Source organism: Schistocerca gregaria, chromosome X (assembly GCF_023897955.1).
Source record: "Schistocerca gregaria isolate iqSchGreg1 chromosome X, iqSchGreg1.2, whole genome shotgun sequence".
Lineage (NCBI taxonomy): Eukaryota > Metazoa > Arthropoda > Insecta > Orthoptera > Acrididae > Schistocerca > Schistocerca gregaria.
The window spans coordinates 87,010,142-87,082,230 of record NC_064931.1 but is presented as its reverse complement, the minus strand read 5'-3'; the positions used below and the strand labels follow the sequence as shown (position 1 = coordinate 87,082,230).

General features: G+C 40.6%; 1 protein-coding gene across 1 annotated transcript; it reads left to right on the top strand.

Annotated features, from left to right (window-relative positions):
- Window positions 1-18,773: 18,773 nt before the first annotated feature.
- Window positions 18,774-55,022, top strand: LOC126299151 (uncharacterized). The gene is made up of 3 exons (XM_049990920.1): window positions 18,774-19,125; window positions 37,995-38,182; window positions 53,502-55,022. The coding sequence occupies exons 1-3, from the start codon at window positions 18,981-18,983 to the stop codon at window positions 53,712-53,714; spliced, it is 546 nt and encodes a 181-aa protein (XP_049846877.1). The 5' UTR covers window positions 18,774-18,980; the 3' UTR covers window positions 53,715-55,022.
- The last annotated feature ends 17,067 nt before the right edge of the window (window positions 55,023-72,089 follow it).

Below are 72,089 nucleotides of genomic sequence, written 5' to 3'. Positions count from 1 at the left end.
ACAGGGTGCGATATTGAGTCCCTTACTATATACCTGTTATGTCACCACTCTGGAGACTGTTTAGCCCCAATGTCAAAGTTTTTCAGCACACGGACGACGTTTGTATATACATCAATTCGCCTTGCGTTAGGCTGACACAATTATGGCTTCACGACGCTTGTGAAAAGCTGTTCACATTGGAGTTAGGAAATGGACTCACTTTGTCGCCCGAAAAATCTGCAGTGGTGATATTCACGAAAAAACGACGCAATTCTCATCTTAACTTCATCTTGGCTCGTATAACCTTCCCGTTCACTCACATGCTAAGCTATTTTACGTCTAGTTTGTCAGTAAACTTACATGGACAAGTCATCTTGCATACCTCACAGAAAAGGCGAAGCACACTGCGGTGATACTGCGGATACTTACTACAGTTTGCTGGTGAGCGTAACTGACAGTCCTGTTACCTCTGTGTATGTTCTTTTGTTACGCTGTGTCTTCAATTACGGCAGCATAGTCTGTGGCAACGCGACTTTACGTAAATTCGGTATCCTCCATTATAGGTGCTTCTTCTTGTTCTGGGAGCCATGAAATCACTGCCTTCCAACGCACTACTAGTAAAAACGTCTGCTGTGCCGCTCACCACGCGCCGGAAGCGTCTGTAGTGCCTCTCACCATACATCAGCACATGTTGTCCGATAATTTCCTCTTTAGTAGGTTTCCCACATCTGATTGTGGCTCCCTCAAGGCTGTGGTTCAATTCTTGGACCTCACGCTGGCACCTCGAAGACGGAGGACCAACCGTACTCCGTTACTAATTCGTAGCTATGAGATACGGCGACATCCTCTTCCATTCGTCCAACAAGATTCGAAACTCTCTTGCTTTCGCTCTCCATTTGATACTTTCTTCACCACAACCCCGGTGTCGCACTAGTCATCCGATTTCAGAAAGAGGACGAACATCAAATACGACCTGGAGCGTTTCTTTACCCGACACTGGCCAAAGTATGCTTGCTGCAGTACACATGGCTCTAAAACTGAGATGGGTGTGAGATACTCCTTTTTCCGTCCCATACCAGATGTTTGCACTGCCACTTGATCCGTCTGTCTACACGACAGAGCTACTGGCTATCAGAGAGGCTACTTATTATAGTACACAGACTTACCTATCGTATTGATTCTCACGGACTCACAAACTGTGTTTCAGAAACTGCAGCATATGGCGTTTGATAAACAGATTAATACTTACGTCTTTGATGTTTCAGACATTGGGCACTGACGCCCCCTTACTTTGATAAAAGGGTATTAAGTCATTCTCCATAACTAAACTGTTGACCGCCTCGCTAAGAGGATCATAACTGAAGGACAGTTCCGACTAATACCGATTCCTTATACGGTTTTCAATTCGAAGGTAAAGAAAGCTGCATATCGCGGCTGGAACTGTGAATGGCAAGTACCTCAGCACTATGAGGGCGGCCACCTGACAGCCATGCAACAGAACGTCTCTTCTCGGCCATGGTTCACTTTGGTGAAGCTTAATAGACGCCATGTGACCTCTCTCATCAGTATGAGGCTGGGACACGGGTATTGTGTTTCCCACGTACATCGGTAAAAAATTATAACTTCTGGGCACTGTGATCATTGCGGAAATCCACAAAGCTATTGATGGGCGGTTTTCACGGACTGGATTAATAGTCAGGGGCTAGTTTTGTTAGCCAATAAAGAGGTTGTAATAATATTTAAAAAGTGTATTTTTTGTGCAAACATAAATTTTTTAAATGGAACAATGCCTATTGACATAAACAAACTAAAAGTAGGGTAAATTTAAATGTCAATGGTGTTTGTTGTAAGATTCTTGCGCGAGTCGTCTACAAGATACCATATTCTGAAAATTTCCAAACCGACACTTATACAATACCTGTGGTAGCGCACAGTAGAGAACAATCCAAGTGCATACACTAGCTACATCGACTCTGGCCAGCAAAGAGACAACTGACCATCACACAGTGTGCTCAAGAGGACAGTTTTTAAGCGAAATCTTATTTCACTTCAAGCTGACAAAATTCCGTTTACCATTCTTCTAAAGGTCTTATCGGTTTCGTCAGCTGAAGTGTCACACGTTAGACTGGGTGCCACTGAGAACTTAACGCGAGAGATTGCAAAGTTAGAGAGACTTAATTCATATCAGCTGTTCACAGGAAACAAAGTCCGCAACCGATAGATAAATGGTGCCGGTAAGGTAGATCAGCGTGTTAGGTCAGGGAGCTGATTGGCCTCTGCAATAAAAAAACTGACTGAAAGGATCAACAACGAACTTCAACGGATGTCATGTGACGTCCGCAACGACCAAACACAACGACGAACAACGAAAAAAGTGCAAAAAAAAAAAACATCAGCGTGACGGATTGTCAATGCTCAAGGGCCCAGGTTCGATTGCCGGCTGGGTCGGAGAATTTTGCCCGCCGAGGGACTGAGTATTGTGCTGTTCTCATGATCATCCTATCATCCTCATCGACTGCAGGTCGCCGAAGTGGCATCAACTTGAAAGACCGGCACCGGGCGACATGGCAATTACAAATGGCTCTGAGCACTATGGGACTCAACTGCTGTGGTCATCAGTACCCTAGAACTTAGAACTACTTAAACTTAACTAACCTAAGGACATCATACACATCCATGCCCGAGGCAGGATTCGAACCTGCGACCGTAGCAGTCGCACGGTTCCGGACTGCGCGCCTAGAACCGCGAGACCACCGCGGCCGGCATGGCAATTACATGTCTACAAATTGAAATCCTCGCGCCACACTACCATAGCAGATTGCTAGATGAGTCAAAACAAAATGGCTCAGCTCGTTGACTAAGTTTCAGGCGAAGAAGTCATAAGGATTGGCCTGGTATATTGCAACATTTTTGCTGTAGCCGAAAACAAATTACCGCCCGAAAGATATAGAAGAATATAATAATTCGAATCCCAATGAAAGCAGGTGTTGACAGTTGTGAAAATTACCAAACTATAAATGTAATAATTCACGACTGCTAAATACAAACACGAATTCTTTGCAGACCAATGGAAAAACTGGTAGAAGTCAATCTCGGGGAAGATCAGTTTGGATTTCGTAGAAATATTTGAACACGTGGGGCAATATTAACCCTACGACTTATCTCAGAAGATCGATTAAGAAAAGGAAAACCTACCTTTCTAGAATTTGTAGACTTAGTGAAATCCTTTGACAATTTTGACCAGAATACTTTCTTTCAAATTCTGAAGGCGCAGGGGTGAAATACAGGGAGCGAAAGGCTATTTACAATTTGTACAGAAACCAGATGGCAGTTACACAGTCGAGAGACATTAAAGAGAAGCAGTAGTGAGGAAAGGAGTGAGGCAGGGTTGTAGCCTAGCCCCGATGTTGTTAAATCTCCATATTGAGCAAAGAGTAAAGGAAACAAAAGAAAAATTTCGAATAGGAATTAAAATCCATGAAGAAGAAACAAAGACTTTGAGGTATGCCGATGATATTGTAATTCTGTCAGAGGCACCAAGGACCTGGAAGATCTGTTGAACGGAATGGACAGTGACTTGAAAGGAGAATGTAAGATGAACATCAACAAAAGCAAAATGAGGATAATGGAATGTAGTCAAATTAAATCAGGTGACTCTGTGGAAATTAGATTAGGAAATCAGACACCTAAAAAAGTAGATGTGTTTTGCTATTCGGGGAGCAAAATAACTGATGATGGTCGAAGTAGACTAGCAATGGCAAGGAAAGTGTTTCTGAGTAAGAGAAACTTGTTAACATCGAGTGTAGATTTAAGTGTCAGGAAGTCTTTGCTGAAAGTATCTGTACGGAGTGCAGCCCTGTATGGAAGCGAAACATGGACGATAAACAGTTTAGACAAGGAGACAACAGAAGCTTTCGAAATGTGGTGCTACAGCAGAATGCTGAAGATTAGATGGGTGGATCACATAACTAATGAGGGGGCACTGAATAGGATTGGGGAGAAGACAAATTTGTGGCACAAATGGCCAGAAGAATGGATCGGTTGATAGTACATGTTCCGAGGAATCAAGGGATTGCCAATTTAGTATTGGAGGGCAGCGTGGAGGGTGAAAATCGTAGAGGGAAACCAAGAGATGAATACACTAAGCAGAAGGATGTAGGTTGCATTAGGTACTTTGAGATGAAGAAGCTTGCACGGGATAGAGTAGCATGGAGAACTGCATCAAACCAGTCTTTGGAATGAGGACCACAACAACAACACTTGCCTCTATCAGTGGGCTGCGCTTTGGCTCTTGTAGCGCTACGGAGATCTCGGTATGTACTAGGCTGCATATATGTATCCGGAAATGAACCAGAAACTGATTACGGTGGTTTGATTTTTCCAGGTGATAGTTAGGGTAAATGACAGCCTCTCGTACGTACAGTACGAATAGGAGGCTGTCCATTATTTACGATCATTTCTGTTTTAATACTTTCCTTCTAATTTAGTTAATTTTGCCTAATATACTAAAAAGCAAATTCATCTCAATTTATGAGATTTGCTTCTTAATATGTTCGTTTACGTAGGACGATCATCCATTCTGATGTACATTGTTGTGCGAAAATCACGCATTATTTCGCTTTTCGAAGATGAACTCGGAATTGCGATGTGCTGAAATATGCATTTTCTTCTTCCGTGATGTAAACCAATCATAGGAGCATAATTTCATTCAAATGTTTAAATGCGACCGTTTTGTATTAGGTTTTGCTATTTATCTGATATAATATCAACTGAAATAAAAATTATCGTAACAGTCACAATTTATTTTTATTTCGGAGGCTTAAAGCTCAGTCAGCAAGTGGATATGTGTCATTTAATAAGGAAGGGTGCAGTATATGTGCGACTTTTGCTTGGCCTAGAAGTTGGTAACGTGCCTCGCATCTTTGCTTAGATTCAAATTAGATTTTAAAACCAATAGGTCCTGACAGTTTCTTTTTAACATTTGAAAAGCTAAATCAAAGGTGCATAGAAGCGTAATTTTTTTTATTTGTGAGTGAATTTTTTTTGGAGAGAGACAAGAATATGAACTGGAACACTAACAAATTGTACTAAAAAGCTTGTGGAACTTAACCAACTTTGACGAGTCTTAAAAACTGTTAAGACAACTCAATATGTTTGCAAATGCATTGAGGTTCGGTACATTCCGATGTCCTTGAAAGAATGAAAACATAGCAGAATAGAAGACACATACAGCAACGGAGGAATCAGGAAGTCTGGGCTGTAAAGCAGGAGTTGGTAATCGACTAGCCGTAAATGAAGATGTCATTATCACAGGAAAACGGAAACTGTTACTTAAGTAATCGTTTGCAGTGTGAAAACCTTCGAAGAGTAAGGTTTGCATATCTAGCGAAAATATTTTTTCTCGAATATGAGGGATATTGTAATTAAGAATCATTAATGTGATACGTTATGCTACAAATATGTCATTACACTAGGAGAAAAAGCACGTTAATTTAACATCTGTTTTTAGTTTTCCGTACGAAGTAAGTGTAAAAAAGTGAAATATTCGTCCCATTTACAGAAAAATCATCGTGTTAGTAAAGAAACTGTTAAAAATTTCAACTGTTTCATGAATTCCTTGTAACAATGTTTCCCTCTGTTCACATTGTCGCACTGAGATCGGATTTGTTGTTTGATGCAACGTAAAACTACGCAGAACATTTTAGTGATCTAGAAACAATTAGGTCTTCTTTAATAGTAGAATGCTCAGACGGCATTGTCAAGGTCCAGAATTAATTTGTTTTCATTCGCTTAATAGGAGAAGACTCAGACAGCATTCTCATGCCCCAGAATTAATTTCTTGAAATTCCACCAAGGACAGACAAAGCACATTCATGAATGTTTCATCATAAAACCTTCTTTTACAAATCAGTTGGAAACACATCCCTGGCTTCATTTTCGATTGTCTCTGTTTTTCAACTGACAGAGATAAGATAAAAAGAAGAGTAACACTTCTTAACGCACTTCCCTTTTTTGTACATCTTAGTCTATGCAGTTACTCATCGTAGAACAAGGGTATGAAGAAATTGTGAATGTATTCACTGAAAATTCCGATGTGGAACTCTTCTTGATGTTACAATTATTGTGCTTTCGCTTCCTCTCGTTACTACTGTCAGATCAAATTCTTATCAGTTAGCAAGTTACGTATAATACACTGATGGACAAAATTCACAATACTAAACAGTTATTAATGTAGAGTAATGAAATTTCGAGTATACAATTGTCTAGGTAAGACATTTAAATGATGGGACCGATGACCTCGCTGTTTGGTCCCCTCCCCCAAATCAGCCAACCAAACAACACTGAAATTATCAGAGCTTAATAGAAGCACGCGATAAGCTGTTGCAAATGTGAAATACTGGTGCACTTACAACCGGTGTAATTTCATGCCCATTCCACTTGGTCGGCTAATACAGATACGCTTAATGGTGGTTGTCGTCCGATGACGTCCCACATGAGACGTATCTGGTGTCCGAGCAGGCCAATGCAACATGTAGACACTCTTAGAGCATGTTGGGTTGCAACAGCGGTATGGGGGCGAGAGTTGTCCAGTTGGAAAATACCCCTGGAATGCTATTTGTGAATGAGAGCACAACAGGTCGAACCACCAGAGTGAAATACAAATTTGAAGTCAGGATGCGTGGGATAACCATTAGAATGTTCCTGCTGTCACACGAAATCTCACTTCGGACCATAATTTCGGATGTAGGTCCTGTGTGTCTAGCACACAGACAGCTTGGTTGCATGCTATCAACTGGTCTCCTTCTGACCAATACACGGCCTCCACTGGAAACGAGGCAGAACAAGCTTTCATCAGAAAACACAACACAACACCACCCTGTCTTCCAAAGAACTCTGACTTGACAACGCTTAAGTCACAAGTGGCAGTGGTTTTGGGTTAGTGGAATGCAAGTAATTGGGTCTCTGGCTCAGAGCTGTCCTTGAAGTAACCAATTCGTAACAGTATGTTGTGTCATTGAGGTGCCAACTGCTGCTTAGTTTGCTAACCCAGATGCAGTACTATGCACCAGAGTCATGGGTCGGACAGCATGGACTTCTCACTCGATAGTGCCACGTGGCCATTTTGGGTCCAGTCTTCTTGCGACTGTACTTTCTCGTGACCACCGCTAACAGAAAATATGTGCAGTGGCTACATTCGTGCTAAGACTTTGTGCAATATCGCAGCTTCGCGTAACCCTATTAAACGACCTCGTTTCAACTCAGAGAGATGTTGTTAAAGGCATTCCTAGGCCGTGCGGTTCTAAGCGCTTCAATTTGGAACCTCGTGACCGCTATGGTCGCAGGTTCGAATCCTGCCTCGGGCACGGATGTGTGAGATGTCCTTAGGTTAGTTAGGCTTAAGTAGTTCTAAGTTCTACGGGACTGATGACCTCAGCACTTAAGTCCCATAGAGGCTCAGAGCCATTTGAACCATTTTTGAAAGACTTTCCTAACTGCCTTCAGCTCACCACGTCCAGTCTCAAAGGTAACTAACGCTCACGACCGTTGCAGCGTGTGTGTAAGCAAACCTTATTTATATCATCACTGAAGTGCTACTAGCGACTCTCTTACGCGATCGACGTGAAATTTGAATCGACATCATCTTTTAGATCGAGAAACACGCCTGTTAATTTTCGCTTATGTCGCACAGTGCCCTCTTGGTGTTGTAATTTTTTCCTTCAGTGTATATTAGAAAATATCAATACATTTGATGTTTCGCCTTTGACGCACTTAATCGAAAGCAGAATAGTTTTATAAGTGGATAAAATGTCACTGCTGTCGGGAACGTGATCGTCATGAAGAGGTTTACGTGAACTGCTACCAGTCAGTGTACGACACTTCTTTGTCGTCATGGTGCCTTGCACAATCTCTACTTGTCTCGTGGATACCCATGTGAGAGTTCTCTAGCTTGTCACCGTCCCGCAGTATAGGTGTCAAGGAGCTATTCCCGTGAAAGGCAACGGATTCGCGCCTTCCCATCGGTATGATGAAGAAGGTATCGGGATTCATAAGACAATGCAACCCTCTACCACTGCGTGAACGTCCAGTACCGATGGCCACGTGCCCATTTCGGCATTATACAGGGTGTTACAAAAAGGTACGAACAAACTTCCAGGAAACATTCCTCACACACAAATAAAGAAAAGATGTTATGTGGACATGTGTCCGGAAACGCTTAATTTCCATGTTAGGGCTCATTTTAATTTCGTCAGTATGTTCTATACTTCCTCGATTCGCCGCCAGTTGGCCCAATTGAAGGAAGGTTTTGTTGACTTCGGTGCTTGTGTTGACATGCGACTCATTTCTCTACAGTACTAGCATCAAGTACATCAGTACGTAGCATCGACAGGTTAGTGTTCATCACGAACGTGGTTCTGCAGTCAGTGCAATGTTTACAAATGCGGAGTTGGCAGATGCCCATTTGATGTATGGATTAGCACGTGGCAATAGCCGTGGCGCGGTACGTTTGTATCGAGACAGATTTCCAGTACGAAGGTGTCCCGACAGGAAGACGTTCGAAGCAATTGATCGGCGTCTTAGGGCGCACGGAACATTCCAGCCCATGACTCGCGACTGGGGAAGACCTAGAACGACGAGGACACCTGCAACGGACGAGGCAATTCTTCGTGCAGTTGACGATAACCCTAATGTCAGCGTCGGAGAAGTTGCTGCTGTACAAGGTAACGTTGACCACGTCACTGTATGGAGAGTGCTACGGGAGAACCAGTTGGTTCTGTACCATGTACAGCGTGTGCAGGCACTATCAGCAGCTGATTGCCCTCCACGGGTACACTTCTGCGAATGGTTCATCCAAAAATGTGTCAATCCTCATTTCAGTGGAAATGTTCTCTTTACGGATGAGGCTTCATTCCAACGTGATCAAATTATAAATTTTCACAATCAACATGTGTGGGCTGACGAGAATCCGCACGCAATTGTGCAATCACATCATCAACACAGATTTTCTGTGAACGTTTGGGCAGGATTTGTTGGCGATGTCTTGCTTGGGCCCCATGTTCTTCCACCTACGCTCAATGGAGCTCGTTATCATGATTTCATACGGGATACTCTACCTGTGCCGGCCGTTGTGGCCGAGCGCTTCTAGGCGCTACAGTCTGGATCCGCGAGACCGCAACGGTCGCAGGTTCAAGTCCTGCCTCGGGCATGGATGTGTGTGGTGTCCTTAGGCTAGTTAGGTTTAAGTAGTTCTAAGTTCTAGGGGACTGATGACCTCAGCAATTAAGTCCCATTGTGATCAGAGCCATTTGAACCATTTGAACTCTACCTGTGCTGCTAGAACATGTGCCTTTGCAAGTACGACACAACATGTTGTTCATGCACGATGGAGCTACAGCACATTTCAGTCGAAGTGTTCGTACGCTTCTCAACAACAGATTCGGTGGCCGATGGATTGGTAGAGGCGGACCAATTCCATGACCTCCACGCTCTCCTGACCTCAACCCTCTTGACTTTCATTTATGGGGGCATTTGAAATCTCTTGTCTACGCAACCCCGGTACCAAATGTAGAGAGACACTCTTCGTGTTCGTATTGTGGACGGCTGTGATACAATACGCCATTCTCCTGGGCTGCATCAGCGCATCATGGATTCCATGCGACGGAGAGTGGATGCATGTATCCTCGCTAACGGACGACATTTTGAACGTTTCCTGGTACGTTCTGTTGCTATGTGTTTCCATTCCATGATTCATGTGATTTGAAGAGAAGTAATAAAATGAGCTGTAACATGGAAAGTCAGCGTTTCCGGACACATGTCCGCATAACATATTTTCTTTCTTTGTGCGTGAGGAATGTTTCCTGAAAGTTTGGCCGTACCTTTTTGCAACACCCTGTAGATTGATGTTAGTTCCACCACAGTTCGCCGGCTGTCGTATTTTACCTACAACATCCGAAATGTGTAATTAGGCGTCTGGACTTAGTTTCGCCAAGTGCTGAAGACACTCACCACAGCACTCCTCGAACACCCGAAAATTCGTGCAGTTCGCGAAATGCTGTTTCCGAACCTCTGGGCCATCACAGTCTGCCCTCGGTCAAACTCAGGTAGATCGCACGCCTTCCCCATTCTCCACACGCACAGCATACTCACTGATACTACATGCACGTGCGTGTGGTTCACTACCAGTCATTCCTCGCCAGGAGAGGCTGCTTTCGCTTGCACGGGTTTATATCGATAGTAGGTCGGTGGTCATAATGTTCTGGCTGACCAGTGTACATTCTATGAAAATAAGTTCGTCGACTATCCGCTTTTCGTATGGTTTTTCATTTTCGATACGTGCTTCAGAGCGAACGCTGCATCGTCACGTTTTCGAAATCACCTCTGGCTTTCGTCATGACGTAGTGAAACATTCGTAGTAGGTCACTACGGAAACTCTGACGATGGAGCTTCCACTCCGAATTACGTATCGGAAAGAACCGAAATACAGACAGTAGAAGTATCTTTATTTATTAAATGTACAAGATGGTTAGAAACTGTCTGAAAAGGATGTAAGGGTGCTGCAGGGTAAGTGATGCTGAGAAAGAATTGTAACGAAAAAATTCGATACGTTCCGGCATTTCTGAGTTAACACTGAAGTTATCCAATCAGTCCGTTGTACGCCTTAATTCAAGAGGCCCAGCAGATAAAATTAGTGTCACTTGTTCTCATAGCGTTGATGATACCGCACAGTACTGTTCAGCCTTTGCTCGGGTTCGATTCTTACTGCCGTCCCACGTCCAATTTTTTTGTCGCTCTCTTGTTTGTTTTAAGAATCCAGAGGAAGCACACGTTTGGCAACACTGTCCCTGGCGAGCCATTTGAATGTGCTAGTGCAACGGCCTGATTGGTAAACGTTAGTGGTAATTAACTCCGAAACGGCGGGACGCATCGAATTTTCTTCTGAACAATTGTACGTAGACTTTCAAATAAATGGCAGTGTATTCTAACTTTTCTAAATAAGTTTTTAATGCGATAAACCTCTAATGCCTCGTTCAACAATGGGGGTCCAACCAAAGCTCCACTTACCCATATAACTAGTTTTCTCATGATAAGAATCGCAATTAATATTCTACTGCATGATCCTACCTGAGAGGATTTTCATTCGAGAAGACAGAGAACATTGACGCACAACTCGAAAAATATTTCGTGCAGAGTACAACTTAGAGGGTTCACCTTAAGTAATAAATAGTAATAAAAAGTCCAAATTTTAGATAAATTTTTGCTTTGCCTTCCGCAAAGATTGTAAGTCTACCGTGACGTGTTGGCAATTTCCAAGGCAAACTTCCACATTCGTATTCCAAAAGACGTGTAGGAGAGTACGTGTTGTATTTTCTTCCTTCTTATTCCATTCATGGTTGATGAGTCGGAAGGAAGACTGGCGCTGGCGCTATGGGTCGTCTATTTTGTCCTTGTGCTTATTAAGGTTGGTGTGATTTGAAGGAAATAATATATTTCGTTTCTTGCCTTAGCTCCTGACGTCTTAGTGTTTCGACAGTAAGGCACTACGAGATACACGGACCCTTTCTTGTAGCTTTCTCAGCTGGAATTTATTGAGTTTCTTTGCGGCGCACTAGCTCTAACTAAACAAATATATGACGTCGCGCACAGCTCTTTCTTCAGTCTTTCTTTTCTCTCTCTCTCTCTCTATCTCTCTCTCTCTCTCTCTCTCTCTGTCCCTCCCCCTCTACTTCTCTCTCTCTCTCTCTCTCTCTCTCTCTCTCTCTCTCTCTCCCCACTATCTATCTTTCTATCTATCTATCCATCTGTTAGTGCCCCTGAGTCAGCCTCTTAAATATTAGAAGGTTTCTATTGATTTCAGTTTCTCCCGTTTTTATTACGTATCACTTCAATGTTTTTCCTCATTTATATTATTGTAACTATACCAACAACTTTTTTTATTTGCAGATCCGTCCAGAGTTATAAGTCTTATTCAAGCAGCTTCACGTTCGTGTTCCTGGCATACGAGATACGTTTTTGCTGATGCTTTTGACGTCATGGAACAGCGCAGATGAAACTTGAAAGAATTCTTTCTTCCAGCGACGATCCTCCCGCGACCTGGAAACATGTCCCACAGACATGTACTAGATAGCGTGATGCGTGGGACACAGTTTTGCTTGACCTCGTCTCTTATCGGTGTTGAAGCAATAATGGGAGCTTGTTCCATTTGGCCCGCTAATGTCTTTTAGAATGTTTCGGCCCGTATCTAGTGCTTCCTGTTATATTTCTAAAGCGATCTCCCACTAAATGTAAAGTCTGTGACTTCGGGTGGCCTAATTTCTGAGCCGAACTGCTGGTGATGTCAAGTCAATTTGATGTTGTTGGAGAAACTTCTTTTCCGCCAGGTATTCGTATCTAACTAATGCAAAGGTGTTTTGATTTACAGAATCTCATCTTGTCATCAGTGCTAACCGCATTTTCCACTAATTTAACATCCGTGAACTGTGTAATTGAACTTGGGATGATAAAACAAAGATTAGGCCTACGAAAGTTACAGCTTGCAAAAGCAATACCGATAATTATATTTACGCTAGTTGTACAAATGCTGTCTCGTTACTGCAACTGCAGCGAGGTGGAGCAGTGCCACATGTCGTACGGAAAGGTTCCTTGTGTGCTTTCCCCGGATCATTGGAAGACCTGCCACTGGAAAAATCGATCAGTTACAAGACCTCGACGCTAATTGCTTGATTTCCTGTTTGTTTATTCCACATTTGTCTACATTTTTATCGATAATGTACCAGAGCTGTATTTTTGTATGATATTCACCAACGGGATCACACTCTAAGTAGATAAATATTAAATGTAGAATAATATTCGAACTTTATTATGAAATCATTAACACAACGTTGCGGGAAAACACTTAATGTGTCTGCCATACAGTTCTGGATAACAGAGTGTGGTAATGCGAAAGTGTACATCATTTGTTTTGAGAAATTCTGGAAGTATATTTACTGTTTGCAGCTTTTTGATGATAATAACGATACTTAAACACCCCTTTAGCATATAAGCTAGATTTCTCTTACTCCATGAACGTGGGCACATACCTGTCCGACAAAATAATGAATTGTTGGTAGTAATTAGCCACACAGATTATGTAATAATTAGGATGGAAACACGAAACGAACAATAAATTCTGATGAATGATGACATGTAAACTGGAGAAACAATAGTCTTTGGAACAGTACAGAGCTTATTCACGTTGAAATTTGAAACAAGCCAAGAGTTGTCTTATCTTCTTACTGTCAGATATTAGTTAGAACATTACTTCCTTTACATGCATCTAATATTCAAGTACAGTTGTAAAGTTTTTGATTCGTTGAACTGCATAGGGAAACTCTACTGTGGTGTCTTCTAACTTACCTAACTTACGATTCACGTTTCCACGTAAGGCCTTACAGTTTTTTATGTATCTTTGTGACTGTAGAAGATCATATATCAGTGGAAACTTAAATCATAAAAAACATTATCAGTAATTATGCAGAATTATAGGACAGTAGAGAATTCATTAATCTACTGAATACGATTAAAGCAAATCGGACACAATATCATACCACAAACTGACAATTCAACTTCGCGACGCTTATGGCAACGTATGCGACAGAAACGTCAGTTAATGATCGATACGTTTACTGATAAATTACAGACTGTTACCCTTACCTCAAAATACGGTTTTCCTGCGCGACAGTTGCAACAGTGCAGTACGACATACACTTAATTAAGTGATGGATACGTAATTGCGTGTCACATACATTCTAAAACAAATTGTATTATTGCTCTACAACTCTGTATATTGTGTTGTAGAGAAGATTTCACCAAATTCAGTTTTAACGAAACCATTTTTATTATTTCTTAACGTTCCTATGGACATTTAGTCACATGTTTGACGTAGCTACATCTTTGCCAAAGGGAGGTAGACTCCCTCTGTCTACATTCTACCTAGCCTACATTAAGTTACAGGATGTATCTTGTATAAAAATCTAAATTATTAGCGATCTACTTAGGGCTATAGAACTATTAATAAATTTTGAATTGCAGTGGGATCACGGGTGCAAAACTGTTTACACTCTAAATCGTAATACACTTAGGAAATAACCTTCAATCTGGAATCTCAAATTCAGGACGTTCACAATGCTATATTGCCACAGGGGCAACAGCATATTGTTGCGACACAATTGTGAACATCACTTTAACTTAGCTCGTCAGTAGGAAGAGATTATACAACAGCTTCTGCCAATCCTTATTGTCTTGCGCATTCTTTTAAGTAAATTTTCCGGAGTGAAATGTTCCGTCAAAATCGGTACGGAATGACTGGCGCATTTAATATCAGAGTGTTACTTCAAAACCAGTCTTCGGCCAGATTCAAATCTTTAATTGTAAATAATGCCTCTCCGGGTTAACAATGCACAACGTTCGGTCTTTCGCATCATTTACTTTAAAAAAAAGTGCTAACGGAGTCAGCAACAGGAAGTCCCGGGGAAAGCTATTTCATCCGTCGTTACATAAATAATCATTTCACGTTTTTGTCATTCCTACGGGCACAACTTCCTAACATAGTGCAGATACGATATAAAAAGAACTCAATATTTCTGCACATGTATTACTGAAGATTGTTAAAGTAGAGCTTCTAAAACTATTAAACGGAAACTTTAAGACACATAGAACTGAGTCCCTATTTTAAATAAAAAATTCCGGGATGAGGAATACAAAGTGAACTAAATTCCTCTTTGTTTTTATCAGTGTTTTGAAGAGATTGTGTGTCGTAAGATATGTAGCGTATTTTTGTTGTCCTACGTAGCACACAGAATTAACATCAACAGACAAGCACCTGAGTTCTTCGAGAATGAGATATGCTACATTAGAAACGCACGAAAGCCTCTTGATTCTATGTGCCATCGTACAAACTTCAGTGCGGACGAATTCCCAAACGCCTGCAAGTGTCTTCCCTTGCTTCTTACAATACGGGTAATGCGGTTAGTAAAATTCGGTGATAAATTACTTTCTGGACGAAGAGAATCCCATTTCTGGTAGTCTGAAAACGGTAGATGAATATAATTCATAAGACTAGTGTCAAAAGCTCATCATGTTTGTTCTGAGGTTTACTCAGCATTTTAGTTCATTTGCTAACAATGTTTGTTCTCACTGAAAAACTACAGGCATGAGGAAGAAAGAAAAATGTGTAAAATATATGCTTGCAGTAATAGACATGCGTCTCACGGAAATTTTGATAGTGTGAATATTTTCACACCGAATATTTCTGGTTTAATATAAATTGTAAGTAAGTAGCACTCTTTAAGGCTACTGAATAAAGATTTCGTTTTAAAATAAACATTTTTTTTAGTTCGCCTACGTAGATCCGAAAAAGTGGAAGGAAAATGATTCTGATATTAAGCAGTCTTCCGTCCAAATGTTTTAAACGCAGTATCAAACACGTGTGATGAGTCGTACATAAAAAAGAGCACTCTGAAAGGTAAGCCGACGGATGTAGAACTACGGTCCTTTTGGGGGGCGAATAATCTTGAGACCCACTTTACACGTTCTCCCTAGCATAGCAGCAAAAACGCGTGGTATCGTGTGTAGCTGCCTGTTTGTTATCAGTAAAGCACCGGCCTCCTTGCAGGGCTAACACACTGGATGAAGCCTCCTTGTTCCTCTGCGGCCCACGGTTCTTTCGTTTCGTATTACCCTCCGTGTTCATCTTTACTGACAATACACTCCTTGTTTATTGAAATATTGTGCAAAAGGTAAATTTTACAAAGAGTTGTACCCAAACGGGATTGTACCTGGTACTTGAAGTAAAAAAAAAAAAAAAAGTCGTTTATAAGATAAGATATTTCTTCTTCCTGTTATTATTCTCACTATTATTGGAACTTTTTAGGGCGATTTTTGTTACATGGTTTTGCCGTTTTAAACTATGGTTAACAAGTTGAACAAACGCGTGCGATGGACGCTAACATAAAAAAGATATTGTCTATTATATGTTGTATCACGAAACCGAACCGAAACTATAGAGCTCAAGAGTTCTTTTGGATAAAACGTTATTCATGGGCTATTATGCTGATATCGAAATAAGCTGGTACCGTATTTTTCTTGTGCTGGTAACCTTTTCTTCTGAACACTGTCACCTTACTTGGCGAATTGTTTGTTTCATCGGTAGACCGGAACACTGATAGATGAATGCTTAGATAACACTTTGTCAAACCAATCCACTGAGCTCATGATGGCGTGTTGAGCGGAAGTCTCTGGATACAATGTCGCTGCTGTACAAAGATGATCTAGTACCTCCTAGCCGTAGGGCCGTAATCGTGTTTGGGGTTATATCAGTCCGTGACAAGAAAACAATTGATTGCTGCACATAACGTTTCATAAAGACAACGTAATCCTGCTGCTGTCTTTTATTGCGGTCGAAGTTATACAGTGATTACAAATGGAGGTGGTCAATGTAAAAAAACATGTAACACAATAAAATCAATGAAAAAAATGTAATACAACATATAATAGGCAATATCTTTTTGATGTTAGCGTACGTCGCACAGGTTTGTTCAACTTGTTAACCATAGTTTAAAAGGGCAAAACCTATGTAACAAAGATTACCATAAAAAAGGTCCAATAATAGTAACAATAATAACAGGAAGAAGAGTAGAAACGTAAACATTATTTTTTAAAAAATTCAAGAAATTGAAACTGCTCTCATCGAAATTACATGCTGGGTTTCATTCTCACTTCTTGGTCGTTTTGAAATCACAGCAGCGAATTAAGTTGAAAGAAATCCCCTCACACGTCATACTTACAAACAAATGATTTCGCTATAATTACACACCACTGAAAAATTACTGTGTTACACATGGTTTATTATTATACGATTCCATAAACAAAAATCACTTTAAAAAAATGGTTGAAATGGGTCTGAGCACTATGGGACTTAACTTCTGAGGTCATCAGTTCCCTAGGACTCAGAACTACTTAAACCTAACTAACCTAAGGACATCACATACATCCATGCCCTAGGCAGGATTCGAACCGGCGGCCGTAGCGGTCGCGCGGTTCCAGACCGTAGCGCCTAGAACCGCTCTGCCACTCCGGCCGGCCCACTATCAAAGAAACGAAGAATTTGCAACGAGCGCGTTTTAAAAATTATAACGCAAAATTTTATAGAAGTTATGGGCGTAACGAAGATGGTTGTTTACAGTTAAACAGAAAATTGCAAACATATTTGATTAACATTTAAGACATTTTTTGCAGATAAATTCGTGTCCGTTTATTCGTCATTAAGGACAGTCTCGCGTATGTTTCGTGCCTGTATTTGTTAATGTGTACTGTACGATGTTCCATGTCACTTTCTGTCATGTTGCCTGGTTTCGACTGAAATTTTGGAAGTTTTCGGAAAGTGGTTTTCAAAACAGTGTGGATAGCAACATAGTTGGACTTCAGACGAGATTTTAGTTCCGGGTCTCACTTGTCTTGGGAATCGATGCAAATGTAATGCTGATGGAACACTTATTTCGCGACATTGCTGGCGATAAGTGGAACCTAAATACTCTCAAAATATGCCGGCGTGTTCTTATTTCACACAGTGCTGTCCGGGAAACTAAAGTGATAATTTAATCTTACCGTTCAAGCTTATATTTTCTGACGAAATGTGTGGTTCGGTGGGCCACTAGATGAGTTGTGTCACGGTTTGTTTCGTCAGACTGATGCAGATACAGCATTTTCTCCTATACAAAATGTTACTTTCTCTTCTTACAATATCTTGTGTTTAAATAAGCATACGAAGCTGCACCGTATTGTCAGGTGAAACTATATGCTCTTCCATTACTTTTGGGCTAAGATAACTGATACGTTAAAAGTCATCCAGTGGCGATCGAACCAACGTGTGGGTTAGTGACCACTTTTTCTTGCCTTGGATTAGTGTGACGTTTTGACAGCATTTGGTTTCTCGAAGAATGAACCTGTTGTTTCGTGGTGAAATAAACGAATTCTTAAGTTAAAGTTGAAGATAAATATTTTAGCTTAGTGTAAAATTCACCTCAGCAGTTCTCCGCTATCACTTAGGCAATCACTTAGGCTGTCCGTGTAGCTGTGTACATTGACTTCAATATTTGTTCGCATCAGCTGACGAATAAAATAGTGTCAACCTATGAAGATCAAAATGCAAGTGGTTCAAATTTTTATTTTTATTTTTACTTAAATCAGAATCAGTATTCAATTTACTGCGAACCACACAGAGCTAAATATTAAGTAGGTATCCGATAATGATAGCGCTTCCCTTTATCTTAAAATACAAAACTCGGCAGCAGTTAAAAATGAGGAAATGGACTAGCTGTCAACCAATCAGTGACCTTTGCGTGGGAGTAAACTGTACGTGGCAAGCTCATACAGTCCGTTGTCAGTCACTTATATCTCATCTCTCGACGGTAGTGATATCATGATGCCATGTAATGACTGCCGTAAACAGAAATGTTAGCTGACTTATGACAAATATCTTCAAGTGCGAAATACTGAGATACGGAGTTAGGTGCATCCCACATTTAGTTTCGTGTCCGAGGACTGATAACCTACTCGCCGATGGCGACCACACACCGCCGTAGGTTGCAAGCACAGGCAAGTGCCACTTGTAAGCACGCTCTATCTGCGTTTTTCTTCCGTCCTCGCTGAACTGACAACCTAGCGTCGCGTAGCTTCTGCCACGTTACGTCACTCCTGGCGCGGCGGAGCGGCGCGCGCCGATTGGCGCGTGCGGGCGCCGGTGGTGGGGGTGTGCCAGCGTTGGTGTCGCGGGTAGGGGTAGGGGGCGGCCAGCTTAGAGGCTGCAGCGCGGCGCGCCTCTCAGTAGCATCGCCGCCTGCCAACTGGGTACACCTTCCAGCTGAGAGCCACGTGCTGCAGCAGACATCTCGCCGACGTGCAGGGACCAGCGACTCCAACTGTCAGCTACGCGCAGCGCGAGAGACGTCACGCCTCTCCCAGAGAAGATGGCCCGGCCGTTCTTTGTCCCGCCTACTGATGAGGACATAATCGAATACTATCGCATCCTAGACCAGCTGCTTAGCGATCTCATGGACATCCTGAACGTGATATTCAGAGGACGCCGTCGCCTGTCCGAGCCAACAATCAGACGTAAGTAGCTCTCTGATAGCCATTCTTTTGCTTTTGTGTTTTGGCTTCAAACATTTCTGTCCTCGGCATCTTTGTTGCGAATTAGTTTTGGTGGGTGGTAGTACGTATTGTCTTGGGCCAATAGTGATTTGCTTTCCTTTATGTCGTCACGGCTAATTCTCTGTCATTGTTTTTGTTTGTTTTTTTCCTTGGCCAATGTAAGTTTTTTGACGACGACCAGTGCCGCTCCTGCCGGCAACACCCCCCGGTGCAACAGATGAAAGGGGAAGTCTGGGCGCAAAGCCAGTGCGGCGGACTTGTTGAACAGGACCCAACTTGCACAGATCCACTTGTTGCAGTCGACGCGCCTTGTTGCTTCTGCACTCCAATAGGAAACACAGAACAGTCGATTCTATAAATTCGAAATTAGATGGACACTCTTTACCTTTTGTCATCAGTGCACCTGACGTTTACAAGAACAACTATCACCGCAATTTTAAACTCACCCTCGATTAGTAGAATGTGGGTACCTACGACAAAAGTTAAGAGATTTCTTTGTTCAGTGTTATTGGACGCAAAGACGCGTTGAGGGATTTTTTGTGCAATGTAGAAATCTTTTGTAATAATATGTAGCATTTTTTTCTTGAGCTCCAGTCTACGTGCCCCAAGAAGTTAATAATGTGTTTATACACCACTTTTTAAGCGCTCACTACCTAACAACTACAGAACCTTTTCGCGAGTAAGGAAATATACCCAGGTGCTCATTGTATTCTGTCGATTTCATGTACCAATACCAGTGCCGACTGTCGTTTTAGTCCACGTGAAGCGAGAGAAGCAAACATTTTCGTAGCTCTTTTTCCGTCTCAAGTCATTAACTGTCTACAATCGTGAGAAGCAACAGTGAAGTCCTTACGAATATCGACTCAACAGTTTCCCTGTAAGACTATTGTTGAACCGACTAATCGCGATATAGTCTTCGTGTTTTGAATTTTCCTCTTGTTTGGCTGTTGTGAATAGGTGAAGTGGCCACAAATTGTCAAACGAGAGCGCGTTTTTGAACTGTTAGCTTTCCGTGGAACGACCGCGCCTAAGGTGTAAAGCTCATAATCTGTTAGCGCGCCACAGCGTCGTACCCCAACGAACGAACAAATTTTGTTTCATGTATTCGGATGGGAAGTAATTATTTCGAGAGAATTGAGGCAGCTGTAAATTGCTTAGGCAGTGGCTCGTCAAGGGAAAGATAAAGATGCATTGGTCTTTCCTGTAGAGTACTAATTCCTTGTGTTTCTGTGTAAACTGCTCTTCACAGGGAAGCCATCGATAAGACCTCATATATATATATATGCTTGTACGTATTCCGATTTTGCTTGTCTCTGATGCCTCTTGTCTGTGCGCTGTGTGTGTATGCCCGCTTTTCCGCCTTATAGCTCAGAAATGTGAGCCAGCATGTGTACGGTATTTTATCGAAGACATAGACTTTTTTTTTAGTTGTAGAGTATAGATAATATCCAAATGCGTGCAATTAATATTGCCGCCTGCATATCTCTGCTCGTGGTTAGCTTCTCTAAGAAAGATGCCATCTGCTGTTATCAGTAATTGCACTCCCCTGGTATCAGAACTTAGTATGAGTGCACAGTGAAGTGCTCAACACACACTCATGGTGTTGTATGTCGTAGAATGATGTGATAAAAATCGTTACATGCATTGTGTTCGGTATGTCTCGAACTGGAGAGGGAAAGTGTGCACTCTCAATACAGTCATATAAGGTCTGCAGCGAACGACATAGCCCTTCGGAAGTCTGGTGTGAGACTAAATCACTGAATTACTATTATTACACAAACGGATATTTCTGACCGTTGCATCATGGGTAGTCCTCTTGAGTCAGGGGTCACTGACCGGGTGGCGTCAAGCGAGGCGCTAAGCAAACAGCAGGATGCGTGTTAGTAAGCTGTGGCCTTTCCGATCCGAGCCTTGACGCTGCAGGTTTGAATCACGAATAGCGGCACCGCGGGTTCTGTGCGCAAACAGAAGCGACCGTCCAATAGCTACACTTTACAGAACTGTCTTCGCAGGAACACTGTTTCGCCACGAAGCACTATGACGGATTCAGATCTTTCCTGAAAAGTGTAGCGATTTATGTCATCGTCACCACTGTCGATTGCCTTGTCGTTTCTTTGGCGTCGTCGCATCTAAACGTGTGTGTGTGTGTGTGTGTGTGTGTGTGTGTGTGTGTAAGATCGTTGAGAGGAATTCAGCATCTAGAACTTGAAATAATTTTATACGTCTGTGCGCTATAATTATTGGTAGATATTCTTTCAAACATGTAGAGTCTCTACTTTTGTTGGAATTCGATGTATTTACGGATCGCCTCTCTCAGCCAGCCAGTAAAAGTGACATTTCTCATATCCTTAGCCATCTCACTGAATTGAAATCCGTCATTGACTTCCTTTATGAAGACACATTTTATTGGTTCCCTGTTGCGCACGTTGATACTCATTCCATATTTCAGACTCATATCACTCCAGTTTTGTAGCGTCCACCTACTACTGCCGTCATTTTTAGAGGTAAATATGTCATAAGGAAGGCGAGGTACGATATGAAAGTGGAAAAAGTAACTATGTTTCTGGAGAGTTTTGACGATTCTATGGGACGGCATTCTTATGCGTCACCGCGTTCGATAACGAGTGAGTTCGTTGGTTGCGCTCACATTTTTGTCCAAAGTTAGAGTTCCAAACTGAATCCTATACGATATGTTAGATATGTGCCTGAAGATAGAGAAAGAGAGAGAGAGATATTTTCGTCTAACCGATAATTGTGAAGTACGGAGGAACAGTATTAAAATTATAATTAATTAACATAATCATTAAAAATCTTCTTTTGAAATAAAATTATATGGTCCTCTTAGGTTCGCTTGTAAAATTGTGTACTAGCAAACATTTATAATCTCTCGTTACGGAAATTTCTGCAACAAGTTCGCTGCCAGGAAAGATTGCGTAGATCGCAGGAACCTTCAAGTATAAATTTTATAAGGCAAAACTGCTGGCAGTTTCATTTTTTTCTCCGTCTTATAAGAACTTCAGTCTTATCCGCTAATTTAGAGTCATCAGTATGTCTTTTATCTGCTCGATGTTCTAGTAGATGAGCAGTATTAACTTTTGTTTTTATAGAGTTTTGCCGCATTGTGGTACACTGACGCAACACTGTATTGCAGGTTCATTTTGAGGTGAACGCTGAGAGTGTGAATCCCGTCTTAGAATGTTGTTCATCGCGTGACTGGAGTGGTGTGGAACTCCGCTGACCTGAAACGTGAAGAGGCCAGAAAAACAGCGTAAATGGTCCAGCGCTAGAAGCAGATGCGCTGTAACCGGCCAGGCAGGAATGGTCCTTGAGAGTGGATCTTGTGGCCGCAGCCGGGGATGTTGATGCCCGGGGCACAGGTGGCGCGCAGGTTGTAACACGCTCGCCGGCCGCCTCCGTCGTGGCCGCGCGGCCGATGTTGCCGGGATCGCGCTACGGGTGCGCTCTTCCTCGGGATCCAAACATTTTCTTTCGTACAGAAATCCTGAGCGATTGATAATCCGCACTGGACGCGGCACGGGAACCCATTACAGAGAAACTGATAGTTTTGCCGGAAGAATGGCAACTTTGTCTCTGCCTTCGTAAACCAGAAAATGCGGGGGTAGGTGCAAGAACCGATGGATAATATCCCACTAAACATAAGAGTCTTAATTAGTAATTACCGGCGAGGCGAGTCAGTGACTCAGGTGAGTAATTTAAGAGACCAGATTGTCGTTATATAGTAGCCGGCTTCATATCTCAGCACCGGCCATCCAAATTTAAGTTTTCCGATTTTTTAAAATCTCTTATTGGAAATATTTCCGGTAAAAACAGTATTAATGATTAATTTCTCTAGCCTTGGTCAATCTCGTCGTCGACAGAACTTAAAAGCCTGATGTCTTTCTCCTCTTTCGAATTCCCGTTTTATGTATTTGATCTCAGAGGTATAATCACCAGAAGGATTAATATTATGAGGCGCTGTGCCCACTGCCGCCGCGCGTTGTGAATCATTTGGTTCTCTCGCATCCTTCCGGTCACGCCACTGTCTTATTCTCGACAGCGCGGCACTGCACGCACACAAGTGCCAGTCTAACGTGTTACACGTTGTGTTCCTAAAATCTGTTAGATCGACTGCTTGTCAATATGAGACCGATGGCCTCGTAAATTTAGAATAAATGAGCATTTACCAACAAAACGTTTAGCGTAGAGTTTTGCAGTCTTGCCAAGAGCTAGTGTGGCGGCACTATGGCTGTATGTTAAATATAACTAATTTTTTGTTTACGTGAGAAATTCTTCGATCAAATATAATTTGTCTTTTCTGTTTAATATCACGCAACAATGTCATTGCCAGTTTCAGGCTGTGCCACATCACCTTCAGAAGGCTGACAGTACACGGCTGCATCATATGAAGCTCGGTAATACCCAGAAGAGCGGCAAATCCTTTCAGAGGTTTTTAATTTTTAATAACGTTTCTACTTACAAATATTCCTCTAGATAACATTTGAGTGGAACTAAGCACGTATTACCAGCCAGTAAACTGATATTATCGAAAATGAGACCGTCGTCAGCTTCCAGAATGCGAAACCTGTAGTAGCAATATTCTATTATACAGTAAAAACAAACTGTCATTGATTCCCCTGTATACTTTGAAAATACTAAATTAGCTAGAAAACGTCCAGTTTGTGTTGTGATAAGAAAAGTCATGCAGTACAAATGCGAGTTTCCACCACTGGCCATGGTGTACTTATTGTCCATGTGCTAAAGCACGCCGAGAGTTCCTCAATTAGTATTTCGGAGTACTACATTAGAGCGCGGATGTTAATCAGGGTATTACCGACAGTTTTCCGGTAGGGCTGGTCTCTGACACACTTCCCAAATTCGGAGGCGATAAATGACGCCACTGTTTCTCTGTGTTTTCTAAATCACCATGTGTCAGTTCCAAAGCGTCGTGTTCCGGTAACAGATATCCTGTTTCCGGAATGCAGTGCGACTACTTCGCTCCGTTTCCGCGCAAACTCATTTGTGGTGAACGTGCAACTGAACTTCAACGTAAAGGCAGTGGCGCTTTTTAGAGTGTTCTTCGGCAGAATCTGTACAAATTCCCAGCATCTGTGAAATAATGTGAGAATTCAGCAGTACCGTTATGAACGCTGAAATTTATCTGCGGAAAGTTCTTTGTCTTCCCCTTTGGTGACTAGGTGTTAGATGTAGTTCCTCTTCCGCAAACGAATAGGAAACACTTTAAACAGAGGGGAAAAAACAATCAGTTTAATTTCTTTGTCAGCTGATGTCTATTCCGGAGATAGAAACGAAAATACAAAAACGTTAGAGCAAGCACGGTCCACCGATGGCGCGGCAAATCCATTGGAATATTGGTTAATCTATAATACACCAGCATTTCTTATATGTTTTACTATCGATGAAAGATACCCCTGTGTAGTATATCAAATGCTAACTGTGATTTATGCATATTTTACATACGTCTTTGGATTCGATGGAGAAATTGACACTTTTTTTATTTCTCTTAGAAAATCCTCTGAAAAATCGCATATCATGGAAGAGTGTATTTCAAAATAGCGTAGGAAATACTTAAAGTCTGGAATATAATTATCCAAGTTATTTTACAATCACAACTTGCAGGAAAACGCTATTTTAAAAATTTAGCTCCCTTTTTAAGACAGCAGGTTATATAAATCTACAATATATATTAATGTGTCCCTGCACACCTTGATGGTGAGTGAATTTCAAACAAGAAATCTTAAACTTTATTGTCAGTCTGTGTGTTTCTGCATACGTTTCAGTCATAGCTTTTATAATTTGAATGAAGGTACTCTCATGCACTTTCGGCTAAATTTCAGTTTAAGAGTTAACTTCGAATGCTCACTAGATCTGGACTTTACAAAGCAGGGGTCATCGATGAAACTCTCGCTGAATGCTCAGGTAACAGGCAAAAGTGCCAGTTACGTGCATAGCGTACATCGTGAACTGCAATTTCACAGAAAAGCCTCGAGTTCGGTTTTCTTGTCACACGGTTTCATCTTACTGTGTCTGAGATAAAGAAACTGAAAAGTGTAAAAGAAATATTTCATTCCAGAAATAAATTATCTTTGTCTCATATTTCAATAGAAATGCTGACAACTGCAAATGTTTTACTGTAAAATAGGTAATTAGTTAATTAAAATGGTGTTCTTCGTTCCATTCTGCACGAACTGTTTTTAGAACATATCCAAGTGGCTGAAGTGTACTCTCCTGAATCTATTGTCAACCAGTAGTAATTTGCCGCCAGAAAAGTTGTTATATTTTTACTTAGATTCGCCTAGTCTCCGAAACTCGAATTTCCGTCAGTAAAACGGAGTTTGCAGAAAAATCCAGAGATTCCAACAAAGAAACTGCTGAGGCTGAAGTCCAAGCAAGTTTCCATTGTTATGCGTATAACTACCGTAAATTTAACAAATATTCTGTAATTTTGATAGACTTTACGTCATCAATTATTTGCTGTTATAGCTCGTCCGCTAGAGTGTGAAAGGGTGATAGTAATTCTTGTTGCAATTATTCCGACGAAGCTGTAATAAAGGAACTCCCCTTTTTTTAATTAACGTTGAAATTTTGTGTTTTATGTTCACACGAATATTAAATCCTCGAAAATGGGATCTCGACCCGCTACACTGGTGTTAGCTTTTCCAAAGAACTGTACTACACACTGGAATGAGGATCTCTCAGTTGAAGGTTTTCGTAGTAAGGAAGCAAGTAACAACGTATAAGGTGGTGAATACTTCGTACTCACTGTAATAGGACAGAGCCTCAGTTTCTTTTAAGGAAGCAGTATCACGTAGACGGCCCGAATTTCTTTCATGACAATTATGTCATAACAAATTTGCTATCTTTTAGCATCAACACATAAAATTAAAAGATTTTATAATTTTGGTCATTTCTATCACGATGATTAGATGTTTGCCGCTCGAAATCTCTTTTAAGTAAATTGTTTAATTTATGGTCAGAGATGATGTGTGTTACTGGGCGAGTTCCCGTTTCCTACGCTGACTGACATTTTCGTGATGAGATGGTATTGTAACTTTTTTTGCGAAACTACTACGCGCAAAAATTAAAATAAATTTTTGTTTTGGTGTTGGAATAAGTTCCTCTTTTGTGCCCGTCATTAAATAGATTTAATATCATACAAACAGAAGTTTTTGTACTCAAATTGATCTTTTCATATGGTATTTAGAGAACGCTGAGATAAATTTCTCACCGCTGCCCGAATTTATTTTGTTGTGCATAAACAAATTCAGACAATTCTTAGTTCACTCTTTGCCACCGCTTATTCAGCTTCCGTGAGCATTGCGTATTTGCGAGATAACCAATTTTCGTTGGATTTTGATTTTCAAACTTATTTGATAGAACTGAATGCATGTTTACTCGCCTCCAAAATCACGTCAGTGGGCCTCTCTGTGCTTATAAAGAGGTAGATTATGTCAAGAGATTGCGTAACAACAGTTATCTACGATGAGAATGCCACAAAGATTTTCAGAACTGGATTGAAATTCGAATGTTAGGACATAAATCGTTACCAACAATAATACACTACAATGAAATGGCTGTGGTTATATTGTCGTTCTTACGACGCACGTTATCTGTGTAAATTAATAAATTGGTACCAGACACTTCTAAGTAGTATTTGTTGAAAAGTACAAAATAATAGTAATTATCGTCAGACCCTTCCTTTTCTCGTATCTAAAGCTCACACTACAACATATTATAATCAAACATTTATTTCGCTAGATTTTGCAGTTGGTTGACCTGATATGCTATACTGGGTACTATCGCAACTGGCTGGCGAAAGCCGCAAACCGTTGAAATAATTAAGCGACTCTGGGTAAAACACCATCCACCAAGAAACGAGAGTGTTGCGTTTGCATGCAAATGAGCTCTATCAATTTTAGCCATGAGACTGAACGTACGGACGGTAGCCATAAGATCTCCCAGAAATTATTTAAAGTGAGGCTACGCTTGTACATGTGTTACAATACAGGAGCATAAAGTTATTTTCTGGCTTATGACAAAACGAGTAAGAAACATACTTCTACACTGTATCTGTGACTGAGTAAACTGTGTATGAAAATAACAAAGGGACTGCGTAAAAGTAATTTAGCACGGCAGTAGTGTTTTGCTTTATAGTAGCGTAGCATGTCGCTCAGAGTGATAAGAACGAGGCGACACTGACAAATAACCTCCGGGGAAGGTTTATGTTCATTTATTGCGTTGTTTGGTAATTTAGCACAAATCAAAACGCATGTAGTTTCACAAATCAGTCAATGTCAGTAAGTGAGAGTGCGTCCGTAATTAACCATTCAATAACTAAGATAAAAATACAATAACAAATGAGTAGAAAAACAGGCGAAAGAATAAACAAAAAGGAAGGAGGCAATAAATATCATGCATTTGATTTTCTAAGAAATAGTCATTTGATACGATCAACGGCTCTATGGGACTATGAAGACTTAGATACAATTTTGTAACATGATACCACATTAGATTATTTTGGAAATGTATCAACTGTGCAACTTCTTTGATGTTAGGAAGCAAAACAAATTAATTTTGCATGTAGGTGGAGGATACGCTAAAATTTAAATTAGCCTTCGTATGTGTTTAGTTCGGTTTATAACTTTTCTTTTCTGTATACTCTGAATGGTATCTCGAACAAACTTAAGGATTGTACTGCTCACTCTTGGAAGCATTATCTTCTCTCATGTTGTAGTATTTCGTTTGACCGGTCTCCGCGTAGTGTATGAAAAATGTAATACACCAGCTCTACACCTCTGATACATCTCTGATGCTGTACAAAGCGTAGCCCACTAGAGCATGAATTTTTAGCAACAGTCAGTTTTTCACTGACTTGTAATGATGCGAGCTTATCGAGGTACCGGTACAGATGCGTTTAATTTTGGTGATTTATGTTTGCGTTACTGCCGTCACACTCATAACTACAAAATATTATGTATTTTTAGTTTTAATTAACAAAGCTGTTGTATAGAGACCTTTAAATTTCGGAGCAAATCTTTCTCCTGCAAATTGGGCGTCTTTTCGAAGCAAACTGCAGTTTAGTAACGTTTACAGCTTCTGAACGTTTACACGGTTGATTTCGATTTTCCAGAAGCGAATCAGGCAACGTTTTTAGAATAAGTCGTTGGCTATGTTAATTTCTGTAATTAATCAGTGCAGTCGATGAAAATATATGGCGTGGACTGTAAGCTAGTACCAGATTTTTAACGCCTCAAATATAAGTAAGTACTCGCAAATATACAACTACCCATAATTTGCGTTATATCAGACTTAAGGTAGTGTAACATTACACTACCTTTGGATAAGATTCTTGTTCTAATACTCTGCTCCACGTATCATAACTTAACAGAATACGAAGAGATGTTATTGCCATTTCGTTGGAAATAGCAGGTAACGACGACTGAACAGTCGCAAGACACATACTCATTTATTATCCCTCCTGGTCCAAGGGTGACAAAGCGCGATCCCTTTGAAAGTTATATAGTTTTGATGACGTTTTACCATATTAAGCTGATAAATATGCATATTTTATCATGTAACGTCTACAGCATTAATATTTCGTCAAAGGTTGAAGATATCAGAACATGGTTTGCAATAAGCGACAGCACTAACGGGAATGTTCATTTCGGAGTATAGTTAGAACCAATAAACTGTATTTGAAATGAAACTTTAAAACCGCTATGGATAATTTAAACGCAACGCTATTTGTCTTTTAGCGTCATTCAACAGTTTCTGAAAAAAGGAAATACAGAGTTAACACGCTCGTTAGCGTATACGGCGACTCTCTTTGTAAAAAAAAAGGGATTAATTGCGCTGAATATGACGTACAAGGTCGGCGACACGGCGCGCTTTCACCTTTTCAACACTGCGTAACTGGTCTTAGTCCGATTCTTCAGCTCGCGTACTTAAAACAAATAACTCTTTTTTTTTCGCTAAAATTTCATTGAAAATGTTCACCAGTGTTGCATTAATGTACTGCTCCTTCCACGAAACACAGAATGCCGTTCAAAAGAAACATCATTAAATTTGAAAGAAACAGTTACTTCTGTGGCCCAGTAGATTAAAATGGATGAGTGTTAGCCAAACAATAAAATTTCCTTTCGCGTACTGTCAGAAACGTATTGCGAACTGTGTGTGTGAAATACTAAGGTTGTCAGAATTTCCTGAGACTCCTTGCGTTGAGTTCCACGATGGAAACTTATCGGTCTTGTAATGGACGACTGCGTTTGGCGTAAGAAAAAGGCACAAGTCCTCTGTTTGATCAATGACTTTTCTTCATTTTTTTAAGTGAGTACATTTCATCATTAATGTGATTCTAGTACGCGGAGGACGACCTATGACTGTTACTGAACTCTAAGAATTTTCTTCCGGCCACAAATTTATTTATATACAGAAGCAGATGAAAATTATGGTGAACAGAGTGTAAGCGCTAACAGCTACGTTAGTTTGCCAATTTCCTAGACATCATTGTTCAAAAAATGGTTCAAATGGCTCTGAGCACTATGCGACTTAACATCTGAGGTCATCAGTCTCCTAGAACTTAGAACTACTTAAATCTAACTAACATAAGGACAGCACACACATCCATGCCCGAGGCAGGATTCGAACCTGCGACCGTAGTAGTCCCTCGGTTCCGGACTGAAGCGCCTAGAACCGCTCGGCCGGGGCCGGCAACATCATTGTGAGGAGGTGAATTTTTTTAGGAAATAAGATTTATTCTTTGAATATCGACGCCTCGTCTCACGTATTTTCCATCCGCTTAATCTAGAAACTAGCATCCACTAATTGATGTTTTAGTAAGGTGAACTGTAGGATGAATACCTTCCGAATCCCAGAAAACACTGACCGCACACTTTCCAGGAAATGCAATTGATCTGATTCGTTACCGGCTTGAAGTCGAGTCCACATTTACAAATCAGCGTGCTAAATCAGTTGGATTCTTACGGTTTAAATACTGCGGTGAAATCCGTTATAGCATTTGTTTGCTTCATTCGCCTAGCTCTCTGCCTCCGTGTACGAGGCGGAATTGTGTATTGGCACAATATTTGCCTATAAGCGCAAAAGGTTTCCGAATAGCACAATTAGACGACGCAAATGGGAGCCTGAGAGCAGCGGCGTCGTGGTGTATGTTTACTGGCGGCTTTTTATAACGCGGAAGTAGCGCGCAGCGGCGCTGTGAGGTGGTGCCTGCTCAAGGACGCCCCCCGGCCGGCCCCGCTGCACACAAGGCCGCCGCTGCAGCTTTGTCTGCTCTCGCGTACCCACGTGCGCTCTGCTCCTAACCTACCCTAACCTGGCCGCTTCTTCATATTGCTGCTTTGTGGCCTAGAGCTTGGCACCAACACGTCCCGGGCTCTGTTTCCGGCGCACACTTCACAGTTTAATGCCGTGGGAAAGCTAGAAACCGTATCCATTCAGGCTCGCTTCGTCAAATGAGGATCTTCTTGCATTTTTATCTACTTGCCACATTGTATTTAAGGCAAGATTTAAAAACTCAACATTTGAGATATAATTGTCAAATAAATGTTGTCTTTTTGTTTTTGAGGCTTATCGTCACACTCTCAGATTACAAGTAACATCAGAGTTATTCCGTCTTTTGCGACTATAAAAATCTTATTTGGAGCGAAAGTTCGCGGGATCGAATCCCGGTAGGACCAAAGAAATTTTCAGTGTGCATTTAATCTAGCACACATCTCTCAGCGACGTGAGAGTCGCCAAGAACAACACGTGGTTAGGATCACACGTTAAAATGTAGGTCTCCTTTCCTAAGCCACCGGGTGGCCGAGCGGTTCTAGGCGCTACAGTCTGGAACCGCGCGACCGCTACGGTCGCCGGTTCGAATCCTGCCTCGGGCATGGATGTGTGTTATGTCCTTAGGTTACTTAGGTTTAAGTAGTTCTAAGTCCTATAGTGCTCAGAACCATTTGAACCGTTTCAACCCTTTCCTAACTTGGCTAACTGGGGTAGGTTAGCTGCACGCAACGCGCAGAAGTGAAGTCCAAATGTATGAAATTAACACGGTTATTGATTTAAACCATATTATAATAGCTAATTGTCAGTTTCTGTGGTACCTATTTTATTTCCATATGTTCTTCTATACAAAGTCATTCGATCTGAAGCACACTGTACTGGCACAAAGTACACGAGATGTATGTGGATATATAAAAACATATAAAAGATAACATGCTGTTGTGTCACGGTAGTGTCCCACAAATCGAACGCCTGTTTATAGAAGAACGTGTGTAAATAATGTAGGAACCAAAAAACTGACTACTGAAGATGCTTTAAGTAAAGCAAAACGATTTCGGTCCAGGGGAGATACTGTACAGCCGCAGCAATCACAGCAGTTGACATGGGTTCATTTAATTCCCTGTCTACTGGATTTACGTGGATGCTGGTGAGCCATCATACAAATATGCAAGGCCGAAGGTAGAAGATCGTAACGTGGAAGCATGAGGTATCCCTGCATGGGTACTCCTAATCCAGTTGTGCTTATTGAACCTACAACTGTCAGCCACGCCGATCTCTTAGGTGCACGTTTTGGGATTATGGAGTTCCCTAAGTAATAAGCACAAACGTCGACATACGGTCTGTCGTATCGGCCTCAAGTAATGAGTCTTGCAACAGGCCTCGTGCCACAGTACGACCGCAAGGCTATTTGTATTCACGTGTTATGACGATGAAAGAAATTATATTTCCTGTTACGCTAGTATCTCATGGTATGGGTAGTGTGAGAAGCGTTTATGAGGAGTGTATATGCTATTCCTTTCTCCAAGTGTCGTCTTTGTTACATACGTATCTTCATGTACCTTGCGTGAATCATACGCAGGTGATATGTAAAAAAATCGTAAAGGTGTTTCGTCAATATTTTTTAAATATACACAAAAAGATGAAATGATAGACAACTTATCGATATATCGGCAAAATTAATAATGAAAGTTTAATCAGTTTCAGTAAAGTTAACTTCACGTTTAGAGCGACAGTTTTGTTTCTATGAAACAATATGGACATTGTCTCGTATCAGCCAGGCGCACTTCTGAAGTGGTCTAGTTCCTTACATAATTGTAGCGTAAGGAGTGGGATGATCAAATGTAGAGAAACTATTATTCGAGGAACAGAATTTTCCACCAGCCTTGACATACATTTGTTATTCTGCATTATACAATTGAGGTAAGAAAATTTGGCCAGAATTTATAATGGGGACTCTTTTCAGAGAAAGGAACCACCGATGAATGAAGAAGTAACACGGGAACACAACAATAAATGAAAATGAAACAGTCGCAACAGAAGACTGCGAATAAGGGAAGTTTATCGCTTTGCATTTGATGTGTTATACACATATATACAAAAACAAGAGATCAGATGAAATGTGATGTGAAGAGGAAGAATGAGAACAGATGAGAATAAAAATCTAGTCGAAGAGCTTTGATGACGGAATAGACGTGTCGTAATGCATCTAAGACTACCTAACATTATAGCAGAGACTACGAACTGTACGAAACTTAAAATGACTAAATACGCTACTTTGGTTTCTGATAAAATTTATGTAAAGTATTAAGTTTTGATTACACTCGAACAAGACGGAAAGAAATGCGAATTGCGGGACAGGATAGAAAAATACGAAGATACTCCTGTGACAGAATAAAATATCACCGTTGCGCTATTTCGTGCTTTCATTTGAGGTACCTCCCTGCCCATCTGGCAGCTGCAGTGACACGAAGCTAGCTCTACGTTGCAAGTGGGCGAGTAACGGAAGGCTGCGATGGTGGCGCGTCGTTGCCACACGATCAAGGCCTCGGCCGGCCGCACGTGACGGAAATATCGAACGCACACACCTCTCTCCCTGTGGACAAATACTTGCCTTTACAACAGGATGCTGTGCTCTTCGGCCGATCAACCTTGTCGCAGTTTGTTGTAGTGAACTGAGCCTGTGTCGACAGACTGAGATGTTGTGGCAGCAAAACACTGAATTCGTATTCAGCATGGTGTTAGTACAGATATTTGCTCCTTCCTGGTTTCCACAGATTACGATGGTTAGTCATAAAGTTTTAATTACCACCTGAAAATAAGTTACGTAATTATTGATGAAGCGGAAAAAGGCTGCGCCATTTTGTTTTGGCTTCTCTCGCAGCATGCTGCAGTACTGTGGCGTAGAGGTACTGCACATGTTTACTTGCAAATTATTTGCGTAACTTTTTTTTTCAAAGTTATAATTAAAACTTGATAACTACCCATCGCATTATTGGCGCTCGCCGACACGATTTCTTCAGTGAGTACCAAGCCAACTGAGAAAACCCTTTCAGAATCGGCTGACATTTCCCTCTACAACTTAACCACCAAGACATTGTAACATGGTGGACGAAATGTCTGCAAGCAAGGGAAGTTGGAGTTCGACGACTCGTCAATATCGTATTAGAGAAATGGAAAATTGATATAATTGGAGAGGGAGAATAGTTTTGATCTGACAAGGATATAGATGGAAATACTTCTTGTTATTGTCGAAACAAACATGTCATCATTAGCACTACGTGATGAAAGGTAACCACAACACACCTAAATCAACGTGGTAGGACGGGAATTAGAAGCTGGCTGCTCGCCAATGCGAAGCGAGTCTCAGAAACACTGCACCACCTCGTTCGTTCCAAAGTTATCATAATCCATAGTCATTAGCTCATTTAGAGAAGGATTACGCTAGGATGAAACCATTTCGGCATTCGTCTCAAGTGTTTTAGGAAATCCAAAAGAAATCTAAATGAGCACGTGGCAGGGGAGGGTCATCAGTCTTGCCAAGCAAGCAAGACGCCCGTTGTTTATGATGTGTGCTCTTGTTAATAACAGTTTTCTCTTGACATTAATGTCAGTTGCCTATTCCTTCATACTAACAAAACGTGCGTCAAATTTTTTTTCTCATTTTCAAGATAATACTTTCGATTTGAGCTGTCTACTTAAGGCGACACATGATGAATATTTGTGCTTCAAGAACTCTAGCTTTCCTTTGTATACCAATACTCTTAAAGCATTTCAAGCTTTAAATTTCCAATACCATCGTACTCATTTGCCATTGAAGCCTTAAGTGATCTTCTCAGTCTAGCATATGCTAGGTACCTCTTGTTACTGTCGTCAGTACTATATGTGTTAATCGGAAGGGTGAACTTATCGAATTAACACTTCACCTTTCATTACTGATGGTTGAAGAGCTGTTGCGTAAAGAATACAAAATTCATATTTGACCAACAACTTTTGGCTCTAATTAGAACTACACGCAACAGTGACGACTGCAGCCATGCTAAAAGAAAAAAAAAATGTAATAGCTGTAAACGTGCATTGCTTTTCTGAACACAGCTGTAGTTAAGGCACAACGATACACAGGTACTAATAATAGCAACAGTAATTTCAATACTAGTAGCTTTATAGGTACTTTTAACTTTCTCCACAGACTAATGAAAATCAGTTTCAAGACTCAAGAGCAAGCTACTGTATAGCAACAGCAATGTAAATATTTTCACACGTCGTTCTCGCTTTATGGCACGCTTACGAAAAGGTCCGTTTTCCTCTGGTTGTTTTAGAGTAACAATTTTTTAAATTATGTAACAGCATTACCAGTTATTCATCTTAGCTTTATCATGCATGTACGGTCTATTTTTCTATGATTTTTGTGTTTAGTGTCATATTACGGCAAATAGCTGAATTGGTTTAGAAGCACAGACAGGCGCTGAGGTATTTACGGAGCTCTAATAACGATGATGTGAATTCTCAGAATGGGCTTATGAAAATCCTGTATGTTCATTAGCAAGTGACTTACTTCAAAATCTTATAATCGTGAAGCATCGCGCGTACACATTTTGTATCCTTGACGTGTTACTTTGTGATTTACAATTGATCTGAAAATCGTTGCAAACGGCCGAAGCGGCTCATTACAATGATAAAAATTAAAACAACAGTAAAATAAAAAATGAAATTATGCAATCTTACGCTGAAATAACATTGTTTGCAAATAAATATATTCCGTATGCTTCACTTCTCAGTAAATTTTTAAGTAAAAACTCCTGCACTCGCGGCTGTGAACAAAAATATTCTTCTCATTCCAATGTGTTGGCAATCCGCCTGTTCAGGACACAAAGGAAGTTGTTGCCCACGTTTCCCTGGACTGCCAGCTTTTCTTTTATCATCCGGTCTATAACACAAAACTTGTTTCGCTGAGCGCGCTTCTTGTATTTTATTTAGCTGTTAGAGCATATTCTTTGTTTCTTCAGATCCTAACTTTTATTTCAAAAATATTAAGTTCTCTACGCATCGCCATTTTTAAAAGTGTCCATTCTCGTGCAGATTTCCACCGATCCAGTCATTCATTGTTGCTGATCCCTGTATTTTAGCAAAATCCTGCGCTGTAAAGCAAAACTGGCTCAGCTATCCCTTTGTAAAATTTTATTTGTGTTTCTTTTCTCGTCTTCCTAGACAATGTTCTCCAGAATGACTCAATTTTATTCTGGTAGTTGTTCATCTTGTGATCGATCTGAAGATCATTCTCATAAGCTATGTCGTAGCCGAGGTATTTGTACAGGCCTTCAGTTTGTGAATAATTACCTGATCCAGACTAAACAACATTTTATTATGTGTATTAGTTCTTTTATTTTAACTCCTCGGCATGCTCTGAGCTTGTCTTGTATAATAATACCATATGCGTAAGTATAAAAAATTTTAAGGTTGGAAAGCAAACAAACTGCGTTTGCTGTACTAATATTGGTTTATTTCGAACCAGAATCCCCCATATTCTAGCGTTCACAAGACACATTAGTGTGTAGGAGATCGAACATGAGGAATGAAGACATACGAACTTCACATATTCGTTGGTCATAACATTTGGTGAGAGGTATCGAATGAAGCATTGGGAACTCGTTCAACCGTGTTAAATTGCAATTTACGAAATAGAATGAACCGCAGTGCATAACGAAACCACACTGTGTTTGATAGATCCATTCCGTAAATTGTAATTTGGCATTGTTCTCTAACATGTTTAGTGCGTAAAACGAGTAGTCACATTTCTGACGTAATGTTATGACCAAAAATTCTGCATGGGTCGGTAGTGTATTTGTATCCAGTGTCTGGTTTTCTGCTCATTATTATTTCCCGTGGACGCTAGCCCAACAAATATTAGTAGAACAAAAGCGCAGTGTCTTTGGTTTCCAACGTTAAATATGAAAATGCCCTACCGAGAGCTAACGGAAGAGTCCATAAATATAAATATAAATATATTTATTTATTTATTTTGCATATGGCAATACAGCGACAATATTTTATATAAGTACAACAATACGTAAACGAAATATATAAAACAAAACAATGTGTAAATAGTACATGTGTAAAAAGAAGCAATAGCACAAAAGGATAAAGTACAAACACTCAAGACAAAATAACTACACATTAAAAGCTCGGCAAGCCTGACTAGAAGCTCATTCATATACCGGGTGATCAAAAAGTCAGTATAAATTTGAAAACTGAATAAATCACGGAATAATATAGATAGAGAGGTACAAATTGACACACATAATTGGAATGACATGGGGTTTTATTAGAACAAAATAAATACAAACATTCAAAAAATGTCCAACAGATGGCGCTTCATCTGATCAGAATAGCAATAATTAGCATAACAAAGTAAGACAAAGCAAAGATGGTGTTCTTTACAGGAAATGCTCAATATGTCCACCATCATTCCTCAACAGTAGCTGTAGTCGAGGAATAATGTTTCGAACAGCACTTTAAAGCATGTCCGGGATGAGGCATTGGCGTTGGTTGTTGTCCTTCAGCATCGCTCAGTCAAGATACACTTGCGACTTCAGGTAACCCCAAAGCCAATAATCGCACGGGGATCTGGGATGCCAAGCATGACGAATGTGGCGGCTGACCACACGATCATCACCAAACGACGCGCGCAGGAGATCTTTCACGCGTCTAGCAATATGCGGTGGAGCGCCAACCTGCATAAACATCGTACGTTCCAGCAGGTGTTTATCAGCCAGACTGGGGATGAAGCGATTCTGTAACATATTGGATTACCTCTCACCCGTCACGGTAGTAGTTACTGACGTTTTGCTGTCCAGCGCCATCTGTCGGAAATTTGGTGAATTTTTTTTTTGTTCTAATAAAATCCCATGTCGTTCCAAGCATGTTTGTCAATTTTCACCTCTATATCTACATTCTTCCGTGGTTTATTAAGTTTTCAGATGTATACTGACTTTTTGATCACAATATCTAGATTGCACAGCCAATCCAAAGCAGAGGGTTTCGCATATGTAACCTCAGACACAGGTCCGGCGTATGTTCTTAAGGGGCATTCCTCAATAATATGGCGGACGTTCTGTTCTGGTACTCCAGAGTCACAGGCTGGTGAGTCGCATAGAACCCACTTGTACTTATATGCATTGCATCTTGCAAGGCCCATTCTGATACGGTTCAATTTAGCCCAGGCAGGTACATCTCTTCAGGACAAAGCCCGGTAATTCCAGAGTAGGACCTTGGATACCTTGTTTATTAATTCCAGAATCATTCCAAAAGTGCCGCCATTGCGCCTCGATGCGGGATAAGCTTGAGCCCTGCGGTACTCCTCGGTTCGTATAACTTTCTTTCACATGGTAGATGTTTTTGTCTGGGTATAAGCATTACTTACAGTTGAGATGTTTAGTGCGAAGATGTCCGACGAAAGATGTATTGGCGAAGAAGGAAGAAGGAGTGGAGCAGAAGTGTGAGCGAGCGCCGGTGTGTGGGTGTGGCAGGTGGCGGTCGCTGGCTGCGGCAGCCGGCTGGCCTGCCGGACGTGGTGGCCGACGCGGTGCGCGCCGCTCACCAGCCGGGGGACGCGCGCCTGTGCCGCCGCGTCGTGCAGTCCGTCGACAAGCTGTCCTCCTGCTACTACGACGTCAGCCTCCAGCTGCACCTCATTGCAGAGTCCTTCCGCTGCAGGGTGAGCTCCACCTCTCCACTTCTGTAGTGCTTGCCTGTACTAGAAACTTCGTGCGTGGCTCGGATCTGTGTAAGAGCGCGAGGTGAAAAGTAGTCTGGCAGTGGAAAACTTTGTTATCTGGAAGTAAAATAAACTGTTTATACACAATTTGTAGATGAAGAGAAAGTTCTTCATAAAGTTGTGTGGTTTTGCAGTATTTCCAGCTTTTGAACACCTTTAATTTTCCATTTCACTTAAAGGGGGGGGTAGGACGTCAAACGGGCCGACTTGGAGCAGGAGAGGCACAACAGGACATTTTAATTTCCACTGTCTATACTTTTACAAATTAATTCATAAAACTTTGTCATCATGACCAGGAAGGATTCAGAATTTACACTCACAGCAGTGGAAGTTCGAAAACATAACTGTGGTGTGCGTACTGTAAGACCGTCAGTACACACACCATCAGATTATTTGACTTGTCGCTCTGACGAAGTAGGCGAGTGTCAGCAATATGTCTCGTGGTCTTATCGTGGCGTGTTTATCTTGTGCTATTAGGTCAGACGATAGAAATGCCACTTGCACGCTTAGAGTAGCAGATTGGCGGTGAGCAACTTTAAACAGATCTTGGTTAATTTTCACACACATTTATTAAAATAATAACGAGCATAAAGGTTACTTAACTTGGTTGTGGATGCTAATTACAACTGACAGTCTGAAGTTCTTTTGGTATTGGTACGTTCGTCTTATTCTCACAAATATCTCTGAGACTTGAAAAAAGTGACTATACGTTTATCTTCATGGCTAGGAATATTGTAATCTTATTAGGCGCAGACTGAAACATGACTATATGCCGGTACAGACAAATGTATGATTGGTTCAAATGGCTCTGAGCACTATAGGACTTAACTGTTGTGGTCATCAGTCCCCTAGAACTTAGAACTACTTAAACCTAACTAACCTAAGGACATAACACACATCCATGCCCGAGGCAGGGTTCGAACCTGCGACCGTAGCAGTCGCGCGGTTCCAGACTGTAGCGCCTAGAACCGCTCGGTCACTCGGGCCGCCACAGAAAAATGTAGAACTCGTACAGAGCGGTACCGACTAATGCAGACTGGCACAGACTGGTGCAGACAAATGCAGACTGCCTAATCGAAGGTCTGTACACTCGTTATAATACCTCGCGCGTTCATGTATCACAGCGCGAGTGTGATAAAAGGTTCTACGTTAGCCGGAATCTCATTTGCTGCGTTAGATATGAATACGCGGATCGGCGGAAGCAGAATTTGGTCCATCTCTATGGCAGTGCAATCTCGTAGTGCGGAGACGGACGAGCGCTCCGCCTGCTCTGTTGTGCTTAGCAGGGCGCGCTCTAGTGGGAAAGTTGTGTAAGCGCTGACGATGCGGAACTATGTACACACCAAAAATAATTTTTTCTTACATGTGAAACTTCATCATTTTTTTCACTTACTAATGGCAGCATTTGTTGCTATAGGTACACTTTTCTTCATAAGTAAGAAAGATTCTTCGATGAATTTTGCACAACATACAAACCATACTCAAAGGTGTAGGAAACTCTAGAATTTTACAAATCTATTAAAAACAATGGTAAAAATTTACGTAATTAACTAGAAAATTAGTGTTTTTTCTAAACATGAAGTTTAGAATATAAAAACTCATTCGTTTTTTCATAAATTAAATAAATTCTAGAGCTTCATACATCTGTAAGTATGATTTGTATGCTGTGCAAAAATTCATCGAAGAATGTCCCTAACTTAGGAAGAAAAGTGTATCTATAGCAACAAATGCAGCCATTTGTAAGTGAAAAAATGATGAAATTTCGCAAGTAAAAAAATTTATTTTGTTATGTTTTCGAAGTTTCACTGCAATGGGTGTGAGTCCTGAATCCTTCCTTGTGATGCTGACAAGGTTTTATGAATTTATTCGTAAAAGTATAGACACTGGAAATTAAAATGTCCTGAGATGCCGCTCCTGCTCCAAGTCGGCTCGTTTGACGTCCTACACCCCTTAAACGAGATCTTTGCTAGAAGTGCGGAAATTGATTGACCAGAGCTTTTTTCGCACTGACAATGCTCAGTAGTTGATGTAGGAGCTGGGTTCAAATGCCTGTTCGACGATCCTCGCGTAGACTTCCACGATTCTCTTAAATTTGTTCGTATCTTTTAAGAACCGTATTGACAATGTGCTAAGCTACAACTGACCTCGATGTCGTCTAGACGTAACGTTATCCCTCATCAGTGTCGATTTGCTCATCTTAAATTTACCTGTATTCCACTCTTGCCGCTAATTCTCTTGTTATTCAGTTGTCTTAATGTTGAGCTCAGTCCTGAGATTACTCGTACGTCAACACTGTGAATAAACGACATCTCAATAGAATGGTAGCACTGAATTCAGACTAACACTGTAGAGAAGTGTATTATTAATACGTGATTAAGATTATCGATGGAGGCTGTATAAGTAGGTCAGGCTGATATGAAAACACTCTTCGAAATTTGAAACTGGCAGAGATAAAATACAGAGAGCGAAACGTTTCCTACTACTCATAGAGGAACGAGAGTGCAGTTATAAGAGCCAACGGTCATGAAAGGGAGGCAGTAGTTGACAAGGTATCGAGGCAAGTCCGTAGACTATACCCCATTTTACACTTAGCAAGGGAAATATGAAACCAAGGAGAAATTTGGCGCAGGAATTAAAATTCAGGGGCAATAAATAAAATGTTTGACGTTTGACGAAGGCATTTTAATTCTGTCTGGAATGGGAAAGGACTTGGAAGATCAGTTGAATGGGATCTATAATGCTCTGAAAAAAGATTATAGGATAAATATCAGCAAAAGTAAGACAAGGGTAACTGAATGTGGTCTGACTAGAACAGACGATGTAGAGAAAATTAGATAAGCAAATGAGACACTGAAAGAGTAAATGAGTTTTATAATTCAGGCAGCAATATAACTAACGAAGTAAATATTACATAAAATTCAGACTGGCAATAGCAAAAATACGGAAGATTAGATAAGTACATCGGATGACAAATGACGAGATACTCAATCGAATTCGGCAGCTAAGAAATTCTAACTGTAAGTTTACTAGAAAAAGGTGTTACTCGTTACGTCACATCGAGACGCATCAGGGAATCATCAATTCAGTAATGAGTGGTGGTGGTGGTGTGTGTGTGGGTGGGGGGGGGGGGGCTGGGGGGGGGGGGGGGGAATTGTAGAGGTACGCCAAAGCTTGACTACAGTAATCTGGTTCAAATGGCTGTAGACTGTAATAGTTATGCAGAGTTGAAGGGGCTTGCGCGAGCTGGAGTGGCGTGGAGAGCAGCATCAAAACAGTCTTCGAAGTTAAGACCACATATTTTAATGATAGATCATATTTCACATCTAGGAAATATTCGTCTATGACTGTCATGACCTCTATGTTTTCTAATCCAGGTTTCTTTAGATGTGGGATACCTCGAAGTCTACTATTGTCAAAACTGGTCAACAGAGTGGATGTTCTAGCAATTCATACTTAGAACCCCTCACTTTCCTTAGTATCCAATCACGTTAACGGATTAAAGGAAGACATCGAAGCAATTCAGAGGCGGGGTGCTACGTTTGTTACTGATAGGTTCGAATAACGCACAAACAGGAGTACTTGGAAGGCGACCACATTCTTTTGGAGGAACGCTATTGAGAAAATTTAGAGAACCATCATTTGAAGCTGACTGCAGAACGGTTCTACTGCCTCCAACATACATTGCGCATAAGGGCCGCGAAGATAAACTTAGGGTCCATACTGAGGTGTGTAGATCGTTGTTTTTCCCTCGCTGTATTTGTGTGTGCAACAGGAATGGAAATGACTAGTAGAGTTACGGGGTACCTTCCGCCATGCACCGTACGGTGGATTGCAGAGTATCTATATATAAGTAGGTGTAGATGTTGTCCAATGTCCTGACGAAACACGATTTTTTGGTAACTCACGACTCTTCTCCCATATTCCTTCATCCAGTTAATTCAGAAGGTATATGTAATATTTTCTTGTTATTCCTTGCCTATTTGCAACGAATTGAGTAAGTGTAGTTAGCTTTAAACATATGAAATCGACTTCCCTGATTTTGATTCAGTGTCAGTTGTATCAAACTACTGCTTTAATTGTTCTTTGGTTTCTGGTGTGAACTGTTCAATTCATGAATCATCTACAGAAGCAAATTGACGCATAAAATTCCATTCTGAAACGTTTGAAACATTGATGAGGAATTCGCTTTAATAATTTCATTCGTTCAGCATTCAACAAGTGCAATAGTCTTATCTGCACAATGCATTCCGATAGTTCATTCTACATCCACAATGTTCCACACTTTTCCCTTGTATGTCCTTACGCATTTAATTAACTTTCAGTCACCCACATTCCAGTACCATATTGTGCATTTTTCATTGTTTTCATGGGCAGTTGCAGGTCTAGGACCTCCACATAGGAACTCAGTTGGCCATTGCACAACAACTGCAAATGAAGAGCAGAATCCGTCTCTGTCTTTTGGTGAATTTAAGTTGTCAGTCAATTCTCCAAAGAAACGATCAGTATGACGGGCAGTCTTCCAGTTTATCTGTTTAAACTGAAACAGTCATCACGACCAGTAACATTTAATTATTCCGCGTATCAAATTGTCGCTTGAGACAAAACTGCATCTCTATCCACGCTACCATTGTGCTAGGCCTAGAAGCAGAGTTTGTACGTTGTTGCATTATTTGACCAATCACTGCCTGTTACTTTCAGTAAGTTTTCACCTGGCGCTCGTAGAATGTAAGGTAAAGGTAAAAAGCAAAAATTACAATTGTAAATTATTGTAATGTTGGAACAACTAATGCTATTATTGACATCTACGACGAATATCTTTCAGTCTTCATGATCTACCAATTATAAAATTAGAGAAACTAATGACAGTAACACTCGGTAACATATGAGAACACAGATTTGTACTGCAAACTGACATATATTAAGTATTATTACCATGAAACTTTCTGAAGTGAAAACACCAATAAGACACGTATTCCTTACCCAAATACTTCCGATATTCGGTTATCTGAAGTTGTCAGGAGTGCGAAAGCTGCTTGGGTCAGTAAACTGATTGTTGCATTTTATTGTCAGTTTATGGGTACAGTTAATGTGCATAAACGCTTTTGCCATCTTGTATGCATTTTGCAGCTCGTGTGGACAAATACTGTGTACCCAATCGGAATTGGTTATACATTTTTCTTTAATTTGCACACAACAATCCATAACGCAAATTAACAATTCCCTCCTTGTTTTCACTCATTCTCTGTTGAATTTGATTTTATAGTAAACTACATAAACAACGATCTAGCGCAGAAAGCTCCTTTGTGGCCCATAAACACCTTCGCCGCTAACAACAACGGAATAGATTTAATAGAGACGCCATTCCACTGTTGGCCAATTCGGCCAGTAATGTTGACGGGTTCACCCTGTTGCAAGTACGTTCCAGGTACTGTTGCCGAAGGAATGTCCACATACAGTTCAAGTTTTTATGTGCCCAGTATGACAAACGTCATGATAGATATATCTCCGTAACGCTGAGAACTGAGCACGTCTTTATATGAAAATTTTTCATTCATAATTTTTCAGTACTATCACCTTTTGAAGCATTTCCATTTCCTTCTAAAAAACAGCCTTTAACACAACATTTAACTTCACAGCAACAGATGATAAATTTCCCGCCTTCACTCCCTATACAGAACTGATCACAGTTTGATTTCGATATTCCATAACAGGCTCCAGATGTTTGTCTGATTATGTAAATTTAGTAATATCCATCATAGGAAATGATGTGCTATTAGTGTATAAGTAAACCTGTGTTACTGGATATAGTATAGTACCTGTATGGTTGTTTTTGGTTCTGTGGTGCTATGTTATCTTTGTATTAGCTGTAATACTGTAGAGGATATACTACTGTATCAATGATTATATTATATAGCCACTGTGATACAAGGTGTAAAATGAAGGATGTGCATGTTGTAGAAAGCTTAGACCCACAGGATTTGAAAGGTTGTCTTGCATGTTTGACAGTACTATTTTTTGTAGTGTAGATTTCTTTGATAAATCTTTTACTTATTAAGTAATATAACAATATTTATTAAAACTGAATTTTTAAATAATTTGTGAAAATTTCGAACTTTATGAAACTATACTTCTTGAATACACTCATTTTATAGTTCTAGAGGGTTAATAGCTTGCGTTGTGGCCTTCGTCTCGTTTTCAACTGTCTTACTTTACAATACATTGTGAGCGAAGAAACGCGCGTACATGAATTCGTTTGAAAATTTACATTTCTAAACACAAAAATGTGGCATGGTTCAGGAGTTGCGAAGAATTCTCTCTGCTGTGTATCCAAAACATAGAGTTTTATGTCGTGTTATTTGGTGCTACGTTCAACATGAGGAACATGATGCCTTCCTAGTCTAAGGGACAAAATAACAAGTCACGGGAAATACTGTACCTCATCCCACATTTCCTGACATTTTTGTGCACTTCACTTATTTGTAATCAATTTTATGATCATTTATCTTTGTGAAAAACCTAGTAATGTTTCTTGTAACAACTGTTCTGTTATCTTCGTCCAATGTGGCGCCACCTACTAGCATTCTCCTAAACAAGCGCATTTTAACCAAAGAGACATCAGATATCCAAACAGTTTACATCGCAGGGGTATATCGATTAAGATCGTGCATCATTACGGTGATTTTTGGTTAGGCTTCAGTTGCACCACCACTGTTTTAACCAATCGCAGGGCGGCAAAAAATTGTATCGAATTCATAAAAAAAGTTCAAAAATATTTTATGATTGTGTTGTGCAAAAATATCTTGCTGGAAGCGTTACCAACATAAAGTGTATGAGCAACACTGTGCAGGAAGCTAAAACATGTATCACAGGTTATAGTTTATCCGTTATGCATCGTATTGTGCAAAGCGACACATTTCGACCTGTCGGAACTCTAAGATTTGTTCAAGTAACGGGTTATCAAGAAGAAAGTGTAGCTCCCTAACCACACAAAAATGTTCGCTAGAGTGTCATAAACAATATAAATAAGTCGTAATACAGAAGATTTGCCATTGATTGACAAACAATTTTTATAAGTAGACAGTGAAATGAAATGTCTGAGTTTGCGTTTACAGTGATATTAGTACTGACTTGCAGCAGGGTTCGTGATTTCTACGACAGTCTGGTCACGAAATAAAATACTTTGTACAGTTCGTTTTTTCTATGGCGTATCGTCAGTACGTTGTTGTACGATCGTAGCTCTGAGATACTTAGTGAAATGTATATAAATGTCATTCTAAATTACAATCAACCTCGTTAAATACAACTTACAACTCGTGCAGGGAAACGGAAGATATGATGTTCCTGTACATTCCAACATATCGCCTTCGGAACGCATGTTCTCGTCTTTGTCATTTGGGACTATTACGCAATTAATATGATTGCACAAACACGTAATAATATATCGAATGAAACGCGTTGTCCCTAAGGACAAGAGATTTTCTGCAGCGAAGTGTCATCCCTGTGGGGTTCACGCTGCTACACGGCTGAGTGACCTGCAGTGCCGAGGGTCTAATTTGATTATTGGACTAGAGGAAAACGTGTTATCCTGCGAGACATTGGCGAGGGGACGCCCGGCTACAGATGCCGTCCAATAGGCAATCCCATTACTTCCGACACTCAATTCATTATATCGGATCACCCCGGCCACTGCGTCCCACACCCAGCGCGCTCTTCGGATAAACCTCTCACATCTCGTTCCCGGAATCATATTCTTACTTTTCGCTCCGATTACTTGAACTGACTTGCAGTTCTCGGACATCTCTAACCATTTTATGATACGACTTCGCTAAGTCTTCTTAATACATGGCAAGGCCACATTGCGACATTAACTTTTTTCGTCACCATTCCCAGTGAACTGTCAACTGGAGGGATTATGTCCCATACAGTGTACCGAATACAATGTTGTACAGTCTTGTAATCTAAAAGTGAATCATTTAGTGACGGATTCCACTACGTTGATAGACAACCGTCTGTCAGTGGGTGCGCCAGTTACTTTGCTTCTCAGATCGTTACACCTCTTCAAATACTAACCTTCATCGACCCAAAAACAATTTCGAAATTTTTTTATATCAGTTTTTACAATCGATGAAACATATTTTACTTTCTCGTAGTTGGTTTCAAAATATTCCATTTTAGATTTAAACAGTACTTAAGTGAAAATCTTCAGTGTAATGATGCTCCATTCTGTTATTCATTTTCCTGCTATGTTGTTCCATAATAGGAGAGAGTGTAGTTTCTTCGAACACCTTTCACACTTTAGCCTCTAGCCTGCTCTGTGATAGAAGTTTAGAAAATTCTCGTATTCTGTTTTTAAACGATGACATTCAATTTTTATGTCCTGCAGTCTTGATCTGGAATTACAAAGATTACTCCGAAAAATTAAGGTTTTTCTAAATATGAGGACATGTTCAAGGTACAACATGGTGATGTACCTACAAAAAAATATTCGACTGAAACATAAATCCGTTACAGTGGAGAAAATCTTGTCAGTATTATGTTCAGTAGTCTATCTGGCACGTTATTACTCCACTACACACCAATAATCAGAAAGTGAAATCAAATTAACGGGGAGTATTGTCAAAAACGAGTTCTTAAAACATTAAAGAAACTCGGTTCATTTACAAGTATCACGTGTCCCATTCTGAATGCTGCACGGCTGAAGAAGTATATTTTAGTTGTCCACACGTTATAAAAGTAGTTCTAAAAATATATAGCCTTTTACTCACCTGTATCTGAAGAATAAACTACTTTTAATATGTTATACGGCACTAGGATGTATTGAAAGCGAAATATTTACAAATTCTTCGCAGTATACAACGTCATGTCTAACAACAACAAAAACTATAGAAATCATTTGGCTGATAGGGCGAGTAGCAATCTACGTTTTTTGCTGCGTACGGTAAGGTGTCTAAATTGAGTGACTGTAGGAGGATAGAAGATGGCTTAGACAAAATTCTAGTTAGTGTGATAAATGGCAACTAGCACTAAATGTAGAAAAATGTAAGGTAATGCGAATTTGTAGCAATGATGAACACGGAATGTTTGGATACAGAATTAGTAGTGTCCTGCCTGACACAGCCACCTCGTTTAAATATCTGGGCGTAGCGCTGCAAAGCAATATGAAGTGGAACGAGCATACAAGGATTGTGGTAGGTAAGGTGAATGGTCGACTTCGGCTTCTTGGTAGAATTTTAGGAAAGTGTGATTCATCTGTAAAGAATACCGCTTATGGGACGCTAGTGCGACCTATTCTTGAGTACTGCTCGAGTGTTGGGGAGCTGTATCAGGTAGGATTAAAGGAAGACATCGAAGAAATTCCGAGGTGGACTGACAGATTTATTACCAGTCGGTTCAAACCACAGGCAAGTGTTATGGATATGCTTCGGGAGCTCAAATGGAAATCCCTGGAGTGTAGGTGTCTTTCTTTTCGTGGGAAAATTTAGAGAACCGGCAAATGGAACTAACTGCAGAACTATTCTACTGCATCCAACAAGGTCCACGAGTCATACGGAGTCATTCAGACAGACGTTTCTACCGTACTCTGTTTGTTGGTGTAACAGGAAAAGAAATGGCTATTAATTATACAGGGTACCCTCCACCACTCGCCATACGGTGGCAGCAGTTATGTAGATGTAGAAAACTGCAGATACTATATATGGTGGTCAAGAGTATGCATTCCTTCATATGATTGTAAAGTCGGTCACTAAATTAAGTATCGACCAAAAAACATAGCATGTTCCTAGGTACACTCTCCTCTAAGTACAACACTCTCTCCTACTATACTAATTTAAATTTAACCATTGAAACATGCTGCCTGTCCTCATTTCGCGGAGATTTACTTGTCGAAATTGCGCTTTGTTGCGAAACTTACTTAACGGACAATTCTATGATTTAGGAAATTCTGTCTTTGTAATAACAGATATCGTCACCACTCGGATAACAGCGAGAAAAAAATCCATTGGAAGGTTATTCCTAGTAACCACGTCGGTATAATGAACAGGTGAGCTCAGTGGTATGGTTTTCACATCATAGACCATTTACTCAGTGCATTCCTGTGAACTACACCGTGTATATGAAGCAGGGCACTATGACGCACACGGAATCTAATTGTGAATCCTGGCGCTGCTTTTCTGTTACAACACTCGTCTTTGTCTCTCGCTTCTTCTAGTACTGAATGCTTTCAAAATCTTCGAGCGCTGGGTCACTGCACTATCCGGAGTAGAAACACATATGAATGATTTTTTTTAATTTCTACTGAGTTTCCCGTAGCTGTGTTGGAAGTACTAATGCTCAAGCGTCTCTGTGATCAAGTGTCCACAACTGAGAACGGCTTTCATCCTTCATTTACTACTGCTTTTATTTCCAGACAGTTTTGAGTAACATATGCACATATTTCTGGCTCAATTAGCCTTTAGATTCCTTTTAGTTATGTTACTCTTCAGTTGTTCATGGTATTAGGAAAGTAAGTAATGTATTGGCATTGATTATAAAAATTAAAAAACTCTAATGAGAGGAAGTAAAACAAATTCACATTGATATTGAGCGTGAAAGAAGAGAGAATCTCGATTATTTAGTGGAAAATACCTGAACTCATCTGTGAATAGTACTGGAAGGTAATAAACTAAGTACTCTTATTTACATGTCAATAAAAGAAATTTTGCCTCGTCGTAGAAAAGTTGCTAAGGTATTGACAGTAAAACGAAACACGGAAAAGGAAACAGAACTCAGTTTTAATACTTGCTTAAGGCGTATGGGGTTTGGAAATTCCCCATGGTTATCAACCCGGTCGTAACGGAATAATAGCTGAAGCCTGACAATTAGTCGTAGTATAACGGCGGAATTCTCCATCTTCCTTGACTTGTAGCGGGCACCGTTGTCTTCGTGATGCGAGAACCGTAGCTCAGTATTGTAATGTAGCGCTTTTGACTTAACTACAGTATTTCACAAATACTTGCAGTAAGAGTCTCGTCCGTCAAAGCAAATGTGTGTTAGTAGACAGAAGTCCATATTCGAATTCACAGTACTAGAGAGATGGAATACATAAATTCACACGGACTGCAAGAAGCAGGCGTATACAACTGGAAATGTAGGCTCGCACTACTGGGGTTTCGGCTGTGCGCCTGGCTTGATGGCAGCCCGCCCGCCGTGATACCGACACTGGTTGTATGCTCCACAGGCGCCAACGCCCAGATAGGGCTGTCGGCGCTCCCCCGAGCGGTTATCTCGTTACGCGAAACGCTGGCTCCTTCTCAAATAAAACACTCCCAGTCAGGCACGACTTCTTGCTTCTACGGTCCCCTTCCGCCTACCGTAATCAGGTTCGCCGCGGGCTGGAAATTGTGTGGTCGGCAGGCCATCTGTCATGCCGAGATAAAAGACGCGACGACACCTTCTCAGAGCTGTCTCTCAGGAAATAAACCTGCAATAGACGATACATTTCAGGCTTTTGATTCGCGTACATTATTTTTGTAGACATTCGTTGATTGTGACGAAAATGTGTCTCAAGTTATCCATAGGAGAGAAACATTTTAACGCTTAAACAAATTGCAACAACAGGGAACACTGTACTAAATGAATCCAAACTCGTAGCAGTTTCTGCTAGCATATGCCACTGGGAGTGCTAAAGACCTTCCGTACGCGTGGGTGCGGCATGCCGTATGTGTGACCGTCAGAGTCATTGTTACGCCAAGATCAGTTACTGAAAAGCCGCCAAGCGAAGTGGAAACCTCTAAACAAGTGCCAAAATACTTCTTCCGAAACAAAGGGTGTAATATCAGCATGTAAGTAAATTTGAACTTGGAATAGTGGTGAATCTCTGGGAGATAGATTTGTTTGTACTCCTGTGATATTTTGTGCTGTAGCAGTGACGTGGTGGAACGGCACTGAAGCTAAAGTGTGTAGAAGAGCGATTACTACCCTACACAGTGAGACGACACAGCGACTGACTGCATTTTGACAGCGTTGCCGTAACATACCGAACAGTGAGGTCCTGACTGAGCCAACGGGTCGACGCCGTCTGCTATACGGTGGATGATGACTTGCACGCCATCGCATCTCATTCCTTCGTACGGTAATTGCTAACGTGCCACGATGCAATGGCAACATGAACACTTCTACCCGCTTTCTGATCGCCAAAATGTACAGTTATCGCCGGCCAGAGTGTCCGAGCAGTTCTAGGCGCTACAGACTGGAACTGCGCGACCGCTACGGTCGCAGGTTCGAATCCTGCCTCGGGCATGGATGTGTGTGATGTCCTTAGCTTAGTTAGGTATAAGTAGTTCTACGTTCTCAATTGATAAACGTCGTGGTTGCGACACAGGACTTGCCCGAAACTATACGGAACACTTGTTTCAGTTTGCAACTAATCTATTTTCGCAGTGTTTAGATTTACTCGTGTCTTTTATTGAATGATTCACTGGCAATTGCGATGTTGTTTCATGCACTGGTGACGACATTTCATTATAAAAAGAGTACCGACTTGTATAAAATTATCTTTGGTGTGACAGGAAATTGCAGTATTCGATTTTTACATACTATCTGCATGACACTAATGATACATTTTTAATATCTGATCAAACTCTCAAACCAAAGGAAACCTTTGCTCTGACGACACATTTTATTTTCATTTGATTACATTTTAAATATTATTTGTATCTAGAAGTGTATAATATTTAGAGCAGCTGATACGAAGAGTTCTTTTTCGATAAAAGATGTGAAATCTCGTTGAAGGTGCAAGCTGTAACGTGCCAGCTGCTATCGTATCTTATCGGCCTGATACTGCGCCACTTACAGCCACCTGCTCCATGGAAGGTCGTCTGACTGTAGTGAAAAATTTCACAACAGTGCTCTGTTCTGTATGTTTTACATTTGGCAGATATATAATACGCAGAGTATTTTATATACTCTCCACTTTTCGAAGGAAGAGTGATATCGGAACTTACATTAACAGTACTCAGCTATTTTGTAATCACTGCTATTGTATGCCACTGGTGTGGTAGCTTGTTACACCAGTCAAGCCAGGCATTGTCTGTGATCTTTGGTCAGGCCTTCACCAGAAAATCACTTATCTCTTTCTTCAAAATATTCTATGTCTGCACTAATCGGTCTCGCTTTACCACCAAATATTATGTGATCACGCTACGGAACCAATAAAAAGATACCAAAAAAGTGTTTAATCAGTAGGATATCGAAGATGATTAAACTGTTGTGACTACTTTGGGTTGGGTTGTTTTGTGGGAAGAGACCAAACAGCGAGGTCATCAGTACCATCGGATTAGGAAAGGATAGGGAAGGAAGTCTGCCGTGCCCTTTCAAAGGAACCATCCAGGCATTTGCCTGAAGCGATTTAGGGAAATCACGGAAAACCTTAATCAGGATGGCCGGAGGCGGGTTTCAACCGTCGTCCTCCCGAATGCGAGTCCGATGTGCTAACCACTGGCTCACCTCTATCGATAGAATTTCTTGCTTTTGTCACACAGGTCCGTTGTTCGCCACCAAGTCGCAGTATGCTGTGCTGACATAGTCAAACAATTACTTTTACTGCGTACACACGGTCAGTATGTATCATACTCTCGCTCTTTTACTTAAAAAGAGAACAAACGATTTTTCCACACAGTTCGTTGTAAGAAAATATTGTGAAGAGAATAACTACTCATTACATGAACAACTAAAATAACTGATAATGTTTCCAGACCATTCTATTCTTATTCCTTCTGTGAGTTTCCACTTTTTTCTCTTTTCTACACTTTTTTTCAAACTGAAGATCAACTGGCTTGCTTCAGTCACAGCTATCTTCTGACGAAGTCATTATCGAGATCAACGTGTAGTATGATGCATGGGAGAATAATTATTGTGTTGTTAGCCGAGAATAGCACAACTGCTGGTACTTTTTAATGAAAACTGCGTTATAAAAGTTTCCACGCATAGCACTAATCCTGCCTGATTTCAGAACACTAATACAATGCGCTCACCGTATTTATATGGATTTCCAAGACTTTTATTTAAATACGTAACAACAAAATGTTATTTCGTAACCTGATTATATCTCTCAAAGCTGATATTTTAGATTACATGTCAAACATTTCCGTGATTAATAAATGCTGTAAATAATTTCAAAAATTATCTTGTTTCTGTAAGTTAATCTTAGGTTTCTTTGTTTTCTTGCTGTACCTACGCTTTTACGGTGTGTTTTCCTATTCAAATCTGCTGTCGTGCCTTGCACTTCTGTCTTAAAATTCGCATATCGGTTGTGGTTGCTTCTGCTTAGCTTTTATGTTTCTGATCACCTATTGGTGTGGTCTGCCTCTCAGTTAGATAGAGTATTGAAATTTAAAATTGAGATATACGTAAGACTGATAATAACAAAGAATCGATAAAACATATTTTTGTAAATGTTACAAAACGAATTCCCGTTTTCCAAAATCTGGAACTGAATGTGTACATTTTATTATATGTCTATAGATTTCATAATATCCTAACTTTAAGGACGATAATGAAAAATAGGGCTGCTACATTTATTACGACTGTGGTTTTTTTTTTATTTTCACCACAGATACTATGTTATTTGATTTACAGAACAGTCATTACTTTTGACTGGGTAGCCAGCCATCTAGAACAACATAATTTTTTCAAGAAATTTGTGCTAATGTTACTCTACAGAAGCCACTTAGGGTTTTGGTCAATTTTATGCTCTTCATACACATGTCTATCACGAGAAAACGAAGTGGTAAAAGTACTATATACGTCGTTTGCATGTGAGATGCATGTGTATGAAGTATATAACATCAACAGAAACTGTAAGAATTTACTATAGTCTCTCATACAGATATAGTGATTGCGGTTTTTCGCCCACTTTCCAAATCTACGAACTAATCGTGGACGGTAATTTCCTCAACAAAAATTAATTATTGTTCTACCAAGCAAATAATGTAGTAAATAATGCAAAACAGGAAATCGTAGTTGTAAAAAATTAAATGTTTCGGACTAATTTATTATCACCACCGTTACCATTCTTGTTATTCAAAATTTAAAGGTACCGGTATCTAATCAAAGTAAGAATCTACTGATACTGACAAAGATTGGCGGAAACATAATTTTGTAAACGAAACGAGAAGAATGTCTGTTTTGAGAGACTGGGAGGAAACTACTTCTCAAAACCACCTGTTTCTGTTTGTATTAGAAGCATTTGTGTTATAGCGGCAATTCTTTCTGTGTGTTGCAGCTGCAGCAGGAGGCTGAGAAGACGCGGGAGCCGTCAGCAGTGGTCAGCGGCGGTCTGGCCGGCGGCAGCAGCATGGGCGGCGGGGGCGGCGGGGGTGTGAGCGTGGGCGGCGCCTCGCTGCTGGGACGCCTGGTTCCCCCACAGTACGGCCGTCCCGTGTGCTGGACCGTCATCGCACTCTACGTGGGGTGGCGCATCATCTGCTCACGATGAGCCGTGCCGCGGGCCACCACCCTCTAGTCTTTAAGTTCTACTTTCTAAGTCTCATTTCATTTTAGTTCTTATCGTTATGAGTGGAGATGATCTCCTAACGTGTCTCCCTGAGACAGTTTCAGTGATTACTTGTTTGTTTTACGTATCTGTATTAGAGAACTATTCGTTCGATTTGTATCTGTAATTCCCAGTGATCTCCTTAGGTTAAGCTTTACGGGTCGTGTACTGAATCTCACGATAGTTTTCAGAAGTGGTAAAATGTGCTCCGAATTTTATACAATTATCACTTCTTGCATTCAGTGCATTGCTTACATAAATCGTAATTTTTTTGATTACAGTGTGTGTTTACATGTCTACTTATCGCTTAGCTGTAGTACAGATTTCTTTTTAGTGCTTAGATACGTTTTGTTTTGCAACTCTATTGTAATTATGGGTTATGACCGTATATAAAAGTATATAAATATATATAATAAATCGCAAGTAAAGCTGTTCGATTACGTAAATGGAACATTGTATATTGTGTTGTGGAACATTCCTAATGTAAAACTGAATAATTATTGTGTATTTTTTTAATTGTGCAAAAAGGTTCCAATACCTTTTTTTAGAGTTTTCATATGATCTCTTACGCGTAGTTGTAGACATAGCTGCGTGTACAATGGGTGACGTTGTAGCAGTATCCCAAAGCATTGCAGCTCCGCTAGTTTGTAACTTATATTTTTGTGTGAGAGAAAGTCTTCTCTTTTGTAAGTTGACCTCGGAGTAACACGTCACAGCAGAGGGCAGACATGAAATCTCAGAGGAATTTCGTCGTATTTTAAGCTATGCAGTTCATTTCTTCAAATTTCATTGCTCTAATTATTGTATATAGACAATTCAGTGAGAGAGTACTTTATGTGTAATTAAGGTTTTGAAACTGCACTTACAGGTATTGTTGGGTGAGGCAGCAAGACATTTTGTTCTACACTAGATGTCCTTTGTAAATTTTGTTGCTGAAGAAAACATATTCCTTCACCATTATGTTATCTACAAAAGTTGTAAGCACAGTACATAGAGCTCCATTTCATACTGACGGGACTATTTTCATTTTGGAATACACAAATTAATAGCCTTTAACTAATTTATTGAAATATTTGTGCCACATTATCGAGACTTCATGCAAAAATTTTTTGCAAACAACTTTTGTCTTCTCTTCATTTCTTTAATCTTTTCCATTTACCTTCATCCACCATTTACCTTACAGAATTGGTAACTTATATGAAATTGTCACCAGTAAATCCTGGACTGATTATAACTTAATTATTAAGTACTTGTGACACTGTGGTGCCAGTTACTGAAAACAATTGTAAAAGTTGTAACAGAACCATTTGCGACGCTATGTCTGAGCGTTCTCTGCTGTTAGACCTGTTTTGTCAAATGTGTGGCTTGTAAATAGCTTACCATTTTTTAAACAAACTAACAGTTGGTAGGTTTCACTGCTGTTGCAGGTTGATGGACAGTCTGTCAATTAGATCTGTGGCTTCAGAGAAACCTTCGCTTATCAAAGTGTCACTGTGATTACATATTTCTATAATCTGATGAATATATCATAGGTTATATTTGCATGTCGTAACATAGGAAGTATAAAAAATTAAGGCAAATGTATGGGAGAGAACACTTGTGTTCTCTGACCTACACTCTGTTGCTACCAATGTCTTTCAGAACTGTACACTTTTTCACTTTTGTAAAACAATTGAATTTTGAAATAAATGTAAACATTCTGGTAATAAAGTTCAGTTTGTATCATTTTGTATACAAGTGTTTCATGTGCATAGAATGCTAATGGTTTATTTGCCATCTTAGTACTCCATTTCAGTTCTAAACCTATTTCAGATTCTCACATAAACGTGTTCTGTTGTATTTACTTCAACATTCCAACTATGATGCAAATTTTTGTGGTACTCTGTTCTAACAATTATTCTACCACATACAGTCATCACTCAATCACCCACTCCTGTTCTAAAAAGATTTTCCTTATTGAACAAACCACAGATTACTGTTATTATTCTACTGGACAATGAAAAACCTTTGCTCCATCTTATGAATAGTAATTTATGAATAGATTAGCATTATTACCAGCTTTTATGCTAATTTAGTAAGTTTAATTATTGAAGCAAAGTTATTTAGTAAATCCAGCAACTAAACATCCTATCCAAAGACACAATTCGAGTCATTCAGCAACTGAATAATTGATTGTTGAGATGTATTTTATTACACCCATGTAATAGTTTCACATGTGGACTAGTAAGACTTTGAAGAAACATTCACACTGCCCATTCACACTGTAAAACTTCCTATATCATAGTAATAAGTCCTTTTTTTCCATTGATGCTCTCACAAATATTAATTTTTTTTAATGAAAACAACACTGTTGCAAACTTCTTATGCTGAATGTATCCAAGTGAATTCAAACAACTCATAAGGAATATAGAAGCACTCATATCTTGGACAGAAATATTGTACATCTGTTTGCACACAAAAATGTTCAAATTACATGTAGTATGTTTCTTCTAAATAATTGCTCCATAACATACATTCAAGAATTATTGTGCAACATACATGAGAACTCTGCAATGACAAATTTATTTGCAAGAATATCTGTTAGCCACACCTGAAAACATCACATTTTCTGAAAGTGATAGACCCTTACTAGAAACTCATATCTACTAAAGAAATATTTGTGAAAAAGGATAAGACTAAAATACAATTAAAATTACAATAAAAATAAAATGACATCAAATGACTGAAAACTGATCTTAAGAGCAACTTCAAGATCTGCTTTAATTAGCAGTTAGTGTACACTCCAACTATAATAAAAATGCTGTGTTTCTCTTTTTTCTAAGCAGGGTCTGAATTTCACAAACGTTTTTTTGGTCTACTTTATTTATACAAGTACGAGCAACTTAACAGTGTCATTTATTGTTTATGGGGAACTACCATTCAGCATTCACTTGCTTTTTTGGTACATGTATTAGAAATGGCATATGTTCAAGAACGAATACTCGAGGTCATGATTGTAACTGACATAATCTCGAATTCTCGATAAAAGATTGATGTTCGGAAAGCTGGATGGTACCATGAGGAGGGGCATTAACCTTCAATAATAAACTAAATCAGTGAAAGTTGAATAGTTTACAGCAGTTTTCTATCCCACACATTATTGTGTGGTGACTGTAACAGAACTTGACCTTGCACCGCCTCTTGTTTCATTTCATGTTATTATAATTTCCGAAACAAGGCAGCATGTCGTAATCGGTTTCTTCTGAAGACTGTTTGCTTCAGGATTGTAATGGAAAATTTCAACAACAGGTTATGGTAAGTAGGGACGATTTCAAATTGCGAACAATCTAGTTGGAGAATGACGCCATGCGAATAGGTGCCAGAAAATGAAACTCGTCTAAGATCGATGTTAATATATTTTCTGAACAAAAACTTGAACAGTCTTCGATCTCCTAGTAACTAACAGACACGAACTTTTCGACGGAATAGCTGTTTCGGAGGAAATCAGTGACCATAAGGATGTTATGGTCTGATTAACACAGACGTACACAGGTCGTGTTCTAGCGGTTGGCTTCACTGCCTCTAGATCGCTGGTTCGATTCCTGCCGATGGGCAGATTTTCATGGGCAGGTGTTCGTGTTGTTTTCATCGTTTTACCTCATCTTTTTCGTCCCGTAAATCGCCACATTGGCGTCAAATAGAAAGATTTGCACCAAGTGGCGGAACAACCCCAGATACATGGCCAATAATACCATACGATTCTTTAATTTCAGTTAAAACAGGTGTGAAAAGGGACATTCAGAATGATAGGTAAACATAATTAGTAAGTAAGTATGACAAGGAAAAGATAGCATACTATCTGAGCAGTAAGTATCATACATTAAGAGTACAAGGTTTTAAGTATCCAGAGATTTATGCGATATAATTTGGATCTCTATCTGTGAAAAAAGGATAGGAGGTATGGGAAATACCCACTGTACTTCAATAGGCAAGCTAGAACGTTCATAAAAAATAAACACTGTCAGAACATGAAGGCCCAAAGTAGTGACCGGTCGCCGTGTCATCCTCAACCCTAGGGGGTCTCCGGCTGCGGATACGGAGTGTCATGCTGTTAGCACTCCGCTCTCCCGGTCGTTGTCATTTTTCGCGACCAGTGCAGCTACTTCTCACTCAAGTAGCTCCTCAATTGGCCTAACAAGGTCCGAGTGCAGCCCACTTGCCAATGTTCGCGGATGGGCCAGGAAATAGAGAGGGAGCCCAAGCATTATCCTATTTATGAATAAATGCACTTGTAGAACAACCTGAACGTATTATAGATGTGCAGAGAATACAAGAATAATCAGTCACGCTTTTGAACTTCAAATATGTGTTAAATCTTATGGGACTTAACTGCTAAGGTCATCAGTCCCTAAGTTTACACACTACTTAACCTAAATTATCCTAAGGACAAACACAGACACCCCCCCCCCCCCTTCCCGAGGGAGGTCTCGAACCTCCGCCGGGATCAGCCACACATTCCGCCCCCGGTGGGTGAGTGTGCCGGCACGGTAGCTCAGCGTGTTCGGTCAGAGGGTTAGCAGCCCTCTGTAATAAAAAAACTGAGCTAATCGATCAACAACGAACTTAAACGGACGTCTTACGACGTCCGCCCCGAGCAGATGCAACGAACAAAAGCGAACAAATAAAAAAAAACTCCGGCACGGTAGCTCATCGTGTTCGGTCAGAGAGCGGGTTGGCCTGTGTAATAAAAAAAAAAAACTGAGTGAAACGATCAACAAACGAACTTGACCGGATGTCATGTGACGTCCGCAATGAACAAACACAACGATCAACAACGAACAAAATGGAGGAACAAAAAAAAAAAGTTGTCAGCACGACAGACTGTCACTCCTAAGGGCCCGGGTTCGATTCCCGGCTGGGTCGGATATTTTCTCCGCTCAGGGACTGGGTGTTGTGTTGTCCCAATCATCATCATTTCATCCCCATCGACGCGCAAGTCGCCGAAGTGGCGTCAAATCGAAAGACTTGCACCAGGCGAGCGGTCTACCCGACGGGATGCCCTCATCACACGCCATTATTATTATTATTATTATTATTAGCCACACAGTCCATGACTGCAGCGCCTTAGACCGCTCGGCTAAGGTTTTGAACTTAGTCCTACTAAATACAGGTATAACAACTTTAACATCTTTCGCAATCAAATATTGTCATGAACTATAGAAAACCAGTGGGGAACGAAGAAGGAACACAAAGGCATCACACAGAAACTTCATATTTATTTGTTGCCTTGATAGAGGGCAATGAAGGCAACGATTCAAAGCGCAGTGCTGTGGCTTAAATATGATTCGTGGACAAATTGACTTGTTATTTACAGCGTGGTATTTAGTTCATAGGTGCTTTCAACGTGCCAACACAGCATCGAAGAACAAAGTTTAAGCAATTAACTAATGGTATGTGACGCTTTGACTCTGCATGAGTAATAGCGCTGGAACTTCAGGGAAGTATCGTTTGATGGTCATCCAGGATCCGGACGACAGCCGAAGACGAGCTTATCCCTGGACCACCGTAGGTGACGAGTAGCTTTTACTGATAGCAAATCACATCAATGTTGCATGCAGAGTGCCACCTAGAAACATTAGAAAGGGTTTTCTGGATGTCAGACCACGAACAAGGTTGCTGTCCTTCACGCTCCCTTTCACGCCTTATGACTATGTAGCCAGTCTCGTATGGTGTTGATACAGTCGGAACTCGAGGGATGAATGACAGGATGTTGAACTTTATAATAAGCGCGTATTCTCCTTTGGATCCGGGGGTGGTCATAAGACTGGCCGCTGCGTGTTGGTCGGGGATTACAACTTTAACAAAACTATCAATTCTGTGAGTAATAAATTATCTTATAATACCCATAAAAATGATTCCTAAGTTCTAGAAATCTATTATCAGGGTTACCCCACAAAATGTTTGGCTTCCAAAGCGGTCGTTCCCGTACCAGAGTTCCATATCTCATATTGATACGTTTGCCTGTCTCCATCAGCCCTGGAAGTACGTATCATTATCATGAAAACAGCCTCTACAGTTAAATCATTTACACATCCTTAAATATCATTATGTTTTGGTCTGAGAATTAGGTCACTGTAAAGTTCAAAGGCCACGTTTACATCAAATATTCCCAGCGGCGCCGTTGATCTTCGCCTTTTCGATATCTTTTTGAATAGTTTCCACTTGACTCAAGACGTTCGACGTGAAAAATGCCTCAAATTATGTGATACGTCTTGTCATAGATTAGTTCAACATAAATTCACTGCTCGTTCATCCCATAAAATCTTTGTTTGTTTTATTCCTTTACTCACGTTACTTTTTAGGCCTTACTGAAGATAGTCCACACGGAGAACAAATGTAAGGACTGAAAAGACCGCCGTTATAGAATCCTATCTGTCTGTGATGACATTAAATTGAGTCAACGGCACCTGACTGAATCCAACGCACTTCATTTTGTCTTACAGTTGTATCCTGAAGTTGGTTGATTGATTATTCTAATGAAAGGAAGGTGATTAAGCGTTCAACTTCCGACAGACAACGAGCTCATGAGAGACGGAGTACAAGCTCGGATAGGGAAGTAACCCGGCTGCGCCTCTTTCAAAGAAACCGTTCACGCATTCACAAATTACGCCTTCTTCTGTCGGTCTATAGCTGTTTATTGTCTCAAAATTATCGGTTTAAGGCGCTGTTACCCATCCCCAGGTGATGTTGTATTTACGTATTTAATGTTGCGAACTTACAACTTCATACATACCATTCTATGACTAATATATGAATGGTGTCAATTCCTTGCTTTCCTTATAGTAAGGGTACTGTAATGAACCCCACTGAGTTATTTGATTGGTGGATTTTTTTCAGATTAATGGTATAAACTGATTATACCAGCAGTGATCGAGTAACCATTTCTCTTAATTGCTTTACAAGACATGGTCCAGTTGAAAGTAGTATGTTCCTGTCTTTGACCGAAACTGTGGAAACTCAGAGCCTGGATGCATTTGTGTGTGCACTGCTCCAATGTATGGTGGAGCTTGTCTGGAAATAGCTGTGCATGCTGCTCCAAACTACAAGGTGTTTGTTTTGATTTTAGACGTTTGCGTATCTCGAAAACCATGCATTGTATGAAAAAAAATGTTTTAGGTGCAAAGTTAATATTAGTTAGAGGTCATCTGTCCGTGCTACAACTGGCCACCTCCTAGTCACACTTACTGCGTGAGCAGGATCAACTTCAAAGTGGAACTCCCAATTTTTATTCCATATTCGGATTCTACCCAAAAAAAATACGGTTTACTCGAGTCATTGTATTCCATTCGTGGTAGATGGCGCTATAATCAAAAATGCTTGTTTTTGCAACTAATAACCGAGCCGTCAGATTCTACATTTCATTTACGATGTAAATGTTGTGGTTGGCAGGAGAGCCAACACCGCGTTACTAAAGGAGGCCGAAATGCGCGCGTTTTAGCTCACGCAGGCTGAGTGAGGTCTGGAACATGGCAAGAAAATTAGATTTGAGGAAAACGGACGTAGCTGGTGGAATACTTAACTATAATCATTTACTACTTTAAGCGTCTCATTTCCTAATCTAATTCCCTCGGCATCACCCGACTTAATTCGACTACATTCCATGATCCTCGTTTTGCTTTTGATAATGTTCATTTTATATCCTACTTTCAAGACACTGTCCATTCCGTTCAACTGCTCTTCTAAGTCCTTTGCTCTCTCTGACAGAATTACAATGTCATCGGCCACCTCAAAGTTTTTATTTCTTCTCCGTGAATTTTAATACCTACTCCAAATTTTTCTTTTGTTTCCTTTACTACTTGCTCAATATACAGATTGAATAACATCGGGGAGAGGCTACAACCCTGTCTCACTCCATTCCCAACCACTGCTTCCCTTTCATGTCCCTCGACTCTTATAACTGTCATCTGGTTTCTGTACAAATTGTAAATAGCCTTTCGCTCTCTGTATTTTACCCCTGCCACCTTTAGAATTTGAAAGAGAGTATTCCAGTCAACGTTGTCTAAAGCTTTCTCTAAGTCTACAAATGCTATTAACGGAGGTTTGCCCTTCCTTAATCTAGCTTCTAAGATAAGTCGTAGGGTCAGTATTGCCTCACGTGTTCCAACATTTCTACGGAATCCAAACTGATCTTCCCCGAGGTCGGCTTCTACTGGTTTTTCCATTCGTTTGTAAAGAATTCGCGTTAGTATTTTGCAGCTGTGACTTATTAAACTGATAGTTCGGTAATTTTCACATCTGTCAACACCTGTTTTCTTTGGGATTGGTATTATTATATTCTCCTCGAAGTCTGAGGGAATTCGCCTGTCTCATAAATCTTGCTCACCAGATGGTAGAGTTTTGTCAGGACTGGCTCTCCCAAGGCTGTCAGTACTTCCAATGGAATGTTGTCTACTGCCGGGGCCTTGTATCTCCCATTTCATCTTCACCTACATCATCATCCATTTCCATAATATTGTCCTCAAGTACATCGCCCTTGTATAGACCCTCTATATACTCCTTCCACCTTTCTGCTTTCCCTTCTTTGCTTAGAACTGGGTTTCCATCTGAGCTCTTGATGTTCATACAAGGGGTACTCTTATCTCCAAAGGTCTCTTTAATTTCCCTGTAGGCAGTATCTATCTTACCCCTAGTGAGATAAGCCTCTACATCCTTACATTTGTCCTCTAGCCATCCCTCCTTATCCATTTTGCACTTCCTGTCGATCTCATTTTTGAGACGTTTGTATTCCTTTTTGACTGCTTCATTTATTGCATTTTTATATTTTCTCCTTTCATCAATTAAATTCAATATTTCTTCTGTTACCCAAGGATTTCTACTAGCCCTCGTCTTTTTACCTACTGGATCGTCTGCTGCCTTCACTACTTCATCTCTCAAAGCTACCCATTCTTCTTCTACTGTATTTCTCTCCCCCATTCCTGTCAATTGTTCCCTTATGCTCTCCCTGAAACTCTGTACACCCTCTGGCTCTTTCAGTTTATCCAGGTCCCATCTCCTTAAATTCCCACCTTTTTGCAGTTTCTTCAGTTTTAATCTACAGGTCATAACCAATAGATTGTGGTCAGAGTCCACATCTGCCCCTGGAAATGTCTTACAATTTAAAACCTGGTTCCTAAATCTCTGTCTTACCATTATATAATCTATTTGAAACCTGTCAGTATCTCCAGGCTTCTTCCATGCATACAGCCTTCTTTTATGATTCTTGAACCAAGTGTTAGCTATGATTAAGTTGTGCTCTGTGCAAAATTCTACCAGGCGGCTTCCTCTTTCATTTCTTTTCCCCAATCCATTTTCACCTACTACGTTTCCTTCTCTGCCTTTTCCTACTACCGAAATACAGAGAGCGAAAGGCTATTTACAATTTGTACAGAAACCAGATGACAGTTGCAGTCACCCATGACTATTAAATTATCGTCACCCTTCACTATCTGCATAATTTCTTTTATTTCATCATACATTTCTTCAATTGCTTCGTCATCTGCAGAGCTAGTTGGCATATAAACTTGTACTACTGTAGTAGGTGTGGGCTTCGTATCTATAATGCGTTCACTATGCTGTTTGTAGTAGCTTACCCACATTCCTATTTTTCTATTCATTATTAAACCTACTCCTGCATTACCCCTATTTGATTTTGTGTTTATAACCCTGTAGTCACCTGACCAGAAGTCTTGTTCCTCCTGCCACCGAACTTCACTGATTCCCACGATATCTAACTTTAACCTATCCATTTCCCTTTTTAAATTTTCTAACGTACCTACCCGATTAAGTGATCTAACATTCCACGCTCCGATCCGCACAACGCCAGTTTTCTTTCTCATGATAACGAGATCCTCTTGAGTAGTCCCCGCCCGGAGATCCGAATGGGGGACTATTTTACCTCCGGAATATTTTACCCAAGAGGATGCCATCATCATTTAATCATACAGTAAAGCTGCATGCCCTCGGGAAAAATTACGGCTGTAGTTTCCCCTTGCTTTCAGCCGTTCGCAGTACCAGCACAGCATGGACGTTTTGGTTATTGTTACAAGGCCAGATCAGTCAATCATCCAGACTGTTGCCCTTGCAACTACTGAAAAAGCTGCTGCCCCTCTTCAGGAACCACACGTTTGTCTGGCCTCTCAACAGATACCCCTCCGTTGTGGTTGCACCTACGGTACGGCTATCTGTATCGCTGAGGTATGCAAGCCTCCCCACCAACGACAAGGTCCATGGTTCATGGGGGGGGGGGGGGGGGGGGGCTTGCTAGGTCGTAGCAAATAACGTAGCTGAAGGCTATGCTAACTATCGTCTCGGCAAATGAGAGCGTAGAAGTCAGTGAACCATCGCTAGCAAAGTCGGCTGTACAACTGGGGCGAGTGCTAGGAAGTCTCTCTAGACCTGCCGTGTAGTGGCGCTCGGTTTGCAATCACTGATAGTGGCCACACGCGGGTCCGACGTATACTACCGGACCGCGGCCGATTTAAAGGCTACCAACTAGCAAGTGTGGTGTCTGGCGGTGACACCACAGTAAATGTAAACCCCTCTTTTCTAATGAATAATATTCATGTCCGAAATTTACTTTAATATTGCAAATTTCATTGTACAGTAGAAGATAGTTAGCTGTTTCAATGTCTGATTAGAAACTACGTACCGAGCGAGGTGGCGCAGTGGTTAGCACACTGGATTCGCATTCGGGAGGACGACGGTTCAATCCCGTCTCCGGCCATCCGGATTTAGGTTTTCCGTGATTTCCCTAAATCGTTTCAGGCAAATGCCGGGATGGTTCATTTGAAAGGGCACGGCCGACTTCCTTCCCAATCCTTCCCTAACCCGAACTTGCGCTCCGTCTCTAATGACCTCGTTGTCGACGGGACGTTAAACACTAACAACCACCTAGAAACTACGTGGATGTATTAGTGTTCTGTTCCCATCGGAATACTTGATTTCGGTGAGTCCTCTGCCTCCTGCCATTGAGGTGCATGATTTCGGAGAGCACCCATGGGAGGTGCGCCTGCCTATCACCTCATGGACATTTTACCTTATAACGGTGGTTGTGGTTTATGTTCCGCCGGGAACCGCGTAGTGTCCACAGCAAGAATTACGGCGGTTGGATGGAAACACACTTCGAAATCAGTCGTCCTGATGGCGCGGTACGAGGGCGGCCACGGAAATCAAGCATTCCGACGGTGTATGGAGTTTCCACAATCAATCCCATAGACACCAAAGAATGACTTTACCTTACAGTTAGCTTATTTGTCAGAAATGTGAATGTCTAACGATATTAATCTGTAATGTACAATCAGATCTTTAATGCTCAAATAACGTTGGAATATCAATACCAACCATTAGAACCCAAAGGTGCGATCTGCTACGATTGGAAAAAAATTGTTTGTGCAAACCGTACGTATTTTTTTTTTAATTTGTGTGAAGTTTCTATGGGATCCAACTGCTGAGATCATAGGTACCTACGCTTACACACTACTTAATTTAACTTAAACTAACTTACGCTAAGAAAACACACACAGCCATCCCCGAGGGAGGACTCGCAACTCCGACGGTGGAAGCCGCGCGAATCGTGGCAAGGCGCATTAGACCGCGCGGAAGGTATTTTTTGACGGAGAATCCGAACATGACATAAAATGTTAGGATGTGGCCATGTGTAGCACAGACAAATGTCTCCTTTACAAATATTAACTTTTCACCTACAACATTTTTTTATACGATGCGTCGTTTTCGAGATATTTAGTTGTCTCATGTTAAAACGAACACACTGTATTCTTCATGGCTAGTAAGTCTGGATACTGGGGGTGAGTGGTGGTTAGAAATCCAGTAGAAATGTTCCTTACCTTGTGTATAAGGGCAAACACTTGTAATTTATGTTAGGAATCGTTTAAAAATGAATTGCTAGGTTGCACATTAGAATACATTCTGTTTGTAGGTAGGATGGCGAGAGTGAGTCATCGTACTGTCAATGGGATACTGAAATCATCAAGTAGCTATATCATTCAAAATCCGTATCGACTGAAAGTCGAATATCGGGCTGCAGAGGGCGATGTAGACCTGTCCATCCAGCTATTGAATGTCAGATTTTTACATCGCCTTCCTGTAGCACAGTACGAAGCAGTCTTCTTTCTAAAAATAGAGTACGTTAAGTGTAAAATCGTGTAGTCTCCTGGATAGATCTGAAACCTTTGTCGTCTTACGGAGCGCACAGATTGTGTTCGGAGCGCACTTTTTGGCTGACAAAAGGCGAGCATCCGCCTGCATTCCTAACCTATGACGTGGCGCCGATTGCTCTAGCAGGTGGAAGCAGCCTCTCTGTATCGGTGTATTCGGGCGAAGTGTGGCGTCATATGGTGCGGAGTGGAGGATCTTGGCGATATAGGCTCTCTCAAGAAAACATCAAGAACTCCATCTCATATTTTAAGGAGAAAAATATAGTTGGAAGATATCAGCCCCTTGCAATCGATCTCGCGCGAAAATTTGAGATCTAATTCCGATAGGATGCAGTTATGACCATCTGAATGTAAAACTTTTAAATTTCGCGCGCACCAGCTGTTTGTCACTCATTGCGCCCCTTTGCTGTTGTCCAATGCCCGAGCGCGAAGTACTGTATGGCGGTGTGACAACCCGAGCACTCCTATTAGTTGGATATTGAAGGCGGGGGAAGAAGGGAGCGAAGATGGTCACATCTGCGAAACGTGTTATGAAGTCTTCTACGAGAACACATGCTATTCTACGCGACAAGTAGGTAAGTAATGTGAATACAGTTCATAATACTTCAGCCTCACGATCATATACGTTGAACATTATTTAGCAATATTTTCATATTTATGTTCTGCAGGTGAATATACGGGTCAAAAGCAAAATTAGTGAAACTAAGCAAAATTAGTAAAACTAAGCAACTGAGTGATTATTATAACAGAAGTTAATTGTTTTTGATTTACAATTCGATCACGTCAGTCATGTTGAAGAACAGCGCATCCCCTGCGTTAGTTTTAAAATCCAAAGAAAGGTGGTGTTAATTATATGGAACCATGTGGTTGCAGAGACCATTTCCAGTCTCAAATATCTATTATGTATATATGCAGACTGAAGCGACGAGTGAAAATTGTGCTGACCTTGGAATAAATTTCCGTTCTTCGTTTCAGTCTGCATATGCATATCATAGTATTATTATCTCTCGCAATACCAATATGTGTGTGTGTGTGGGGGGGGGGGGGGGAGCTACTTAATGCCTACCTGGTAATTTATGTTTTAAAATTCTGAAAAAATATTTATTGTTTTTAATGACTTCTTATAGCAGATTCCGTAAGTGATTTGAATTTTTCACTAAAACGTAACCCAAAAATTTTAATGTTAGTTGTAAATGCGACTTCTTCAACGACTGTCATATTCATATTTTCAAGTTATGGACCCTTCTCACACATCCATATATCTTTAAATAGTCTGTTGTTAATAAAACTCAACGACAGTTGACGAAATCTGTGTTTAAAATATGTTATGCTTATAAAGTGCCCCTCTCCTCTCTATGCACACATTACGGAAAATGAGTTCGTACTGTTAAGATTGTGCTGAAAGATAGTTTCAGGCGCTGGATCTTGCTTATACATCAGTGCCTATTTAAAAGTGAAGTTATTAATAAAAAGTAACAAAAGTGATGGAACTAAAATTTTTTTGTGGTGGGCATAAAGTACACTTCCCCCCCCCCCCCCCCAAACTCGATAAAAAAAGGCGTTATGGAAAGTACGTTGTTATTGCAAGGGTTAATAATGGAATGGCGTTCCACAACTTCTTAATGACACATTCATTCGTTTCATTCACATGAACTTCATTCCTGACTCACAACGCAAAAACGCTGAGATCAAAGTGGTCACTGGCAGAAGGTACAGCACACGTTGACATAATGAACAAAGCATGTTACCGATGTCACAGCTTTATTTCACAAAACTCTTATCCGCTACAGTGTACGGTACGTCGTACGCTGTCTTTAGGCGGCAGCAGTGGGGCGGAGCGAGTGGGAAAGAAATGGTGAACGCGAAATTTATAAGCTGTACGTTTGGAAGGTCATTATTGCTGGCTGGTTTGGGGTATAAAGGGACCAAACTACAGGGTCATCAGTCCCTTGTTTCCACATGCAAACAAGTCGCACGTTAAAAAAATTCCCAAAAGGAGTCAGTGAAAGGAAAAGGGCGTAAACTAATGGGGAGCAACACGGAAAGAGGAAACGAAAAAAGCTAAGCAAAAAGAGAAAGCATACACTAAAAATAAAACTGTTGGAGGGTACTGCAATATTACAGTAGATGGCCTGGGCTGGCTGATCACAAAAATAAAAAAGGAGGAGCCAGACACTCTGCAACACACTAAAATCTCCAGCCTAAAACAAAAGGGGAGATGAACACACATAGGGAAAAGACGAACACCAAGGCTTAAATTGGAGGGAGGGTGGAAGCCTGGGGGGAAAGGCCAGACGTCCACTCTGAGATTCTGTGATAAAAACCCTCCTCACGAACAAAATTTTAACATATATTATTAAAATAAAACATCATATTGAAAACACACGAACTATTTCTAAACTATGATCTGACGTTGCCTTACGTAACTCATTACGTCACTTTTTATCATATTCATTGTTGTGGTACATTGCCGTGATCAATGAAAAGGAAATCTTCGGAGCGCATGGGAAAAGTTCATGCAAACAGACACGATTCACACACAATAATAGAGATAGAAGGAATTTTACCCATCATAGTACGTCAGAGGCTCAGAGGTTCGTCCCTATGGCTGTAACTGAATTAATGTGAATAAGAATACTATGGAACACTACCACACAAAGAAATTTATGTGCTTCACCTCGCAGATCAAACTGAGCTACGACGGTGTGAAACACCTGCAAATCGTGGACAAAGCAAAATTATTACGACTTGTGAGAACTTCAAGGACACAAATGTCAATCATAACGAAATGAAAAGTAGAAGAAATAAAACACATACATGCGAGAGAAGGTGACACAAACATTACAGTTAAAAGAGAAGTCAGGCAACTGAATTTTAAACCCGTGCTGGAGTAACTAAATTCCTACACCACGTGTTCAGGTTACACAAATCAAGGATCGGAAAGACTTACTAAATACAGAAAATGTACTCGTGATTACACTCTGAAAAATGCAAGGATTCGGCAACCGAACATAAAAACTGACTAACAAATCAAACGTGTACTTCAGAATTGCTACATACCATCACACATTAACACATTCACCAACGCCAAGTCGCTCTTAAGACAACCACCTTCACTTACCCAAGGTCCAGTCCAGAGTACCGAGAGAACAATCTCCCTGCAACGAACTTCCCCCCGTACCCGGGAGAGACCATTGGTTTCCTTTTCGCCACTGACTTAACTACTGTCGAATGACTGCCGAAAGGGTACAAATCTCTTTGCCTTGACTGAGAAAGCTACGCTGGCTACACCGTTGCTTCCAGAGCAAGCAGTCAGGTGCTGTACAGATACCATATGTACGACAAATTCAACATACACACTCACTCACACATTCACACAAACAATAAAGAGAGAAAGGAAATCTGGGACCACAAACTGTAGGTAATGTACATAGGATTAGATGCTTACTGGAAAAATTGATACTTTAATGTAATTGTGTACCACTGAATGGGTCCAAACGCGAAGTACAAAACTTAATTAAAAGTAAATGAGCATGAGAGCACGAAATAGAAGTTAAATAGTATGAAACGAATCTAACAGAGACGTTTCAGCGCAACCTCATATCTTGTAAGTTTCCATTTAAACAACAGCGAGTAGTTGCTATCTCTACATCGTACATTTTTCCATTCAAGGAATTAATTAAGTATAATACGTTCGAGTCTGAGAGTAAAATTGATCTTCTCAAATACAATACAAGAAGAAAAGCAATAACCACTCCCTTCTACTGCATCTAATTTAGCATCACAAGCGGATGAGCAACAAAGTGAAAACCATTTTTGAGAAACTTTTTGTAAATGCAGATTAACGTTGTTTCAGTTAGACACCTAATTTATATCAAACACCCATTTTTAATAGAAATGAGATTAATAAATGAGAAATTCCTGTGTACATCCTCTATGAGAATTAAGATTAATGTTACATGTAACTGAAGAACAAACGAAAACGAAGGCTCATTTGGAGGAGTGGTGTGCCAAATCATTAACCAGTCTCCCGAGAAAACATTTTATTCTACTTTTTCTCATTTCTGTTTGTAATCTCTTTCTTGAAACAAGAAAAACATTGCCTCCTTCCATAGGAAAGTGTCACATTGGAGCCTAGAGACCCACAGCGTACGACAGGGCTTCGTGCTGTCCTGTGGAAGCTAGCCTACCGGAGATCTTGGTTTCGCGCTCTCGACCAGAAAGATCGTTTTTTGCAATAATTTGTGCCATTCACGCTCTATGACGATGGACTTCGTTTTTCAGCCGCCTATAACAAGGTGTCACGCCTTAAGTTAACTCACCATTCTCCAGCTAATCCCTATCACCTCTCTTCATACTCATCGGCATTCAGCCCCTAAATTCTGGTTCAAGGGACCATACTTGATGTAGCTCCCTTTCGTTAGTAAGTGAAACTCTCTTTTAAAAATTCTGGTCAATTATTTGCCATACCCATGCCCTCTGCCTATCTGCGCTTACACCCTCTGAATAGTGGTTCAGTTGGGTATTCATCAGAGCCGACTCACGTAAATACATCCTTGACTTCAAACCTTACACATGACGTTTTTTGCCAGTTCGTCAAACTTTTTCCGACTGGATTGATTCATCATGCCACAGCTTCGTCTCCTGTGCCAACCTATTCATCTCAAAATAGCACTTGCAAGCAACGCCTTCAGTTTCTTTTGGATATGTTCCTATCTCTATCTTCCTTTAAAGATTTTACCTCCACACAGTTCATTCAAGTAACATGTCAATTATTCCTCGGTTTTCCAACACATATCTCTCTTTCTGTTCATTATTCTGATAACTGTTTCCAAACGTTCCTCTGCCCACCGATCAGTGGAAGAATTCCGCATTTCTTATTTTATCTGTCCACGTAATTTTCAACTTCCTTCTGTAGCATCACATCACAAACGCTTAGATTCTCTTTTTTTTTAGGTTTCCTCATAATCCATGACTCATTTCCATAAACTGCTGTGTCCCAAACGTACATTCCCAGAAATGTATTCCTCAAATTAAAGCTGATATTATACAGCAGTAGATTTGTTTTGGCCAGAAATACTCCCTTTACCTGTTCTACTCTCTTTCTGAGTCCAATTTTCTGTGTCTGTATTTTCGTTGTTTTATTTTGCTTCCAAGGTAGCAGAATACTTCCACTTCCTCTACTTAGTGGTCCCCAACTGTGATGTTAAATTTAGCACTAATGTTATTTCTGCTACTGAACATTACTTTCGTCTTTATGCGGTTTATTCTGAATCCATAGAATGTACTCGTCAGGCTGTTCATTCCATTTAACCAGTCCGGAAATTTTTCCTCAGTTTCACTGAAGATATTAATGTCATAAACAGACACGATGGCCTCTGAAATATGCGTCTCTCGCTGACTAACATGAGCTGTTTATCAGCTGCTTTATTTTCAGACCATCTTTCAGGCAGTGTTTAAGACAGTTCTCCACAGATGCGTCGTAGATTTCCTTATCACTTGTACGATATTAGTATCACAGTACTGAGGTATGATTCCTCATTGTCTCACTGTCACTTAGTCCTGCTGTGTATAGACATATGTATTAAGGTTGCGGGCACTGTAACAAGATATCAGCAGTTCATTCATCTCCATCTGTTCATTCAGCGCTGGCTGTGTACGCAACTGAGTATTGAAGATGCGCGTCTCGACTTCATTGAGTCTGCAACACACAATGATTTCGCACGCAAAGCGCCTGCAGCAAAGAGGACGCTCGTGACCACAACGCACAATCATAAAGCTACTCTGCGGGTTGCACAACTCCACTACACACTCGTTCTGGCTCTGGCGGCAAATACATTCGCACACGCTTTGTGACACAAATTCACTGGGCACGGGTTCATTAGCACTTATTTTCAAGTTACGATTGTAGTGAAACCCGATTCCATGTAGAAGTTACAGGGTGTTTCAAAAATGACCGGTATATTTGAAACGGCAATACAAACTAAACGAGCAGCGATAGAAATACACCGTTTGTTGCAATATGCTTGGGACAACAGTACATTTTCAGGCAGACAAACTTTCGAAATTACAGTAGTTACAATTGTCAACAACAGATGGCGCTGCGGTCTGGGAAACTCTATAGTAC

Excerpts from the sequence above, each read along its gene's own strand:
- LOC126299151 (XM_049990920.1), top strand. The coding sequence starts at position 18,981 with ATGGCCCGGCCGTTCTTTGTCCCGCCTACTGATGAGGACATAATCGAA. Across the intron at positions 19,126-37,994 it reads GTCCGAGCCAACAATCAGAC|GTGGCGGTCGCTGGCTGCGG; the intron begins GTAAGTAGCTCT and ends TGGGTGTGGCAG. Across the intron at positions 38,183-53,501 it reads CAGAGTCCTTCCGCTGCAGG|CTGCAGCAGGAGGCTGAGAA; the intron begins GTGAGCTCCACC and ends TGTGTGTTGCAG.